This window comes from Oncorhynchus kisutch, linkage group LG24 (assembly GCF_002021735.2).
Source record: "Oncorhynchus kisutch isolate 150728-3 linkage group LG24, Okis_V2, whole genome shotgun sequence".
In the NCBI taxonomy this organism is placed as follows: domain Eukaryota; kingdom Metazoa; phylum Chordata; class Actinopteri; order Salmoniformes; family Salmonidae; genus Oncorhynchus; species Oncorhynchus kisutch.
The window spans coordinates 398,294-470,382 of NC_034197.2; the positions used below are offsets into that span (position 1 = coordinate 398,294).

Sequence of the window (72,089 nt, forward strand, 5' to 3'; positions counted from 1 at the left end):
CGGTCACAGTTCATATAAGGAAGTCAGTCAATTGAAGTAAATGAATTAGTCCCTAATCTATAGATTTCAACACCTGCACAGAATCGGTACATCCGAACAGATTTCACTTGACTGGGATTACACACATGGATCTGTTGGTCACAGATACCTTTGTAAAAAATGTAGGTGCGTGGAACCAGGTGCGTGGAATCAGAACCTGTCAGTGTCTGGTGTGAACACCATTTTCCTCATGCAGTGTGACAAATCTTCTTCGCATAGAGTTGATCAGACTGTTGATTGTGGAACATTGTCCCACTCCTTCAATGGCTATGCAAATTTTTGGGATATTTCCGGGAATTGGAACACGCTGCCGTATGCATCGATCCAGAACATCCCAAACATGCTCAATGGGTGACATGTCTGGTGTGTATGCAGGCCATGGAACTGGGATATTTTCAGTTTACAGAAATTGTGTTCAGATCCTTGTGACATTGGGCCGGGCATTATCATGCTGAAACATGAGGTGATGGTGGCAGATGAATGGCACGACAAAGGGCCTCAGGATCCCGTCACGGTATCTCTGTGCATTCAAATTGCCATCAATAAACTGCAATTGTGTGTTGTCTAGTTTATGCCTGCCATAATCCCACCGCTAGTTTATACCATAATCCCACCGCCACCGCGGGGCACTCTTTTCACAACGTTGAAGTCAGCAAGCTGCTCGTCCACACAATTCCATACATGTCTGCGGTTGTGAAGCGGGTTGGACGTACTGCCAAATTCTATCAAATTACATTGGAGGCGGCTTATGGTAGAGAATAGAGGTCGACCAATTATGATTTTTTTCAACGTCGATACCAATTATTGGAGTACCAAAAAAAGCCGATACCAGTTAATTAACCAGGTGAAATTGTGTCACTTCTCTTGCGTTCATTTCACCAGAGTCAGGGTATAATGCAACAGTTTTGGCTGCCTAATTTGCCAGAATTTTACGTAATTATGACATAACATTGAAGGTTGTGCAACGTAACAGACATTTTTAGACTTAGGGATGCCATCCGTGAGATAAAATACAGAATGGTTCCGTATTTCACTGAAAGAATAAACGTTTTGTTTTCGAAATTATAGTTTCCGGATTCGACCATATTAATGACCTAAGGCTCGTATTTTTGTGTGTTATTATGTTATAATTAAGTCTATGATTTGATAGAGCAGTCTGACTGAGCGATTTGTAGGCCCCAGCAGGCTCGTAAGCAGGCATTCAAAAAGCACTTTCGTGCGTTTTGCCAGCAGCTCTACACTGTGCTTCAAACATTGCGCTGTTTGTGACTTCAAGCCTATCAACTCCCAAGATTAGGCTGTTGTAACCGATGTGAAATGGGTAGCTAGTTAGCGGGGTGCGCGCTAATAGTGTTTCAAACCATTTTTGCTCTGAGACTTTGGAGTAGTTGTTCCCCTTGCTCTGCAAGGGTAACGCTGATTCGAGGGTGGCTGTTGTCGATGTGTTCCTGGTTCGAGCCCAGGTAGCGGCGAGGAAAGGGATGGAAGCTATACTGTTACACTGGCAACACTAAAGTGCCTATAAGAACATCCAATAGTCAAAGGTATATGAAATACAAATGGTATAGAGAGAAATAGTCCTATAACTCTTATAATAACTACAACCTAAAACTTCTTACCTGGGAATATTGAAGACTCATGTTAAAAGGAACCAGCAGCTTTCATATGTTCTCATGTTCTGAGCAAGGAACTTAAACGTTAGCTTTCTTACATGGCACATATTGCACTTTTACTTTGTTCTCCAACACTTTGTTTTTGCATTATTTAAACCAAATTGAACATGTTTCATTATTTATTTGAGGCTAAATTGATTATATTAAGTTAAAATAAGTGTTCATTCAGTATTGTTGTAATTGTCATTATTACAAACAACAAAAAATATATAAAAATTGAAAAATAATAATAATTTTTTATTTTATTTTTTATAAACGGCCGATTTAACCTTTCTAGGACAAATGTTTCGCTAGTGGAACCCCTCGACAACATTCTGCTGAAAAGGCAGCGAGCTAAATTCAAAAATATTTTTTAGAAATATGTAACTTTCACACATTGACAAGTCCAATACAGCAAATGAAAGATAAACATCTTGTTAATCTACCCATCGTCTCAGATTATTTTTTTTTATATATATATATAGGCTTTACAACAAATATATATGATTATGTTAGATCGCCGCCAAGTCCAAAAAACACATTTTCCAAGCCAAAGATAGGAGTCACAAAAAACAGAAATAGAGAAAATGTTTTTGGGGCCTCCCGGGTGGCGCAGCGGTCTAATGCGGAGCTTGTGGCGTCGCTATAGAGCCAGATTCAATCCCATGAGGCAGCGCACAATTGGCCCAGCTTCGTCCGGGTTTGGCTAGCCGGATTTTCTTGTCCTATCGTCCTTGAACGGCTCCTTGTGGCAGGCTTGGGCACCTGCAAGCTGAGTTCGGTCATCAACGGCTAGCTTCCGTGTTAAGCAAGCAGTGCACCTTGGCAGAGTTGTGTTTCGGAGGACGCATGGCTCTCGACCTTCGCCTCTCCCGAGTCCGTACGGGAGTTGCAGCAATGGGACATGACTGTAACTACCTTTTTGGATATCACGAAATTGGGGAGAAAAAGGGGTAAAGACAGCCAAAAATAAGGTTATAATGTTTGGTTTGTTTGAACAGTCACTGCGATTTTATATATTATAGCAATGCCAAAAAAGTATTAAATATTATTTAATGCCAAGCTAAACCGAGACAGCAATCTTGAAGTTGATTAGCTTCAATATATCCCCTCCATCAGCTAAAATAGAATATTCTCATGATTTGGTTGCAGAGAAAGCGCAAGCTGTTCTTACCAATAGCCTGGAATCTATAGTTATTACTTTTGGAGGGATTCTAAGTAAGGCTACAATGTCTGGTTTATTGTTTGAACAGTCACTGAGATAAAATGTATTTATCAACGCAAAATAGTTTACTCTGATGCATAGCCTATAGGTCAGATCAAGGAACCAAGTGAGCTTCATTGCCTACACAATGCTGCCATGGCTACGCAAGGAATGAGATTTTACAATTTTCATGTGGTATGTGAGTACGTAGAATGTCGGAGCGCACTACAGCGACATTGCTACGCGTTAGGCGTAGCTCCGTAGGGTTTGTCTCCATAGGGTATACTAGCTAGATCTACTTAACATTTATATTTCTTAGCTAGTTAGTTTGTTTAGGCCAATGACCAAGTATACTCCTGATTTTGTCTTATCACTGTATCATAATGTCATACAACATTTTGCATTCCTGTGTCAGATAACAAAAGGAAAATGGATGAAATGGATGCTGCCTCTGCGGTTAAAATGAAGAGGAGTATCGAGAAAACATCAGACCTCATTATCCTTGGTTTGCCTTGGAAAACGTCTGAGCAAGATTTGAAAGACTACTTCGCCACTTTTGGAGAAGTCATCATGGTGCAGGTAACCCAACCTAATCAACATTTTGTTGAATGGTTGATGTACTTCATGGAGGTAGCATGCATGTCAATAATCATACCTCGCTCTCTCTGTCTCTCTCTGCAGGTCAAAAGAGATGTTAAGACTGGGAACTCAAAGGGTTTTGGTTTTGTTCGGTTCACTGAGTACGAGACTCAATCCAAAGTGATTTCTCAGCGACACATGATTGACGGAAGATGGTGTGACTGCAAACTACCCAACTCTAAGGTATTTAATCAATGTTTAGGGTCTGCTTATTTGAATCCTTTCCTCTAAAGTCTCAATTGTGTTCTATTCCCAGTTCAGGTAAAATATTTTAAGTGCTTTCACTCTTTTATTGTCATGGTAGGCAGGTCCCGATGAGCCCATGCGCAGCCGTAAAATCTTTGTTGGCCGCTGCACAGAGGACATAACCACTGATGAGCTCCGGCAGTTCTTCATGCAGTATGGCGAGGTCACTGATGTCTTCATTCCCAAACCCTTCCGGGCTTTCGCCTTTGTGACTTTCGCAGATGACCAGGTATGTTTTTCGATGGCTGTTGCTCAACCTGTGGTTCGCAGATTATATTCTGGTTGGTTTGCTTGTTGAATCATCTCCTACACCCACCCCCTCTCTGTCTAGGTTGCTTCAGCCCTGTGCGGAGAGGACCTGATCATCAAGGGTGTCAGCGTGCACATCTCTAACGCTGAGCCTAAGCACAATAATAGTAGGCAAATGATGGATCGTGGGGCTGGTGCGTTCGGGGGCCAGGGCTATGGCGGTGGTCGTGGAGGGATAGGGAGCAGTGGCAGTAGCGGGGTGAATTTCGGGGGGCTTAGCCTTAACCCAGCCATGATGGCCGCTGCTCTGCAGAGCAGCTGGGGCATGATGGGTATGCTTGCTAACCAGCAGGGTCAGACCAATTCGGCAGGTACCGCCGCTGCCGGGCAGACCAGTGCCACCCGGGATCAGAGCCAGGCCTATAGTTCTAATAGCACCAGTTACAGCAGCCCCAGCTCAGCTAGCCTAGGGTGGGCTGCAGGCACCAACTCTGCCTCCGGCAGTGGCTTCAGCTCCGGATTTGGCACCTCTATGGAGTCAAAATCATCAGGTTGGGGAATGTAGAAAACTTTGATTTAAAGTCCTATTTCTAGATTTATCTGGTAAGTATTTTGAGGGGCAAGAAAGAGTTAGTCATATCTTATGTCCCTGCTATTTAAAACTATATTGCCTTTCATTTTGTTAAAGAAGACATTTGACTATTCATATGTTTGTGTGTGTGACTAATTCTGTAGGAAATGAGTGCACAGAGTGGTTGAAGTGTATAGTTCTTTAGGGGTAAACTGCTACACTACATGTCTTTTTTTTTCCCTTGAGAAAAAGTTATTTAGTTTAAGACGTGACATGATGAATCTGCATGCTAAGTAGATATTTCTGAGATGCACGAGTATCACGAAAGCCCCCCTAAACCACCTGTATATGGTCTTGAATTGGGCTTGAGGTTTAATCTCTGTATGCAGTTGATTGTCTTTTTTGTTTGCCGTTTTATGGAAAGCCTTCATGAAAATCTCTTCAACAGTTAACTCTTCTTCTTTTTGTTGTTGTTGTTGTTGAATTTCCTGGAAAGAAGCCCCTCATTGGCAGCAATGTTTGACCAAACTCCGTATCAGTACCCCTCTTCCCATGTGTAAATGCTTTGCCATCGAAAGACACAGCTTCACTCTGCATATACTGTGTTAGACTGTGGGTGTTGTCTTTATCTCCCCTTTTTATGGATCAAAACATCCTGTCTGCTTTATCACTTGAGAACAAAGCGATTGGTAGTGGCCAAAGAGTGAGAGACTGAGTGGGAAAAGCAGTGTGTAAAGGACTGGTTGTGCGATGCTGAAGAGACGGATGTCTGCGAGAGTTGAGAAGAACCTGTGGCTTTGTGCGAGTGTGTTCCATATGACCATCAAAAGGACATTCATCGTATCTTGAGATCCCGAAGGTCTCCTTTCTCTATTTCTATCAAGCTTAATCTTGAACACAATGGAATGTTTAGCGCTATGAATATTTGTATCCTTTCTTGCTGTCTGATTTGACGTGGATGCTGTATGGTGTGTGTGCTTCATTTTCTTCTTGTTCCTACCCCTTTCCGTGTGAAAATGTGACCTGCTGTTGGTGATTGTCTGTGTTGAGAGCACTGGGGGAGCTTGGAGGATTGTGAACTCGGTGTGTCTTAAGAGGGTGAAGTGGCAAGCGTTTGACGAGCTATTGACATTTTGTGTTATAGTGTTTTTGAATGCATTTTATATGTTTTGTGAATCAAAGGGAATTCTCAAATAAAACAAAATTTGACCAGGTATGTTGCCTACCTGACAGTAATTTAGTTTAAACATTTTGGACTGTTAACATTAATTGAACTGCGAACACTTTAATTCGCATTTATAGGAACCTTGGACACTGCCGGCTCAGGTTTACATCAAAACCCCAGAGTGAAGTCAATTTTCGGGAAGCTGAAGACTGGCGTTTGATGCACTGTTGGTTGGGGGCAGGCAACAAGCCAATAGTGGAGATGCTGCAGAATGCCTTATGTTTGAAAAGGGACTTCTTCGCCCCACTAACAAGACCCTTTGGACCACCCCATTGAAATTTAAAACGGACCATTCTCAATTGGGCAGAGGTATTCGGTTTATACCGTCAAATTAGTAAATCTTAAAAGCAGTGCTAAAATGTAATCTATTTAATTAATTGCCTGCAATTAAGTGACGATCATGTTTTTGTTTTATTTCAGTCCGTTTTTTTGAAGACATGGCCTGATTTTATATTTTAAAAATAATAATTAAATCTGGCTTTTGAAAGATTAATTTGATCAAATTAGGCTTTGTCTCAATACAGCCATTGGTTATGGTAAATGAAAGTGCAAAGATTAATTTGATCAAATTAGGCTTTGTCTCAATACAGCCATTGGTTATGGTAAATGAAAGTGCAAAGATTAATTTGATCAAATTAGGCTTTGTCTCAATACAGCCATTGGTTATGGTAAATGAAAGTGCAAAGATTAATTTGATCAAATTAGGCTTTGTCTCAATACAGCCATTGGTTATGGTAAATGAAAGTGCAAAGATTAATTTGATCAAATTAGGCTTTGTCTCAATACAGCCATTGGTTATGGTAAATGAAAGTGCAAAGATTAATTTGATCAAATTAGGCTTTGTCTCAATACAGCCATTGGTTATGGTAAATGAAAGTGCAAAGATTAATTTGATCAAATTAGGCTTTGTCTCAATACAGCCATTGGTTATGGTAAATGAAAGTGCAAAGATTAATTTGATCAAATTAGGCTTTGTCTCAATACAGCCATTGGTTATGGTAAATGAAAGTGCAAAGATTTAAGGCTTATATTTAAAGTATTCCGTACATTTCTTTTTGATTTGCTTTCAAATGTAAAATTTCAGTCGGATTGACAGGATATTCCTGAATTATTTTAACGCCGTAAAGGGGAATGAGTTGAGTCAATTCTACGGGGTTTTGGATAATTTATGATTGAACTCGCCAGCGGGAATCATATCACTTGTGTACTGATATTGACCTCTTTATTTTTAGTTCTCTAAAATGTAAAATAAAGTTTAACATTTTGAATCATTTGTTGTATTTGTCCATTTAGACCAGCTTTAAAAGTTTATCAGCAGCCAGCACCATATTTAGTGTCTGGTCAGAAATTACTGTTGCCATGTTTACATTTTATGTTGAGTCAGTGTGGCAACCTTATGCCAATATTAGATCAACATCTTCTATAGATCAACTTTGCAATTTGTTGAATTTAGATTTAGGCTCGACTCGACTCAATCCATATCGTGGAAGTTAAGTGCGATTGCAATTTAAAGGCAATGTTCTCGCGTTCGCAGCGACTGCGTTCATGGTAAACACTGCATAAATCATCTCAATCGGAAATTACCTTTACATGTCAATCGTGCTTGAATCCTTAGCCTTGCTGTCACACTCCAATTCTCTCCTTTTAGATTGGGAGCAACTTGCTTATTAACCGGCTCACAGCCTCGTACCCAATAACTTCTTTCATGCAGCCAACATAACATTTTAACCTCCAGGGGGTGCCAAATCATAATAGAAGACTCTGATAGAATATAAGGCCCTAGGGGCACGACTTCATGTGGCCCCAGAGGATCATTAATTTCATAGATTTTAAGAACTTTTGAACATGCATAAATCATATTGAAATATGTTTCAAAAGTTGCTAAATATGGTGGATAAATAATTTCAAAAAGCGGTAACACATGGGTTATTACTATAATTGATTCAAGTTGCTGATTTAATTTCCATTTTGGCCGATGTCCACAAAAACCCAATTGCCAAAATGAGTAATATGCTAAAGGCGGTGTTTATTTAATGTAATGGGTACATTTGATAGACACTTGTCTAAATTTAGCTGCCCAGGAATTGTTTTAACAGGCTTACAACCAAATTATTCTATCACTACTGGTATTATGATTTAACTTCTTGGTGCACCCATCCCGTTAGCGGGATTATTTTCGTTAACATCCGCTGAATTGCAGAGCGTCAAATTAAATTACTAAAAATATTTAATTTTCATAATCACAAGTGCAATATAGCAAAGCACAGCATAGCTTGTTGTTATTCCACCTGGCGTGTCAGATAAATAAAATAAAAAAGCTTTACAGCGAAAGCAAACCAAGCGTTTATGTAAGGACATCTCTCTCAGCAGACAACATTTCAAACAGCTAGCAGCAAAGTAGATTGGTCACACAAGTCAAAAGCAATAAAAATGAATTGCTTACCTTTTGATCTTCAGATGTTTGCACTCACGAGACTCCCAGTTACACAAATCTTCCTTTTGTTCCATAAAGATTATTTTTATATCCAAAATACCTCCATTTGGTTGGCTCGTTATGTTCACTAATCCCCAGGCTCGAGCGGTCACGACAGGGCAGAAACAAATTCCAAATAGTATCCGTAAAGTTCGTAGAAACATGTCAAATTGTTTTTTATAATCAATCAATAAAGCAACAATAAATAATCGATAACATTTCAACTGGACCGTTGCTTTTTCAATAGGAGAGAGTGAGAAAATGTCTGCTCCAAGCTGTTGCGCATTCAAAACTCTGCTGGCACCCAGCCAATCCACTGACACGATCGTTCTCGGTCATTTTTCAGAATAAAAGGCTGAAACTATGTCTAAAGACTGTTCACACCATGTGGAATCCATAGGGAAAGGAATCTGGTTGATATCCCTTTAAATGGAGGGAAGGCATGCAATGGAACAGGGAGGTTTCAAAATAAGAGGCACTTCCTAGTTGGATTTTCCTCCGGTTTTCGCCTGCAATATCAGTTCTGTTATACTCACAGACAATATTTTGACCGTTTTGGAAACTTTAGAGTTTTCTATCCTAATCTGACAATTATATGCATATTCTAGCTTCTGGGCCTGAGAAATATTTGGGTATGTTTTTCATCCAAACATCAAAATACTGCCCCCTACACTCAACAGGTTATTAAGTATGCCTAAATACCTTTAAAAACATTTTTTTTATTACTTTCACTCTAATGGCTGCCTAAAGGGTTTTCTAGGTTGGTAAAAGAACCTCCACTGCATTTGTCTAAAGCTTTGTATATATTGGAAGAGCTGGAGGGGCACCAAAATGGCTGAAAGATGCCTTGATGCCCTGATCTCCTAACCCCCTCCCCTTTCATGGCGTAAAGAGCAATGAATTTGTTAGTCTAGTTCAGTGTACCTCTTTCTTGCCTAATGGGAAACAGTGAACATTGTCATCCCTACTTGTGCTATAACTACTCAATAAGAACACACTTGGATAAATTGAGTGAAGTATTGGTTATGACAACATGCACTAAATCAGAGCATAGTTATTGTGAACGATAACAGAAGGATATGTAAATTGAATTGTGACTAATTGCACTTAACATGTATTGTACATTGATGATCTGTGTTTTAGGTTTCCATCCATGCTAACCTTTTTGCATAATTTGCGCTCCTGGCTGATGAATCGTCTCCAGAGCGGATAGAAATGGTATCATTGAGGATGATATTCCTTGATTTCCAACTGTACTGATGAGGAAGGCGGGCTTGTCCCTGAACTGCTTGAAGTGTAGAGTTAAAATGACAGCACGTTCAATAAGATGTTCTGCAAAAATAATACAGAAATGTTCTTGCTCTTCAATGAGGTTCTGCCAATCAATTCGAAGAACAAGAGTAACTTATCTGTAGGACAGTGTCTCTATCACAGTTTACCAAGGGTACAGTAAGTAGATTTTTCAGTCGCTATGGAAAAACTTCATATGCAATATAGTTATACCTATGGCTTGGATTCAGTGCCCTTGTTCAAATCAAATCAAATTGTATTTTTCACATGCACCGAATACAACAGGTCTAGAACTTACAGTGAAATGCTTACTTACAAGCCCTTAACCAACAATGCAGTTTTAAGAAAATACCCCCAAAAAAGTAAAGATCAGAATAACAAATAATTAAAGAGATTCAATAAATAACAATATAGGGGCTATACAGGGGGTACCAGTACAGTGTCAATGTGCGGGGGCACCGGTGTGGAGGTAATTATGTACATGTAGGTAGTTATTTTAGTCCTGGATGGCAGGAAGCTTTGCCCTGGTGATGTTCTGGGCCACACACACTACCCTCTGTAGTGCCTTGCAGTCGGAGGCTGAGCTGTTGCCATACCAGGCAGTGATGCAACCAGTCAGTATGCTCTCGATGGTGCAGCTGTAGAACCTTTTGAGGATCTGAGGACCCATGCCAAATCTTTTCAGTCTCCTGAGGCGATATAGGTTTTGTCGTGCCCTCTTCACGACGGTCTTGGTGTACTTGGACCATGTTAGTTTGTTAGTGATGTGGACGCCAAGGAACTTGAAGCTCTCAACCTGCTCCACTACAGCCCCGTCGATGAGAATGGGGGCGTGCTCGGGTCCTCCTTCTCCTGTAGTCCCCAATCATCTCCTTTGTCTGGATCGCATTGAGGGAGGGGTTGTTTTCCTTGCACCACGCGGTCAGACCTCTAACCTCCTTCCTATAGGCTGTCTGATCGTGGTCGGTGATCAGGCCTAGCACTGTTGTGTCATTGGCAAACTTAATGATGGTGATGGAGTCGTGCCTGGCCGTGCAGTCATGACTGAACAGGGAGTACAGGAGGGGACTGAGCACGCACCCCTGCGGGGCCCCTGTCAGCGTGGCAGAAGTGTTACCTACCCTTACCACCTGGGGTCGGCCATTAGGAAGTCCAGGATCCAGTTGCAGAGGAAGGTGTTTAGTCCCAGGGTCCTTAGCTTAGTGATGAGCTTTGAGGGCACTATGGTGTTGAACGCTGAGCTGTAGTCAATGAATAGCATTCTCACATAGGTGTTCCTTTTTTCCAGGTGGGAAAGGACAGTGTGGAGTGCAATAGCGATTGGATCTGTTGGGGCAGTATGCAAATTGGAGTGGGTCTAGGGTTTCTGGGATGATGGTGTTGTGAGCCATGACCAGCCTTTCAAAGCATTTCATGGGTTGGTAGTCATTTAGGCAGGTTACCTTAGTGTTCTTGGGCACAGGGATTATGGTGGTCTGCTTGAAACATGTTGGTGTTACTGACTCCGACAGGGAGAGGTAAAAAAATGTCAGTGAAGACACTTGCCAGTTGGTCAGCGCATGCTCGGAGTACACATCCTGGTAATCTGTCTGGCCTTGTGTATGTTGACCTGTTTAAGGGTTTTACTCACATGGGCTGCAGCTTCCCTTTGTAGTCTGTAATAGTTTGCAAGCCCTGCCACAGCCGGTGTAGTACGATTTAGATCTTAGTCCTGTATTGACGCTTTGCCTGTTTGATGATTCGTTGGAGGGCATAGCGGGATTTTTTTATTAGCTTCCGGGTTAGTCCCGCTCCTTGAAAGCGGCAGCTCTACCCTTTAGCTCAGTGCGGATGTTGCCTGTAATCCATGGCTTCTGGTTGGGGTATGTGCATACAGTCATTGGGGATAAAGTCATCGATGCACTTATTGATGAAGCCAGTGACTGATGTGGTGTACTCTAGAGATCGACCGATTAATCGGAATGGCCAATTAATTAGGGCTGATTTCAAGTTATTAATCGGTATTTTTGGAGAACGATTTGGCCAATGATTTATTATTATTATTTTTTTACACCTTTTATTTAATATTTATTTAACTAGGCAAGTCAGTTAAGAACGCATTTTTATTTTCAATGATGGCCTAGGAACGGTGGGTTAACTGCCTTGTTCAAGGGCAGAACGACAGATTTTTATCTTGTCAAGCTCAGGGATTCAATCTTGCAACCTTACAGTTAATTAGTCCACGCTCTAACCACCTGCCTCTCATTGCACTCCACGAGGAGCCTGCTTGTTACGCGAATGCAGTAAGCCAAGTTGAGTTGCTAGCTAGCATTAAACTTATCTTATAAAAAACAATCAATCAATCATAACTAGTGATTAACTACACATGGTTGATGATATTACTAGTTTATCTAGCGTGTCCTGCGTTGCATATAATTGATGCGTATCGTTGCTCCAATGTGTACCTAACCATAAACATCAATGCCCTTCTTAAAATCAATACACAGAAGTATATATTTTTAAACCTGCTATTTAGCTAAAAGAAATCCAGGCTAGCAGACAATATTAACCAGGTGAAATTGTGTCACTTCTCTTGCGTTCATTCCACGCAGAGTCAGTGTATATGCAACAGTTTGGGCTTCCTAATTTGCCAGAATTTTGCGTAATTATGACATAACATTGAAGGTTGTGCAATGTAACAGCAATATTTCCATAAAATATGGAATGGTTCCGGTATTTCACTCAAAGAATAAACGTCTTGTTTTCGAGATGATAGTTTCCGGATTCGACCATATGACCTAAGGCTCTTATTTCTGTGTGTTATCATATAACTAAGTCTGATTTGATAGAGCATTCTGACTGAGCGGTGGTAGGCACCAGCAGGCTCGTAAGCATTCATTCAAATAGCACTTCCGTGTGTTTGCCAGCGGCTGTTTATGACTTCAAGCCTATCAACTCCCGAGATTAGGCTGGTGTAACTGATGTGAAATGGCTAGCTAGTTAGCGGGGTGCGCGCTAATAGCGTTTTAAACGTCTCTCGCTCTGAGACTTCGAGTGATTGTTCCCCTTGCTCTGCATGGGTAACGCTGCTTCGAGCCCAGGTAGGAGCGAGGAGAGGGACGGAAGCTATACTGTTACACTGGCAACACTAAAGTGCCTATAAGAACATCCAATAGTCAAAGGTTAATGAAATACAAATGGTATAGTTCCTATAATTCTTATAATAACTACAACCTAAAACTTCTTACCTGGGAATATTGAAGACTCATGTTAAAAGGAACCACCAGCTTTCATATGTTCTCATTTTCTGAGCAAGGAACTTAAACGTTAGCTTTCTTACATGGCACATATTGCACTTTTACTTTTACTTCTCCAACACTGTTTTTGCATTGTTTAAACCAAATTGAACATGTTTAATTATTTATTTGAGGCTAAATTGATTTTATTGATGTATTATATTAAGATAAAATAAGTGTTCATTCAGTATTATTGTCATTACAAATAAATGTTAAAAAATCGTTATCGGATTTTTTTGGTCCTCCAATAATCGGTATCGGCGTTGAAAAATCATAATCGGTCGACCTCTAGTGTACTCCTCAATGCCATCGGAAGAATATTCCAATCTGTGTTCGCAAAACAGTCCTGTATCTTAGAATCTGCTTCATCTGACCACTTTTTTTATTTTTTATTGGCCGAATCACCGGTGCTTCCAGCTTTAATTGTAGCTTGTAAGCAAGAATCAGGAGGATAGACTTATGGTCAGATTTGGGGGGCAAATGGAGGGTGAGGGAGCGCTTTGTAAGCGTCTGTGTGTGTGGAGTAAAGCTGGTCTTTTTTTCTTTTTCTCACCCCTCGGGTTGCACATTTTAACATGCTGGTGAAAACGGATTTGTTTCCCTGCATTAAAGTCTCAGGCCATTAGGAGCGCTGCCCCTGGATGAGCGTTTTCCTGTTTGCTTATGGCGGTATACAACTCATTGAGTGCGGTCTTAGTGCCAGCATCAGTCTGTGGTGGCATGTAGACAGCTACGAAAAATACAGATTAAAACTCTCTAGGTATATAGTGTGGTCTACAGCTAATCATGAGATACTCTACCTCAGGTGAGCAAAACCTTGAGACTTCCTTAGATATCGTGCACCAGCTGTTGTTTACAAATATACATAGACCGCCACCCCTTGTCTTACCAGAGGCTGCTGTTCTATCCTGCCGAAACAGTGTATAACCCACCAGCTGTATGCTATTCATGTCGTCATTCAGCCACGACTTGGTGGAACGGAACATAAGATATTCGTTTTTAATGTCCTGTTGTTAGTTTAATCTTGCTCGTAGGTCATCGATTTTGTTTTGTAATCTTTCGCCTACGGATTCTCAGAAGGCAGTCTAAATTCCGCCCCCTTTTTCTCTGCCTTCTCTTCACTCAAATGACGGGTTTTAGGCCTGTTCCCGGGAAAGCAGTATATCCTTCACGTTGGACTCGTTAAAGGAAACATCTTCTTCCAGTTCGTGGTGAGTAATCGCTGTTCTGATGTCCAGAAGTTATTTTCTGTCATAAGAGACGGTAGCAGCAACATTACAAACAACTCAAAAAAATTTACGAAATAGCAGTTGGTTTGGAGTATGTAAAACATCAGTCATCCTATCCGGCGCCAATCTACATAAGCTAGTGGCATGTCTTTAGTGAAGATTGAAAAAAGCAAGGGGCCTAAACAGCTACCCTGGGGAATTCCTGCTTCTACCTGGATTATGTTTGAAATGCTTCTATTTAAGAAGACCCTGTGTGTTCTATTACTTGTCTAACTCTTTGTCCACATTATAGCAGGGGTTCTAAAGCTATAACACACATGTTTTTCCAGCAGCAGACTATGATTGAAGCTGCACTGAAGTCTAATTAGACAGCCCCTACAATAATTGTATCATCAATTTCTCTCAGCCAATCAGTCATTTGTGTAAGTGCTGTCCGTGCTTGTTGAGTGTCCTTCCCTATATGCTTGCTGGAAGTCTGTCAATTTGTTTTCTGTGAAATGGCATTGTTTCTGGTCAAACACAATTTTATTAAGAAATTGACTAATGGTTGGTAACAGGCTGATTAGTCTGCTATTTGAGCCAGTAATGGGGACTTTACTATTCTTTGGTAGCGGAATGACTTTAGCTTCCCTCCAGGCCTGAGGGTGCACACTTTAGTAGGCTTAAATTGAAGATGTGGCAATATCGTCCACTATTATTCTCAGTGATTTTCCATCCAGATTATCAACAATGACAAGCCACGGGGTATGATAGACAATATTTCCACCTCTTTAATTTTGGTTTTCCTAGATCTGGCTATTATATTATATATATATATATATATGGATTTGGATACTGCTTTAAAGCCAATTTCTGCAGCATTAGTAATGATGTGATCAATACATGTTGATGATTTAATTCCTGTGTTTGTAAATACCCTGCTAGGTTGACTGACAACCTGAACCAGGTTGCAGGCACTGGTTACAGTTTGAAGCATTTTCTTGAGTGGGCAGCTAGATGAGAGCTAGTCATTATTTAAATTACACAGAAAATGTACTTCTCTGATATCACGTACATTACAGAGAATTTCACACATTATCCAGATACTGACTGTTAGCACTTGGTGGTCTATAGCAGCTTCCCACCAGAATGGGCTTTAGGTGAGGCAGATGAACCTGTAGCCATATTACTTCAACATTAGATCTTCTCTATGCTTTACTGGAATGTGGTTCTGAATATAGACCGCAACACCTCCCCCGTTGGCATGAATCTTTTCTGTAAATGTTATAACCATGTATTTCTACCACTAAGTGAGTTTCAGAATATGTCGTCTGTTACAAGCAAGTTATTGACTTCATGAACCTTGTTCCTCATGCTGCTAATATGGTCAATTTATTTTTGCACTTTTCTGGGTGGCTTGGTTGTTTTACTGGGAAGCTTATCAGAAGTAGACTCGATAGTGCAGGGTAAGCTGCACAAAGTGGTCTTCCTACTAGGGCATATACATGTAGTTATTACCACAAATGAGAGCCTGTACATTGAATATATTCACTGATTATGTATGCTTCCTTGGCAAATAAAGGTGTGGTTCAGGTATGAATCTCTGAGACATTCTTTTTCAGTCATTTCCAATACCAGGTGTATCAAACTCCATTATTTAAATGATGCTGTGTCTGCATGTAGGTATTACAATTATACACTTCAACAGTGTTTACTGCTCCTGTGACATCAATGATTAACCCTTGTAACTATGCAATAGACTAGAAACATGCTTTAACTAGTTAAAGGCTGACCTGTAATTCATATATGCAGAAATAGAATTAAACTTTACACTACACTTCCTATGCATCATGTAAATACTCTGAAAGCGGTTCATCTCAATATCTAATGCCCTTCATCTGCATTGATCTGATAAACACAGGACAGGTGTAGTATTTCAACGAGTAGATAATGTGAAACGCTTTGAGAAAAATTCATTATCCAAGAGTTATAAATACATATTACATACAATGGGGCAAAAAAGTATTTAGTCAGCCACCATTTGTGCAAGTCCCACTTAACAAGATGAAAGGCCTGTAATTTTCATCATAGGTGCACTAACTATGACAGACAAAATGAGAAAAAAAATCCTGAAAATCACATTGATTTGATTTATTAGCAAATTATGGTGGAAAATAAGTATTTGGTCACCTACAAAAAGCAAGATTTCTGGCTCTCACAGACCTGTAACTTTTTAAAGAGGCTCTTCTGTCCTCCACTCATTACCTGTATTAATGGCACCTGTTTGAACTTGTTATCAGTATAAAAGACACCTGTCCACAAATTCAAACAGTCACACTCCAAACTCCACTATGGCCAAGACCAAAGAGCTGTCAAAGGACACCAAAATTGTAGACCTGCACCAGGCTGGGAAGACTGAATCTGCAATAGGTAAGCAGCTTGGTTTGAAGAAGTCAACTGTGGGAGCAATTATTAGGAAATGGAAGACATACCAGACCACTGATAATCTCCCTCGATCTGGGGCTCCACGCAAGATCTCACCCCGTGGGGTCAAAATGATCACAAGAACGGCGAGCAAAAATCACAAAACCACATGGGGGGACCTAGTGAATGACCTGCAGAGAGCTGGGACCAAAGTAACAAAGCCTACCATTGGTAACACACTAGGGACTGAAATCCTGCAGTGCCAGACGTGTCCCCCTGCTTAAGCCAGTACATGTCCAGGCCCGTCTGAAGTTTGCTAGAGAGCATTTGGATTATCCAGAAGAAGATTGGGAGAATGTCAGATGAAACCAAAATATAACTTTTTGGTAAAACCTCAACTCGTCGTGTTTGGAGGACAAAGAATGCCGAGTTGCATCCAAAGAACACCATACCTACTGTGAAGCATGGGGGTGGAAACATCATGCTTTGGGGCTGTTTTTCTGCAAAGGGACCAGGACGACTGATCCGTGTAAAGGAAAGAATGAATGGGGCCATGTATCGTGAGATTTTGAGTGAAAACCTCCTTCCATCAGCAAGGGCATTGAAGATGAAATGTGGCTGGGTCTTTCAGCATGACAATGATCCCAAACACACCGCCCGGGCAACGAAGGAGTGGCTTCGTAAGAAGCATTTCAAGGTCCTAGAGTGGCCTAGCCAGTCTCCAGATCTCAACCCAATAGAAAATCTTTGGAGGGAGTTGAAAGCCCAGAACATCACTGCTCTAGAGGAGATCTGCATGGAGGAATGGGCCAAAATACCAGCAACAGTGTGTGAAAACCTTGTGAAGATTTACAGAAAACGTTTGACCTCTGTCATTGCCAACAAAGGGTATATAACAAAGTATTGAGATAAGCTTTTGTTATTGACCAAATACTTCTTTTCCACCATAATTTGCAAATAAATTCATTGAAAATCCTACAATGTGATTTTCTGGATTTTCTCATTTTGTCTGTCATAGTTGAAGTGTACCTATGATGAAAATTACAGGCCTCTCATCTTTTTAATTGGGAGAACTTGCACAATTGGTGGCTGACTAAATACTTTTTTGCCCCACTGTACGCCGTAAAAGCTTTCGTCCCCAAACCACTGCAATGTTAGAATTGTAAAGGATTTAGCCATGTTTCAAGTGTGTGCCAACAAACCGAGCATACTGAAGAATGGTGTGTAGAAGGACGATGGTGTGGCAATTGTGATGGAGAACATGATCCTGAGTTCCTGGAGTGTCATTTGTAGGATTTTAATGAATTTATTTGCAATGTGATTTTCTGGATTTTTTTCTCCTAATTTTGTCTGTCATAGTTGAAGTGTACCTATGATGAAAATTACAGGCCTCTCATCTTTTTAAGTGGGAGAACTTGCACAATTGGTGGCTGACTAAATACTTTTTTGCCCCACTGTACAAGTTCAATCTGTACTTCAATGCACATCTGGTGTGCCTTATAAAAACAGGAATAAAGACGACGAGAGACATATAAAAAGGGAAAGAGGTAAGAACAGAGGAGCAGGGAATACAGCATATGATTGATGAATACTCTGTTCATCACAATTACATAATGGTGTCTCCTAGCCAGCCTTGGGCTCCCAGTCGGCCTGAAGGTTATCTTAAGAGTGGATGAGGTGGCGATGACAGGACTGGGGTTTGGCATCCTCTCTCACAACAAAACATACCTGCAGATGAGAGAGAGCATGTTTAAGTGTTGTTTTTTCTATTCTAACACTCCATCAGGAGGTGAAATGCAAAACTGACCTTGGATCATTAACTCTGGGACTACTACATCTCTATCTGTATTTCAATGTAAAGCATCTCTTCAATAATACTTCCTGTATAATATAAACTGACCTTGGATCATTAACTCTGGGACTACTACATCTCTATCTGTATTTCAATGTAAAGCATCTCTTTAATAATACTTCCTGGTGACCTGACCTCTCACCTATGATCATGCTGTGCCCTCTATGTAGTCATTTCAGATGCGGGAGGGGTTCACCGACACAGCTGATATAACCTAGAGGATTTAGGGAGAAGGGGAGAGAGGGATGAAGTGAAGGAGAGAGACTGTGTGAGAAAATAAGGTAGTTAAAGAGACTGTTCAACAGGGATCTGAACGGACACACGAGGACAAACAATATAGCGTAGTTATAGAAATAATGAAGTGTCTTACTCTTCTCTATGGTTGACCCTCTTGCTTATTTTTTGTAGATGGAGGGAGCCACAGTTATAAACCTGAGCCTGCTCATGGCACAACACAATCCATCAATCAAATTGATACACGAGTCTGGGTTATATATAGGGTGTCTAATTGTTCCAAAAAAACAGACCCCATCCTTGAAACATCTTGCAAGAGCAGCAGACTTCTCGTCTGGCACACGAAGGAGAGGTGCAGATCCCCTCCTGGTCCTCGTGTCCATCCTCATGAAGTTAATCAGGACACAAGTAGCCTTCACATGCCTGAATTCCCCCAGGAGGCAGTGCTAGATGGCCCTGGTCACCCAACCTTGCAGTGCTCCCTACACGGTAATTGTAGGCAATCGTTTTTGAAGGGATCTCCAGTTACAAGCTATCTGTAGGAATATGGAAGACAATGTAATTATTAGACTGTTACATCACCAGGTCATTGTGGATTACTGAAGTATAATATCACATTTCCAGTGGTGTCAGAAGTTTACTAAGTGCCTTTAAACAGCTCGGAAAATTACATAAAATGTCATGCTTTAGAAGCTTCTAATGGGCTAACTGACATCATTTGAGTCAATTGGAGGTGTACCTGTGGATGTATTTCAAGGCCTACCTTCAAACTCAGTGCCTCTTTGCTTGACATCATGGGAAAATCCAAAGAAATCAGCCAAGACCTCAGGAAAAAAGTGTAGACCTCCACAAGTCTGGTTCATCCTTGGGAGCAATTTCCAAACGCCTGAAGGTACCACGTTCATCTGTACAAACAATAGTATGCAAGTATAAACACCACGGGACCACGCAGCCATCATACCGCTCAAGAAGGAGACGTGTTCTGTCTCCTAGAGATGAACGTATTTTGGTGCAAAAAGTGCAAATCAATCCCAGAACAGCAAAATACCTTGTGAAGATGCTGGAGGAAACGGGTACAAAAGTATCTATTTCCACCGTAAAACGAGTCCTATATCGGCAAAACCTGAAAGGCCGCTCAGCAAGGAAGAAGCCACTGCTCCAAAACCGCCATAAAAAAGCCAGACTACGGTTTGCAACTGCACATGGGAAAAAATATCATAATTTTTAGAGAAATGTCCTCTGGTCTGATGAAACAAAAATAGAACTGTTTGGCCATGATGACCATTAATATGTTTGGAGGAAAAAGGTGGAGGCTTTCAAGCCGAAGAACACCATCCCAACCGTGAAGCACGGGGGTGGCAGCATCAAGTTGTGGGGGTGATTTGCTGCAGGAGGGACTGGTGCACTTCACAAAATAGATGGCATCATGAGGACAATTATGTGGATATATTGAAGCAACATCTCAAGACATCAGTCAGGAAGTTAAAGCTTGGTCGCAAATGGGTCTTCTAAATGGACAATGACCCCAAGCATACTTCCAAAGTTGAGGCAAAATGGCTTAAGGACAACAAAGTCAAGGTATTGGAGTGGCCATCACAAAGCCCTGACCTCAATCCTACAGAACATTTGTGGGCAGAACTGAAAAAGTGTGTGCGAGCAAGGAGGCCTACAAACCTGACTCAATGACACCAGCTCTGTCAGGAGGAATGGACCAAAATTCACCCAACTTATTGTGGGAAGCTTGTGGAAGGCCAAACAAAATATTTGACCCAAGTTAAAACAATTTAAAAGCAATGCTACCGAATACTGATTGAGTGTATGTAAACTTCTGACCCACTGGGAATGTGATGAAAGAAATACAAGCTGAAATAAATAATTCTCTCTACCGTTATTCTGACATTTCACCTTCTTAAAATAAAGTGGTGATCCTAACTGACCTAAAACAGGGACTTTTTACTAGGATTAAATGTCAGGAATTGTGAAAAACTGAGTTTAAATGTATTTAGCTAAGGTGTATGTAATCTTGTGACTTCAACTGTACTTGTCCTCTTGCTCAGTTGTGCACCGGGGTCTCCCACCCCTTTCGCTATTCTGGTTAGGGCCAGTTTGTGATTTAACATTTTGGAAATTTCTCGCATGAAATAGCCTTCATTTCTCAGAACAAGAATAGACTGATGAGTTTCAGAAGAAAGTTCTTTGTTTCTGGCCATTTTGAGCCTGTAATCGAACCCACAAATGCTGATGCTCCAGATACTCAACTAGTCTAAAGAAGGCCAGTTATATTGCTTCTTTAATCAGAACTACAGTTTTCATCTGTGCTAACATAACTGCAAAATGGTGTTATAATGATCAATTAGCCTTTTAAAATGATCAACTTGGATTAGCTAACTAAATAAGTGTAGCGAAATGCTTGTGCTTCTAGTTCCGACAGTGCAGTAATATCTAACAAGTAATCTAAAAATTCCCCAACAAGTACCTAATACACACAAATCTAAAGGGGTAAATGAGAATATGTACAGTGGGGAGAACAAGTATTTGATACACTGCCTATTTTGCAGGTTTTCCTACATACAAAGCATGTAGAGGTCTGTAATTGTTATCATAGGTATACCTCAACTGTGAGAGACATAATCTAAAACAAAAATCCAGAAAATCACATTGTATGATTTAAGTAATTATTGCATGACATAAGTATTTGATAACCTACCAACCAGTAAGAATTCCGGCTCTCACAGACCTGTTAGTTTTTCTTTAAGAATCCCTCCTGTTCTCCACTCATTGCCTGTATTAACTGCACCGGTTTGAACTCATTACCTGTATAAAAGACACCTGTCCACACACTCAATCCTCTCCACAATGGCCAAGACCAGAGAGCTGTGTAAGGACATCAGGGATCAAAATTGTAGACCTGCACAAGGCTGGGATGGGTGACAGGACCAATAGGCAAGCAGCTTGGTGAGAAGGCAACAACCTTTGGCGCAATTATTAGAAAATGCAAGAAGTTCAAGATGACGGTCAATCACCCTCGGTCTGGGGCTCCATGCGAGATCTCACCTCGTGGGGCATCAATGACCATGAGGAAGGTGAGGAATCAGCTCAGAACTACACGGCAGGACCTGGTCAATGACCTGAAGAGAGCTGGGACCACCGTCTCAAAGAAAACCATTAGTAACACACTGCGCCGTCATGGATTAAAAGCGCACACAAGGTCCCCCTGCTCAAGCCAGCGCATGTCGAGGCCCATCTGAAGTTTGCCAATGACCATCTGGATGATCCAGAGGAGGAATGGGAGAAGGTCATGTGGTCTGATGAGACAAAAATAGAGCTTTTTGGTCTAAACTCCACTTACCGTCTTTGGAGGAAGAAGAAGGATGAGTACAACCCCAAGAACACCATCCCAACCGTGAAGCATGGAGGTGGAAACATCATTCTTTGGGGACGCTTTCCTGCAAAGGCGACAGGACGACTGCACAGTATTGAGGGGAGGATGGATGGGGCCATGTATCATGAGATCTTGGCCAACAACCTCCTTCCCTCAGTAAGAGCATTGAAGATGGGTCGTATCTGGGTCTTACAGCATGACAACGACCCGAAACACACAGCCAGGGCAACTAAGAAGCAAGAAGCATCTCAAGGTCCTGGAGTGGTCTAGCCTGTCTCCAGACCTGAACCCAATAGAAAATCTTTGGAGGTAGCTGAAAGTCCGTATTGCCCAGCGACAGCCCCGAAACCTGAAGGATCTGGAGAAGGTCTGTATGGAGGAGTGGGCCAAAATCCCTGCTGCAGTGTGTGCAAACCTGGTCAAGAACTACAGAAAACGTATGATCTCTGTAATTGCAAACAAAGGTTTCTGTACCAAATATTAAGTTCTGCTTTTCTGATGTATCAAATACTAATGTCATGGAATAAAATGCAAATGAATTACTTAAAAATCATACAATGTGATTTTCTGGATTTTTGCTTTAGATTCCGTCTCTCACAGTTGAAGTGTACCTATGATTTTTTTAAATTACAGACCTCTTCATGCTTTGTATGTAGGAAAACCTGCAAAATCGGCAGTGTATCAAATACTTGTTCTCCCCACTAAGTATTCAGACTCTTTTCTCAGTACTTTGTTAAAGCACCTTTGGTAGCAATTACAGCATTGAGTCTTCTTGTGTATGACGCTACAATTTTGGCAGACATGTATTTGAGGAGTTTCTCCCATTCTTCTCTGCAGATCCTCTCAAGCTCTGTCAGGTTGGATGGGAGAGTTGCTGCACAGATATTTTCAGGTCTTTCTTCAGAGATGTTCGATCGGGTTCAAGTCTGGGCTCTGGCTCGGCCACTCAAGGACATCCAGAGACTCTTTCATGCCGTCCCTAGGAGGGGTGCGTCATTTGAGTGGGTTGAGTCACTGACCTGATCTTCCTGTCTGGGTTGGCGCCCCCCCCCCCAGTTTGTTATATCTGGAGTACTTCTCCTGTCTTATCCGGTGTCCTGTCTGAATTTAAGTATGCTTTCTCTAATTCTCTCTCTCTTTCTTTCTCTCTCTCGGAGGACCTGAGCCCTAGGACCATGCCTCAGGACTACCTGGCATGATGACTCCTTGCTGCCCCCAGTCCACCTGGCCATGCTGCTGCTCCAGTTTTAACTGTTCTGCCTGCGGCTATGGAATCCTGACCTGTTCACCGGACATGCTACCTGTCCCAGACCTGCTGTTTTCAACTCTCTAGAGACAGCAGGAGTGGTAGAGATATTCTTAATGATCGGCTATGAAAAGCCAACTGACATTTACTCCTGAGGTGCTGACTTGCTGCACCCTCGACAACAACTGTGATTATTATTATTTGACCATTCTGGTCATTTATGAACATTTGAACATCTTGGCCATGTTCTGTTAAAATCTCCACCTGGCACAGCCAGAAGAGGACTGGCCACCCCTCATAGCCTGGTTCCTCTCTAGGTTTCTTTCTAGGTTTTGGCCTTTCTAGGGAGTTTTGTCCTTCCTAGGGCGCCACCGTGCTTCTACACCTGCATTGCTTGCTGTTTGGGGTTTTAGGCTGGGTTTCTGTACAGCACTTTGAGATATCAGCTGATGTACGAAGGGCTATATAAATACATTTGATATGATTTGACTTGTCCCAAAGCCACTCCTTCGTTGTCTTGGCTGTGTGCTTAGGGTTGTTGTCCTGTTGGAAGGTGAACCTTTGCCCCAGTCGGAGGTCCTGAGCGCTCTGGAGCAGGTTTTCATCAAGGATCTCTCCATTCATCTTTCCCTTGATCCTGACTAGTCTCCCAGTCCCTGACACTAAAAAACATCCTTTTGGCAAACTCCAAGTGGGCTGTCATGTGCCTTAAGAGTGCTGAGGAGTGGCTTACGTCAGGCCCCTCTACCATAAAGGCCTGATTGGTGGAGTGCTGCAGAGATGGGAGAACCTTCCAGAAGGACAACCATCTCCACAGAGGAACTCCAGAGCTCTGCCAGAGTGACCATCGGGTTCTTGGTAGCCTCCCTGACCAAGGCCCTTCTGCCCCGATTACTCAGTTTGTCCGGGTGGCCAGTTCTAGGAAGAGTCTTGATGGTTCCAAACCTCTTCCATTTAAGAATGATGGAGGCCACTGTGTTCTTGGGGACCTTCAATGCTGCAGACATTTTTTGGTACCCTTCCCCAGATCTGTGCCTCGACACAATCTTGTCTCGGCACTCGACGGACAATTCCTTCGACCTCATGGCTTGGTTTTTGCTGTGACATGCACTGTCAACTGTGGGAAATTATAGACATGTGTGTGCCTTTACAAATCATGTCCAATCAATTGAATGATATATATTTTTAACATTGTTTTCAAACTGATATGTGACACGTATTAATGCCAAAATAACATGCGAAAACAAAGCTCCACCTGCCCTGAACGACGTTGTCACCACTGGTTGTCTGCAGCATTCGAACAGCTCAATCAGCTGTTCAATTTCAATTTCCAGCATGTCAACTTAGCCAGGATCACAGTCAAAAGTATTTTGCCGATTCAGTGAGTCATCTGTAGAATTGTTTTGTATTTCCCCTGCATGCTTACATTCAGTTTGTTCACATTGGCAAGGAGAAACATTTTCTTTTCATTACACAGAACATTTTTTACATCCATTACACCACCGCCTCCAGCCAGTACCGTTGACACCAGGCATGACGTGGCCAGGTGGGTTGGGCCTCTTTGTATATAAGGAGAGAGCAGCATTTTCTTGTGTTTATCTACAAAGCACTCATGCAGAAACTTCCTTTGCATCTATCATCATTAATTCAATTTAGACATAAGAAATGATCAAACCCGGTCTCAGGCTTGGATAACACTGGAGGTCCCTTTGGTCTCCAGAGTAAAGCTGCTTTTAGTCTCTTTGCACCCTTTATGTGGAACAACTCTGAGGTGTTCTGGTCCCTCTTGATCAGTTCAGAGTAATGATCAGAGACCTCTGTTGATAAATGTGTCTGGTTTTAGACATAAGAAATGATCAAACCCGGTCTCAGGCTTGGATAACACTGGAGGTCCCTTTGGTCTCCAGAGTAAAGCTGCTTTTAGTCTCTTTGCACCCTTTATGTGGAACAACTCTGAGGTGTTCTGGTCCCTCTTGATCAGTTCAGAGTAATGATCAGAGACCTCTGTTGATAAATGTGTCTGGTTTTAGACATAAGAAATGATCAAACCCGGTCTCAGGCTTGGATAACACTGGAGGTCCCTTTGGTCTCCAGAGTAAAGCTGCTTTTAGTCTCTTTGCACCCTTTATGTGGAACAACTCTGAGGTGTTCTGGTCCCTCTTGATCAGTTCAGAGTAATGATCAGAGACCTCTGTTGATAAATGTGTCTGGTTTTAGACATAAGAAATGATCAAACCCGGTCTCAGGCTTGGATAACACTGGAGGTCCCTTTGGTCTCCAGAGTAAAGCTGCTTTTAGTCTCTTTGCACCCTTTATGTGGAACAACTCTGAGGTGTTCTGGTCCCTCTTGATCAGTTCAGAGTAATGATCAGAGACCTCTGTTGATAAATGTGTCTGGTTTTAGACATAAGAAATGATCAAACCCGGTCTCAGGCTTGGATAACACTGGAGGTCCCTTTGGTCTCCAGAGTAAAGCTGCTTTTAGTCTCTTTGCACCCTTTATGTGGAACAACTCTGAGGTGTTCTGGTCCCTCTTGATCAGTTCAGAGTAATGATCAGAGACCTCTGTTGATAAATGTGTCTGGTTTTAGACATAAGAAATGATCAAACCCGGTCTCAGGCTTGGATAACACTGGAGGTCCCTTTGGTCTCCAGAGTAAAGCTGCTTTTAGTCTCTTTGCACCCTTTATGTGGAACAACTCTGAGGTGTTCTGGTCCCTCTTGATCAGTTCAGAGTAATGATCAGAGACCTCTGTTGATAAATGTGTCTGGTTTTAGACATAAGAAATGATCAAACCCGGTCTCAGGCTTGGATAACACTGGAGGTCCCTTTGGTCTCCAGAGTAAAGCTGCTTTTAGTCTCTTTGCACCCTTTATGTGGAACAACTCTGAGGTGTTCTGGTCCCTCTTGATCAGTTCAGAGTAATGATCAGAGACCTCTGTTGATAAATGTGTCTGGTTTTAGACATAAGAAATGATCAAACCCGGTCTCAGGCTTGGATAACACTGGAGGTCCCTTTGGTCTCCAGAGTAAAGCTGCTTTTAGTCTCTTTGCACCCTTTATGTGGAACAACTCTGAGGTGTTCTGGTCCCTCTTGATCAGTTCAGAGTAATGATCAGAGACCTCTGTTGATAAATGTGTCTGGTTTTAGACATAAGAAATGATCAAACCCGGTCTCAGGCTTGGATAACACTGGAGGTCCCTTTGGTCTCCAGAGTAAAGCTGCTTTTAGTCTCTTTGCACCCTTTATGTGGAACAACTCTGAGGTGTTCTGGTCCCTCTTGATCAGTTCAGAGTAATGATCAGAGACCTCTGTTGATAAATGTGTCTGGTTTTAGACATAAGAAATGATCAAACCCGGTCTCAGGCTTGGATAACACTGGAGGTCCCTTTGGTCTCCAGAGTAAAGCTGCTTTTAGTCTCTTTGCACCCTTTATGTGGAACAACTCTGAGGTGTTCTGGTCCCTCTTGATCAGTTCAGAGTAATGATCAGAGACCTCTGTTGATAAATGTGTCTGGTTTTAGACATAAGAAATGATCAAACCCGGTCTCAGGCTTGGATAACACTGGAGGTCCCTTTGGTCTCCAGAGTAAAGCTGCTTTTAGTCTCTTTGCACCCTTTATGTGGAACAACTCTGAGGTGTTCTGGTCCCTCTTGATCAGTTCAGAGTAATGATCAGAGACCTCTGTTGATAAATGTGTCTGGTTTTAGACATAAGAAATGATCAAACCCGGTCTCAGGCTTGGATAACACTGGAGGTCCCTTTGGTCTCCAGAGTAAAGCTGCTTTTAGTCTCTTTGCACCCTTTATGTGGAACAACTCTGAGGTGTTCTGGTCCCTCTTGATCAGTTCAGAGTAATGATCAGAGACCTCTGTTGATAAATGTGTCTGGTTTTAGACATAAGAAATGATCAAACCCGGTCTCAGGCTTGGATAACACTGGAGGTCCCTTTGGTCTCCAGAGTAAAGCTGCTTTTAGTCTCTTTGCACCCTTTATGTGGAACAACTCTGAGGTGTTCTGGTCCCTCTTGATCAGTTCAGAGTAATGATCAGAGACCTCTGTTGATAAATGTGTCTGGTTTTAGACATAAGAAATGATCAAACCCGGTCTCAGGCTTGGATAACACTGGAGGTCCCTTTGGTCTCCAGAGTAAAGCTGCTTTTAGTCTCTTTGCACCCTTTATGTGGAACAACTCTGAGGTGTTCTGGTCCCTCTTGATCAGTTCAGAGTAATGATCAGAGACCTCTGTTGATAAATGTGTCTGGTTTTAGACATAAGAAATGATCAAACCCGGTCTCAGGCTTGGATAACACTGGAGGTCCCTTTGGTCTCCAGAGTAAAGCTGCTTTTAGTCTCTTTGCACCCTTTATGTGGAACAACTCTGAGGTGTTCTGGTCCCTCTTGATCAGTTCAGAGTAATGATCAGAGACCTCTGTTGATAAATGTGTCTGGTTTTAGACATAAGAAATGATCAAACCCGGTCTCAGGCTTGGATAACACTGGAGGTCCCTTTGGTCTCCAGAGTAAAGCTGCTTTTAGTCTCTTTGCACCCTTTATGTGGAACAACTCTGAGGTGTTCTGGTCCCTCTTGATCAGTTCAGAGTAATGATCAGAGACCTCTGTTGATAAATGTGTCTGGTTTTAGACATAAGAAATGATCAAACCCGGTCTCAGGCTTGGATAACACTGGAGGTCCCTTTGGTCTCCAGAGTAAAGCTGCTTTTAGTCTCTTTGCACCCTTTATGTGGAACAACTCTGAGGTGTTCTGGTCCCTCTTGATCAGTTCAGAGTAATGATCAGAGACCTCTGTTGATAAATGTGTCTGGTTTTAGACATAAGAAATGATCAAACCCGGTCTCAGGCTTGGATAACACTGGAGGTCCCTTTGGTCTCCAGAGTAAAGCTGCTTTTAGTCTCTTTGCACCCTTTATGTGGAACAACTCTGAGGTGTTCTGGTCCCTCTTGATCAGTTCAGAGTAATGATCAGAGACCTCTGTTGATAAATGTGTCTGGTTTTAGACATAAGAAATGATCAAACCCGGTCTCAGGCTTGGATAACACTGGAGGTCCCTTTGGTCTCCAGAGTAAAGCTGCTTTTAGTCTCTTTGCACCCTTTATGTGGAACAACTCTGAGGTGTTCTGGTCCCTCTTGATCAGTTCAGAGTAATGATCAGAGACCTCTGTTGATAAATGTGTCTGGTTTTAGACATAAGAAATGATCAAACCCGGTCTCAGGCTTGGATAACACTGGAGGTCCCTTTGGTCTCCAGAGTAAAGCTGCTTTTAGTCTCTTTGCACCCTTTATGTGGAACAACTCTGAGGTGTTCTGGTCCCTCTTGATCAGTTCAGAGTAATGATCAGAGACCTCTGTTGATAAATGTGTCTGGTTTTAGACATAAGAAATGATCAAACCCGGTCTCAGGCTTGGATAACACTGGAGGTCCCTTTGGTCTCCAGAGTAAAGCTGCTTTTAGTCTCTTTGCACCCTTTATGTGGAACAACTCTGAGGTGTTCTGGTCCCTCTTGATCAGTTCAGAGTAATGATCAGAGACCTCTGTTGATAAATGTGTCTGGTTTTAGACATAAGAAATGATCAAACCCGGTCTCAGGCTTGGATAACACTGGAGGTCCCTTTGGTCTCCAGAGTAAAGCTGCTTTTAGTCTCTTTGCACCCTTTATGTGGAACAACTCTGAGGTGTTCTGGTCCCTCTTGATCAGTTCAGAGTAATGATCAGAGACCTCTGTTGATAAATGTGTCTGGTTTTAGACATAAGAAATGATCAAACCCGGTCTCAGGCTTGGATAACACTGGAGGTCCCTTTGGTCTCCAGAGTAAAGCTGCTTTTAGTCTCTTTGCACCCTTTATGTGGAACAACTCTGAGGTGTTCTGGTCCCTCTTGATCAGTTCAGAGTAATGATCAGAGACCTCTGTTGATAAATGTGTCTGGTTTTAGACATAAGAAATGATCAAACCCGGTCTCAGGCTTGGATAACACTGGAGGTCCCTTTGGTCTCCAGAGTAAAGCTGCTTTTAGTCTCTTTGCACCCTTTATGTGGAACAACTCTGAGGTGTTCTGGTCCCTCTTGATCAGTTCAGAGTAATGATCAGAGACCTCTGTTGATAAATGTGTCTGGTTTTAGACATAAGAAATGATCAAACCCGGTCTCAGGCTTGGATAACACTGGAGGTCCCTTTGGTCTCCAGAGTAAAGCTGCTTTTAGTCTCTTTGCACCCTTTATGTGGAACAACTCTGAGGTGTTCTGGTCCCTCTTGATCAGTTCAGAGTAATGATCAGAGACCTCTGTTGATAAATGTGTCTGGTTTTAGACATAAGAAATGATCAAACCCGGTCTCAGGCTTGGATAACACTGGAGGTCCCTTTGGTCTCCAGAGTAAAGCTGCTTTTAGTCTCTTTGCACCCTTTATGTGGAACAACTCTGAGGTGTTCTGGTCCCTCTTGATCAGTTCAGAGTAATGATCAGAGACCTCTGTTGATAAATGTGTCTGGTTTTAGACATAAGAAATGATCAAACCCGGTCTCAGGCTTGGATAACACTGGAGGTCCCTTTGGTCTCCAGAGTAAAGCTGCTTTTAGTCTCTTTGCACCCTTTATGTGGAACAACTCTGAGGTGTTCTGGTCCCTCTTGATCAGTTCAGAGTAATGATCAGAGACCTCTGTTGATAAATGTGTCTGGTTTTAGACATAAGAAATGATCAAACCCGGTCTCAGGCTTGGATAACACTGGAGGTCCCTTTGGTCTCCAGAGTAAAGCTGCTTTTAGTCTCTTTGCACCCTTTATGTGGAACAACTCTGAGGTGTTCTGGTCCCTCTTGATCAGTTCAGAGTAATGATCAGAGACCTCTGTTGATAAATGTGTCTGGTTTTAGACATAAGAAATGATCAAACCCGGTCTCAGGCTTGGATAACACTGGAGGTCCCTTTGGTCTCCAGAGTAAAGCTGCTTTTAGTCTCTTTGCACCCTTTATGTGGAACAACTCTGAGGTGTTCTGGTCCCTCTTGATCAGTTCAGAGTAATGATCAGAGACCTCTGTTGATAAATGTGTCTGGTTTTAGACATAAGAAATGATCAAACCCGGTCTCAGGCTTGGATAACACTGGAGGTCCCTTTGGTCTCCAGAGTAAAGCTGCTTTTAGTCTCTTTGCACCCTTTATGTGGAACAACTCTGAGGTGTTCTGGTCCCTCTTGATCAGTTCAGAGTAATGATCAGAGACCTCTGTTGATAAATGTGTCTGGTTTTAGACATAAGAAATGATCAAACCCGGTCTCAGGCTTGGATAACACTGGAGGTCCCTTTGGTCTCCAGAGTAAAGCTGCTTTTAGTCTCTTTGCACCCTTTATGTGGAACAACTCTGAGGTGTTCTGGTCCCTCTTGATCAGTTCAGAGTAATGATCAGAGACCCCTGTTGATAAATGTGTCTGGTTTTAGACATAAGAAATGATCAAACCCGGTCTCAGGCTTGGATAACACTGGAGGTCCCTTTGGTCTCCAGAGTAAAGCTGCTTTTAGTCTCTTTGCACCCTTTATGTGGAACAACTCTGAGGTGTTCTGGTCCCTCTTGATCAGTTCAGAGTAATGATCAGAGACCTCTGTTGATAAATGTGTCTGGTTTTAGACATAAGAAATGATCAAACCCGGTCTCAGGCTTGGATAACACTGGAGGTCCCTTTGGTCTCCAGAGTAAAGCTGCTTTTAGTCTCTTTGCACCCTTTATGTGGAACAACTCTGAGGTGTTCTGGTCCCTCTTGATCAGTTCAGAGTAATGATCAGAGACCTCTGTTGATAAATGTGTCTGGTTTTAGACATAAGAAATGATCAAACCCGGTCTCAGGCTTGGATAACACTGGAGGTCCCTTTGGTCTCCAGAGTAAAGCTGCTTTTAGTCTCTTTGCACCCTTTATGTGGAACAACTCTGAGGTGTTCTGGTCCCTCTTGATCAGTTCAGAGTAATGATCAGAGACCTCTGTTGATAAATGTGTCTGGTTTTAGACATAAGAAATGATCAAACCCGGTCTCAGGCTTGGATAACACTGGAGGTCCCTTTGGTCTCCAGAGTAAAGCTGCTTTTAGTCTCTTTGCACCCTTTATGTGGAACAACTCTGAGGTGTTCTGGTCCCTCTTGATCAGTTCAGAGTAATGATCAGAGACCTCTGTTGATAAATGTGTCTGGTTTTAGACATAAGAAATGATCAAACCCGGTCTCAGGCTTGGATAACACTGGAGGTCCCTTTGGTCTCCAGAGTAAAGCTGCTTTTAGTCTCTTTGCACCCTTTATGTGGAACAACTCTGAGGTGTTCTGGTCCCTCTTGATCAGTTCAGAGTAATGATCAGAGACCTCTGTTGATAAATGTGTCTGGTTTTAGACATAAGAAATGATCAAACCCGGTCTCAGGCTTGGATAACACTGGAGGTCCCTTTGGTCTCCAGAGTAAAGCTGCTTTTAGTCTCTTTGCACCCTTTATGTGGAACAACTCTGAGGTGTTCTGGTCCCTCTTGATCAGTTCAGAGTAATGATCAGAGACCTCTGTTGATAAATGTGTCTGGTTTTAGACATAAGAAATGATCAAACCCGGTCTCAGGCTTGGATAACACTGGAGGTCCCTTTGGTCTCCAGAGTAAAGCTGCTTTTAGTCTCTTTGCACCCTTTATGTGGAACAACTCTGAGGTGTTCTGGTCCCTCTTGATCAGTTCAGAGTAATGATCAGAGACCCCTGTTGATAAATGTGTCTGGTTTTAGACATAAGAAATGATCAAACCCGGTCTCAGGCTTGGATAACACTGGAGGTCCCTTTGGTCTCCAGAGTAAAGCTGCTTTTAGTCTCTTTGCACCCTTTATGTGGAACAACTCTGAGGTGTTCTGGTCCCTCTTGATCAGTTCAGAGTAATGATCAGAGACCTCTGTTGATAAATGTGTCTGGTTTTAGACATAAGAAATGATCAAACCCGGTCTCAGGCTTGGATAACACTGGAGGTCCCTTTGGTCTCCAGAGTAAAGCTGCTTTTAGTCTCTTTGCACCCTTTATGTGGAACAACTCTGAGGTGTTCTGGTCCCTCTTGATCAGTTCAGAGTAATGATCAGAGACCTCTGTTGATAAATGTGTCTGGTTTTCTGAATATGTTTTGTAATTGTGTTTGTAAAAGAGACCCTAGTGTCAGCAATACTTCCCTGTCAAAATAAAGGTTAAAGAAAAAAAACTATGGACTCATGCTGCGTACGCCAAATCCTGACACAACAGGAACCGGGATTCGTCAGACCAGGCAATGTTTTTCCAGTCTTGGTGATGGCGTGCCCACTGGTGCCGCTTCTTGTTGTTGTTAGCTGATGGGAGTGGTTGTCTGCTGCAATAGTCCAAAAATATTTCCACTTGTCATTGTTCTTTATTGTAGTAACGCTAATGTTAGAGATTGAAGATATTTGCCATCAAATATGTGCAATTCAGCTGAAGTAACACTTTTATTGCTTATTGTTTAGTGTTGGAGGATAAAAAGACCTATATGCCTATGGATGTGTATAGCCAATCTGTGTATGGACCCTAAATTTATATCGTTCAGAACAGAACATTGTTCTACAATGCTTCCACTGGTTAATCATTAATCCTCAAGAAATTGCAGAAAAAGTGAAGGAAATGCGACAATGTTACATGTCAAGCTGCTATTATGGTATGAAAGTCCTGCTTCAAGAGTACTACTCCACATTGAACCACAGCCAGAGGATGGGTATATTACAAGCACATAGTTGTTTTTCTGTTCTCATGTATCATCCTCATATGGTACGTATTTGTTGCATGCTAAATACACTGCTCGAAAAAATAAAGGGAACACTTAAACAACACAATGTAACTCCAAGTCAATCACACTTCTGTGAAATAAAACTGTCCACTTAGGAAGCAACACTGATTGACAATACATTTCACATGCTGTTGTGCAAATGGAATAGACAACAGGTGGAAATTATAGGCAATTAGCAAGACACCCTCAATAAAGGAGTGGTTCTGCAGGTGGTGACCACAGACCACTTCTCAGTTCCTATGCTTCCTGGCTGATGTTTTGGTCAATTTTGAATGCTGGCGGTGCTTTCACTCTAGTGGTAGCATGAGACGGAGTCTACAACCCACACAAGTGGCTCAGGTGGTGCAGCTCATCCAGGATGTCACATCAATGCGAGCTGTGGCAAAAAGGTTTGCTGTGTCTGTCAGCGTAGTGTCCAGAGCATGGAGGCGCTACCAGGAGACAGGCCAGTACATCAGGAGACGTGGAGGAGGCCGTAGGAGGACAACAACCCAGCAGCAGGACTGCTACCTCCGCCTTTGTGCAAGGAGGAGCACTGCCAGAGCCCTGCAAAATGACCTCCAGCAGGCCACAAATGTGCATGTGTCTGCTCAAACGGTCAGAAACAGACTCCATGAGGGTGGTATGAGGGCCCGACGTCCACAGGTGGGGGTTGTGCTTACAGCCCAACACCGTGCAGGACGTTTTTCATTTGCCAGAGAACACCAAGATTGGCAAATTCGCCACTGGCGCCCTGTGCTCTTCACAGATGAAAGCAGGTTCACACTGAGCACATGTGACAGACGTGACATAGTCTGGAGATGCCGTGGAGAACGTTCTGCTGCCTGCAACATCCTCCAGCATGACCGGTTTGGCGGTGGGTCAGTCATGGTGTGGGGTGGCATTTCTTTGGGGGGCTGCGCAGCCCTCCATGTGCTCGCCAGAGGTAGCCTGACTGCCATTAGGTACCGAGATGAGATCCTCAGACCCCTTGTGAGACCATATGCTGGCGCGGTTGGCCCTGGGTTCCTCCTAATGCAAGACAATGCTAGACCTCATGTGGCTGGAGTGTGTCAGCAGTTCCTGCAAGATGAAGGCATTGATGCTATGGACTGGCCCGCCCGTTCCCCAGACCTGAATCCAATTGAGCACATCTGGGACATCATATCTCGCTCCATCCACCACAGACTGTCCAGGAGTTGGTGGATGCTTTAGTTCAGGTCTGGGAGGAGATCCCTCAGGAGACCATCCGCCACCTCTTCAGAAGCATGCCCAGGCGTTGTAGGGAGGTCATACAGGCACGTTGGAGGCCACACACACACTACTGAGCCTCATTTTGACTTGTTTTAAGGACATTGGATCAGCCTGTAGTGTGGTTTTCCACTTTAATTTTGAGTGTGACTCCAAATCCAGACCTCCATGGGTTGATAAATTTGATTTCCATTGATACTTGTGATTTTGTTGTCAGCACATTAAAATATGTAAAGAAACAAGTATTTAATAAGAATATCTCATTCATTCAGATCTAGGATGTGTTATTTTAGTGTTCCCTTTATTTTTTTGAGCAGTGCATAAGGAAAGCCATTACTAGTGATGGGACTACTGATATCAGAGCTCCGACACAGTTTTCAAAGCACTACTGATTCGATACAACATCGTGATGCTTGTATCAAAGTAACAATACCACGTGATGACGTTTGAAGCTTCAGAGGTCACACTACCATCTGACAGGTGTCGGAACTGAAAGTGCCGACCTCTGCTGGAAGCTTTTTGTTTTTATCTAGATATATTTCAACTTAACAGGTGGAAAGATAGCTCAGGGTGTAGAACCAGACGGAATCGATCCTGAAATCATAGCACAACAATGATTATAAATGAAACGACTCGTAGTTATTGGTAATTCATTCAAGACTCATTCAAACCCAAAGCAAAATTGACAAGCAGTTACCACGTGATAAATGATCAAAGCTTAGTTTGATCCCTCAGTCACTGGATCCCGCTGTGGCTTCCAAAACATCGACTCTACTGGACACTAATTACAGACTTTTGTGCATTTCAGGTAAAATAACAACCCAATGTTTATATCCCAGGACAAATTAGCTAGCAACAGCAAGCTAGCTAGGTAAATTGCCATACATGTTTAATGCTTTTCGACCTGTCCTCAAATTAATATAGTTGGTTCAGAGTTTGTTTGATATTTAAACCTGCCTGATCTCCCTCAATCTGGGGCTCCATGCAAGATCTCACCCCGTGGGGTCAAAATGACCACAAGAACGGTGAGCAAAAATCCCAGAACCACACGGGGGGGACCTAGTGAATGACCTGCAGAGAGCTGGGACCAAAGTAACAAAGCCTACCATCAGTAACACACTACGCCTCCAGGGACTCAAATTCTGCAGTGCCAGACGTGTCCCCCTGCTTAAGCCAGTACATGTCCAGGCCCGCCTGAGGTTTGCTAGAGAGCATTTGGATGATCCAGAAGAAGATTGGGAGAATATCATATGGTCAGATGAAACCAAAATATAACTTTTTGGTAAAACCTCAACTCGTCGTGTTTGGAGGATGACTACAGCTCGGCATTTAACACCATAGTACCCTCCAAGCTCGTCATCAAGCTCGAGACCCTGGGTCTCGACCCCGCCCTGTGCAACTGGGTACTGGACTTCCTGACGGGCCGCCCCCAGGTGGTGAGGGTAGGCAACAACATCTCCACGCCGCTGATCCTCAACACTGGGGCCCCACAAGGGTGCATTCTGAGCCCTCTCCTGTACTCCCTGTTCACCCACGACTGCGTGGCCACGCACTCCTCCAACTCAATCATCAAGTTTGCGGACGACACAACAGTGGTAGGCTTGATTACCAACAACGACGAGACGGCCTACAGGGAGGAGGTGAGGGCCCTCGGAGTGTGGTGTCAGGAAAATAACCTCACACTCAACGTCAACAAAACTAAGGAGATGATTGTGGACTTCAGGAAACAGCAGAGGGAACACCCCCCTATCCACATCGATGGAACAGTAGTGGAGAGGGTAGTAAGTTTGAAGTTCCTCGGCATACACATCACAGACAAACTGAATTGGTCCACCCACACAGACAGCATCGTGAAGAAGGCGCAACAGCGCCTCTTCAACCTCAGGAGTCTGAAGAAATTCGGATTGTCACCAAAAGCACTCACAAACTTCTACAGATGCACAATCGAGAGCATCCTGGCAGGCTGTATCACCGCCTGGTACGGCAACTGCTCCGCCCACAACCGTAAGGCTCTCCAGAGGGTAGTGAGGTCTGCACAACGCATCACCGGGGGGCAAACTACCTGCCCTCCAGGACACCTACACCACCCGATGTTACAGGAAGGCCATAAAGATCATCAAGGACAACAACCACCCGAGCCACTGCCTGTTCATCCCGCTATCATCCAGAAGGCGCGGTCAGTACAGGTGCATCAAAGCTGGGACCGAGAGACTGAAAAACAGCTTCTATCTCAAGGCCATCAGACTGTTAAACAGCCACCACTAACATTGAGTGGCTGCTGCCAACACACTGACTCAACTCCAACCACTTTAATAATGGGAATTGATGGGAAATTATGTAAAATATATCACTAGCCACTTTAAACAATGCTACCTAATATAATGTTTACATACCCTACATTATTCATCTCATATGTATACGTATATACTGTACTCTCATCTACTGCATCTTTATGTAATACATGTATCACTAGCCACTTTAACTATGCCACTTTGTTTACATACTCATCTCATATGTATATACTGTACTCGATACCATCTACTGTATCTTGCCTATGCCGCTCTGTACCATCACTCATTCATATATCTTTATGTACATATTCTTTATCCCCTTACACTTGAATTGTTGAGTTTGAGTTTATTTTTATTTTTACAGGGACAGTGCACATTAATCAACATTTCAGTAAAAGTGCCGGTTTTAGCCAACCGGCTAATTTTCAACCGCAGTCCCTGGGCAGGTTATTAAAAACAATTACAATATAGACAATAGCAACATAGAACAAGCAAGACATAGCAACATAGGACAAGCAAGACACAGCATACAGACAGAGCAACATAGGACAAGCAAGACGTAGCATACAGACAGAGCAGCATAAAACAAAAAGCAGCAAGACAAAATTCATAAAAGCAACAGTGTTTCCACACCTCACAAGCTACAGACAACAGACAACATGGAGTGGCAACACATAGCTAGGGACCATGTTCACAAATCGGATTGACCTTTAGCCATGTCTTCAAGCATTTTGTGAAAGTGTGATATGTGGTGCAGTTATGTGTGTCTGATGGCAGTGTATTCCAGACATGGGAAGCTCTCACAGAGAATGCAGATTTACTAAAGGTGCTTTTCCTTAGGGGAATTATACAGTCACCTCTCATGGCAGACCTTGTGGATCTGCTGCCATATGTCTGGGTTTTCTGTTTAACAAAAATATTGAGTGGAGGGGGAGCCAGGCCATTGAGGATCTTGAATACAAGACATGCGTCGGTGTATTGCACAAGATTTTCCCAACTCAAGAGCTCATGCTTTCTAAGGATGTGACAATGATGATGGCTATTGGGCTTTCTATCAAGCACTTTGAGAGCCTGTTTGTAGACAGACTGAATAGGTTTTAATGTTGTACAGCAAGCTTGGGCCCAACTAGTCAAGCAGTATGTTAAGTGGGGGAGTATCATAGATTTGAAGTACAGTTTTGCTACCTCTGTAGTCAAAAAATTTCGTATAAATCGGAAATTAGCTAGGTTGAATTTGGTTATTTGAATTACCTTTTTCACATGCTTTTTAAAAGAGAGGTTGGAATCAAGTATGATGCCAAGGTACTTAAAATCGGATACCACCTGGAGCTTCTCCCCTGACACATAGACATCTGGCTCAGTAGCATCTGTTGCCCTCTTTGTGAAGAACATGCAAACAGTTTTTTTCACATTGAGATGCAAACACGAGTCACTGAGCCACTTTGTAACCTGGACCATTACAGTAGTGAGTTCTTGTGCAGCTTGTTGTTTGCTCTTTGCATGCACATAGATCACTGTATCATCTGCATACATTTGAACTTCAGACCCAGTACAGACAGAAGGCAGATCATTAATGTACAGGCTGAACAGGAGGGGCCCCAGTATTGACCCTTGGGGCACGCCCACATCATAGCTACGAGTGGGCGACAGCTCATTGCTCACTCTGACACACTGAGTTCTGCCTTCAAGGTATGATTTCATCCATCTCAAGGCATCAGGGGAAAAGTTGAACTTGGACAATTTTGTGATGAGAATCTCATGGTTAACAGTATCAAAAGCCTTCCTTAGGTCCAGAAACACAGCCCCAACAGCACCCCCTTTGTCCATCTTGGACTTCACATTTTCCAGAAGAAAGCAGTTGGCCGTTTCTGTGGAGTGTTTCGCTCTGAAGCCAAACTGCATGGAGTGTAATGTGAAGGGGCTGTTGTTGAGGTGGGCAATCAGTTGTTCTGCTACACACTTTTCAACAACCTTTGACACCACAGGTAATATACTAATGGGCCTGTAGTTAGTTAGATTACTTGTTGGTTATTACTGCATTGTCGGAACTAGAAGCACAAGAATTTCGCTACACTCGCATTAACATCTGCTAACCATGTGTATGTGACAAATAAAATTTGATTTGATTTTGATTTGAAGAATGCTGAGTTGCATCCAAAGAACACCATACCTACTGTGAAGCATGGGGGTAGAAACATCATGCTTTGGGGCTGTTTTTCTGTAAAGGGACCAGGACGACTGATCCGTGTAAAGGAAAGAATTAATGGGGCCATGTATCGTGAGATTTTGAGTGAAAACCTCCTATCAGCAAGGGCATTGAAGATGAAACGTGGCTGGGACTTTCAGCATGACAATGATCCCAACCACACCGCCCGGGCAACGAAGGAGTGGCTTCGTAAGAAGCATTTCAAGGTCCTGGAGTGGCCTAGCCAGTCTCCAGATCTCAACCCCATAGAAAATCTTTGGAGGGAGTTGAAAGTCCGTGTTGCCCAGCAACAGCCCCAAAACATCACTGCTCTAGAGGAGATCTGCATGGAGGAATGGGCCAAAATACCAGCAACAGTGTGTGAAAACCTTGTGAAGACTTACAGAAAACGTTTGACCTCTGTCATTGCCAACAAAGGGTATATAACAAAGTATTGAGATAAGCTTTTGTTATTGACCTAATACTTATTTTCCACCATAATTTGCAAATAAATTCATTGAAAATCCTACAATGTGATTTTCTGGATTTTCTCATTTTGTCTGTCATAGTTGAAGTGTACCTATGATGAAAATTACAGGCCTCTCATCTTTTTAATTGGGAGAACTTGCACAATTGGTGGCTGACTAAATACTTTTTTGCCCCACTGTACGCCGTAAAAGCTTTCGTCCCCAAACCACTGCAATGTTAGAATTGTAAAGGATTTAGCCATGTTTCAAGTGTGTGCCAACAAACCGAGCATACTGAAGAATGGTGTGTAGAAGGACGATGGTGTGGCAATTGTGATGGAGAACATGATCCTGAGTTCCTGGAGTGCCCTGTAAGGGTGTGAAAGAAATTGATGTGGCAAAGGTTAGTGATCAATCGAATCTCCTATGCGGAGGCAATTAAAATAATTGAGAAAACAGTTGATACTCGTGAAGAGATGGTAGTGGATACATCACAGCCTGTAGTAAATGTTTGCCGTCAGACAAAAGATACCCTGTGTGTTAAAAAGGTGGATTTTTTTGCGTTCATTGCCACAGTTATAAACTGTACAGCACAAGTCTCAAAGAAGTCTAAGAAATTAGACATTATTGTGGCTGCAGCAGAAAAGGTTTTGGGACTCAATGATTTTACATTCGAAGACTTGCAAGGGGTACTGGTGCCGAAGAACCCCCCTCCCCTCTCGGGTTCCCCTTGAGCCTGTGTAGGGATCAGATTTTTTTTTAAACTGAAAAGTGATTTGATTCGTTTTATTTATAAAATCGTGTTTCCATCCCGCATAGCAGGTGGCGGGATTCACATTAAATTGTGTGATTGCCAATATACCATAGAAGAAGAGGCACATATTTATTTGCCAAGCAGCAGTCACTGGGTGCATTCCAAACACTTAAAAGACACACCCTATCACCTCAGCCTTCAAATTAAGTGTACACTTCTGATGACGTATCAGAATGTCTGACGAGTATACTCTTGGGGAGAGGGAGGAAGGAATGATTTTTAAATGGACCGCCCTTGAAATTCGTCACTCGTTCATCCTGTGATGATTGTGTTTTCAGCCATCGGTCGCTTGTGGGTGCTTTATATGCTCTACAGTCAATTATGATTGCATGTCTACTTATATTAACTATATCATTATTCATATACGCCTACTGTTAGGCTGGACAATAGAATGAGTCAAAATTCACCCAAGGCTGGAAAACAGCAAAAGAACGTTGGCTAAGCTGGAACACTAGCGCGTTCACAGAACCTGTTTTGACTGGAGTGATGCTTAGAATTCCATTTTGCCTAAATGGCACAAAAAAATGTATCCCTGTTTATTTTACCACTACAATCTGTTCGTCAGACAAACCTGGAAAAAAACAACTTGGGTAGAAAGTAAAACATCCACACCTCAATATTGTCAACAGGGGTTATGTCTGCGTAATGTGACAGTAGGGAAAAAATGAAAACTTTTTCTGGTCTAGTGATCGATAAAAAACGAGCTCGCTTCCCAGAATTACATAATTACAAAGAGGAGATTCTCCCGATTAAAATAGTGTCCGACTTGAAAAAATGTAAATATACACATTGTGAGATACTTGGTGAAATAGACTGGCATGCCTCTCAATAGGAAAACAATGGGGGGGAGCCCTGCGTTCCAAGGGAAAAACGTATTTTGAGGCAAACATTTGATGACATCCAAGCTCACTCACCAGACTCACATAATGAGAAAGAAGATTATCATGATTAAAATGGCATCTGAAAAATCCAAATATACACATTGCGAGATATTTGGCGAAATAGACAGACATGCCAATATTTGCCCAATAGGAAACAATAGGCCGACCTCAGAGTTCCATCAGTAGATTTTTGTCGTTGTTTATATTTGAACTATAAACAATGTGAGCAGGTCTCATTGCCAGCAATAGCGAAGCAGGTATTGGGAACTAGAACAATGGGCTGGGAATAGAACGTTCGGAAGGCGAGTTGGTGCCACGGTGCTCAATAGAACTAATAGGAGCTGGCAAGGTGAAAAATGCACTAAAATAAGGCCAGTTTTTTCGTGATTACTTTAAAACGTAGGCAAGCAGCTGGGAAATATGGTCATATTATGAAACTGGGCTCCACGGCGGATGCAATGAACTAGTTATCAGAAAAAAGCGTTGTTAAAAATGTCATGTGTCCAGCCTACTAGTGTATGACAGCTAGCAAATTAATTAGCTAACTAACGTTAGCCTGCCTAGCTACTTCTGAAGAAGGAACATTTCTACAAAACAAAAACATAATTACTTTTACAAGACGTGTTTGTGTATTAGTAGCACACATCCTAAATTATTTACATTCGTTTTTACTTACACTTTTATGTTGACTCCATGTTGAGGTTTTAAGTTTTAGTGGACTTTTATTAGCGGATATACAATCATCGCGAATTGAAAAGTTGGGGGCATTTCAGGCTCCGAAGTGAACATAATTGTACACTCGCAAACTCCACATTTAAAACAAGGGCTGAGGGGCTTACGTTGCAAACTTCCCTTGTTTGGCTAATCAATTGGACTGAAAACAAATATGGCCGCGGGGATTCCCCCAAGGACATAAGGCGAGGACCAGGGTGTGTCTTTTATGACTTTGAAACGCAGCCACTGAGTTAGCAAGCTAGATAGTGTGTCACAGAAATGTACGTTCAGCCTACCGAGGTAAAGACCGTTTCAGGTTGGATATTCGGCTGTAGTTTTCCTTATGTCCACCAACAGCATTTAGGGACCGTCAACATAGTGATAAATCACATTTTTCACATTTCAATAGCTCTTTAACCATTACTCCTAAAACGTTCAAAACTGGTTGCAGCTAACCCAATGGCATAGACACACATTGCAAATACTTTTTTTTGTCGTTTTACATCTCGCACTATTTAAAATGATTTATTAACAATGCTGTACAAATTTCTGCAAACATGATTTTAGACTGTGTTCATGGAAAACTGTTTAAAACTATATTTCACAGTTGCAGCATGCTGGAAATTGGCTCATGGTGTCCTTATCATCTCTCCTACCAGTAATGTACAAGATTTTGCTTTCAAATTGCGTCAAACATGATTTTTGACTATGTTCATGGAGAACTGTTAAAAATGTTTGAATTTCAATAGCTCTTTGGTCATATGACCTACTGACTTCAAGCAAGGTTCAGAATGTCCACTGACTACCCTTATAGTCAGTTGACCATTGTACTGGATCTAATACATATTAGCATTTTACACAAGTGTTTTATGTATGTGTATACTGTACATAAGTCAAGATAAGTGTAATCATTTTTTATGACATACTGTGAAAAACTGTTGGCTGCTGGCTCTGTCACTTTCAGACATGCGCAGAGCAGACTGAAAGGGGAAGGGTAGCTCTTGACTTGAACCACAGGGGTTCTCTGTAAAGAGAGAGTAATCCAAAAGGCACAGACACACCCCTTGACTTTCAATTGGCACCGTTGACCTGTATGTATTCTCTCCTGATTGGCTCTGTGGTGCACAGTCTGGCAGTCTGACTAAAGTGCCAGAGGTATGAGGAGAGACATCCTCCTTTGGATTTATGGGAACAAATATTTCATAACACTTTGGATCCTATTCTTGGACAGTTAGAAGACACAATGCATCAATGCAACAAAAAAAATGTATTACTAATTTCTCTCCACGAGTAACCTCAACCTTGTGTGTCTGTGGGTATTTGGGCCAATAAAGTGCCAACTCAATTCTACCAGTGACGAGTCTCTCATGCCCGTATGAACGGGGACACAGGGCAATCGTTTTTAATCTAAACCAGCCCTTCTTTACTGGAGTACACTAAGCCCTAATTGGGGCTCTTTTCTTGACAGACAGTAGCAGTTTACCAGATAAGAAGTCAAGAAGATCAAAAAGAGAATTGTTGTACGTCCTGTGCTGGTCCCATTGTCATATCCATTCTGGATTCTGAGTGGTAAAATCATAGCTGAAAAATGCCTCTATGTGTACCTTTATGTAACTAGGTAAGTCAGTTAAGAACAAAATTGTATTTTCAATGACAGCCTAGGAAAGGGGGTTAACTGCCTGTTCAGGGGCAGAACAACAGATTTGTACGTTGTCAGCTCGGGGGTTTGAACTTGCAACCTTCCGGTTACTAGTCCACCGCTCTAACCACTAGGCTACCCTGCCGCCCCAGTATACTGTATGTGTTTTATGTCCGTCCTACATGTAGTGTTGATACATGGAATATTCATCAACTGCATATATCATAAATTGCTATTGCAAATAGAAGTATTATGTTCAACAACTGACGTTTTCAGTTATTATTTTGACACACACACTTTAACACACTTTGGTGCTTACAATTCATTCTCTATTGTCATAGATTTGATGGGCACTGTCATCTGTGATCTTTGTGATATGACTTTCTTTAAGCACGTACTGATGAAACTGTCACTTAATATTTTTGCTCAAAGTCTACAAACGCTCTACATTTATTCACTCTGTGATAGGGTTGGATCCTATATGCTACTTTTATTATTCTCCTGTAAATGGTTCAGTGCCAATAATTTAGGCTGTGTGTAGAATGGGGCATAAAGGAAATTACCTCTACAACTAAATTACTACCAGATTATAGTGATAAGGAAAACAGCATACAAATTTGGCTTGTGTATTCATTTGCCTATAACTAATCAGAATTCCATTATGTTTCCATTAAAAAGAGAATACTTCAAAATGAGAAGATCCTGCCATGGAAAAGACGACTGGTTGGACATAAAGTGGAAAGGAGGGGAAATAACTCCCACCATGCAGCAGGATACCTTCAGCTGCGGGGTCTTTGTAATGCAGGTTTGATAGTTATATTTTCAATAATGAATGGTGACAATGTGACAATTAGGTCAAAAACTCTATTTTATTTTTTGGTGCAGATGGACAAGGAAGGAAGTTGCCCAACATCCCCTCCCAAATGGATATAGAACCTTCACAAAAACACAAGCAGCAACTGCAAAAAGAAATGGCTGAGGATTTACTAAAAATGTCTGGTATGTAATGACATTTAATTCAAAGTAAATGTCAATTCATTATTTTTATGCAGTTGTGTGGGACAGCCATATGTTCAGTTCATGCCTGAGTTCAACAAAGCCAACAACTGCTTTATGTGTGCCACTGATAAAGAACCTGAATGCAGCCCAAAGACTGACTGGGTTAGTAACTTTATTTAACCTGTTTATAATCTTTTGACAACAGAGACGGCATGTCAGACAATTTATGATATAACACAATGGATGGCTAATTTGTAATACTGCATTGATATTTGCTATTATTTCTAACATGTTAGGCTTTGTTTTGATTGAATGTTTTGCATGCCAACGGTGGTTCCATGTGCTGTGCCTAGGAATGAAAACAATAGAGTTCAACAGAGTAAAGAACTGGAAGTGCTGTCTTTGTTGTTGAAAATGTATGCTATTCCCCATCCACACTGAAGAGGCTCTGACATGTACATCAACCAGGGTTAATGTATGCTGTACCCCATCCACACTGAAGAGGCTCTGAAATGTACATCAACCAGGGATAAAAAGAAAGTTAACATTGTGAAATGTTTTGTACTTATTTGAAGTGTCTGTTGACATGTTGGAAAAGATTAAAGGTCTACAATTTGTTTAATTTGTCAATATTCAATTTTAATTAATTGATTTACTGGCCACCATTACTTTGGTTACATGTTCAGTATATGTATTGTCCAGCAAACCCACTGCAGCCTACATTACTAGCTCACTCTCCATCCATGTTCAGTATATGTATTGTCCAGCCTACCTCACTAGCTCACTCTCCATCCATGTTCAGTATATGTATTGTCCAGTCTACCTCACTAGCTCACTCTCAATCCATGTTCAGTATATGTATTGTCCAGTCTACCTCACTAGCTCACTCTCCATCCATGTTCAGTATATGTATTGTCCAGCCTACCTCACTAGCTCACTCTCCATCCATGTTCAGTATATGTATTGCCCAGCCTACCTCACTAGCTCACTCTCCATCCATGTTCAGTATATGTATTGTCCAGTCTACCTCACTAGCTCACTCTCCATCCATGTTCAGTATATGTATTGTCCAGTCTACCTCACTAGCTCACTCTCCATCCATGTTCAGTATATGTATTGTCCAGCCTACCTCACTAGCTCACTCTCCATCCATGTTCAGTATATGTATTGTCCAGCCTACCTCACTAGCTCACTCTCCATCCATGTTCAGTATATGTATTGTCCAGCCTACCTCACTAGCTCACTCTCCATCCATGTTCAGTATATGTATTGTCCAGCAAACCTACTGCAGCCTACCTCACTAGCTCACTCTCCATCCATGTTCAGTATATGTATTGTCCAGCCTACCTCACTAGCTCACTCTCCATCCATGTTCAGTATATGTATTGTCCAGTCTACCTCACTAGCTCACTCTCCATCCATGTTCAGTATATGTATTGTCCAGCCTACCTCACTAGCTCACTCTCCATCCATGTTCAGTATATGTATTGTCCAGCCTACCTCACTAGCTCACTCTCCATCCATGTTCAGTATATGTATTGTCCATCAAACCTACTGCAGCCAGCCTCAGTAGCTCACTCTCCATCCATGTTCAGTATATGTATTGTCCAGTCTACCTCACTAGCTCACTCTCCATCCATGTTCAGTATATGTATTGTCCATCAAACCCACTGCAGCCTACCTCACTAGCTCACTCTCCATCCATGTTCAGTATATGTATTGTCCATCAAACCCACTGCAGCCTACCTCACTAGCTCACTCTCCATCCATGTTCAGTATATGTATTGTCCATCAAACCCACTGCAGCCTACCTCACTAGCTCACTCTCCATCCCTGCTTTGGACAATTAATAGCATGACTCTCGTACCATTTCCCTTTATGGTTGATATTAACAACGAAAGGAGATATTATCTCTCTCTACTATTGTGTACCGCTGTCAAATACTGTGGCAAAATAAAAAAACAGGGAAAATAAGTACTTAGAACTACCAATTATTATAGATAAATATCAAAGAAAAGGGTTAACACAACACTGGACTGAACCCCCTAATTGTCAAACTAATAATAATGTACAACAATATAGAATATACATGACTACAGGTTATGCCATATGGGTGTATATCCACTGTATGCTTCTTAGGTGTGTAATTGACATGACCAACTATGAAAAATGTATCTTACACTGCGTGATTTTACAGTACACAAACAAGAGTGTGCAATATAGAAGGGTAACGTAAACTCACCCCATTTCGTACAAATATGCGCAACCGCAACATTCAAACGAGGCTACAAAGGAAACTAATGGGACTGTAACGACTGTGTTGACTTCAAAATCAGGGGTGTGAACTAGGTTTCTATTCAAGCGTTGATCGACATGGTAATGGCTCTATAGTATTGGAGGTTAAAAGTTGAAAAAACGGACCCTCCATTGCATCGTGGCGTGTCATGTCGTAACGTACAGCATAAAGTAACTATTTCTGTCTCACAATCTCTCTCCACCAGGTGTAGCACTTCTCTCATCCTTTAAAAACAAGAAATGGACAGTGACGGGGGTAAGGGGGGATACCTAGTCATTTTTTGCGTCATCATTGCATGCTATCATCATTCTCAAAGCCGCTGTTTACTTCTAAGATCACTTTAGCACCACCCTAAAAACCCGATTCAAATTCGACACAAACCTTCCAATAGGTATGTAATGACACATTATATAAACTCTATAATGACACATTATATAAACTCTCTGTTTTATTTACATTTTAGAGGCGATAAGGTGATAAGTTGGACAGATCGAGTGAAAAAAAGCCATTTTCCCACATGACATCTCTCCTTCTCACTATCACGCATTAGTTTCGCTTCCCCATCCGCCATTTTTCAAAAAGGGCTCATTGCCTGCTTGAATTATGCAGAAACGGGCAGCGTGGAGCTCATGTTATTGATTCTGTTGGAAAGACATTCGAATATTAAAAAAAGTTTGTACTTTGTTTACGCTCCCTAACTAATTAAACTAGGAATACAAAATTGTTGAAATGGAGCATCATTTTGTGTTCCTAGTTTAATTAGTTAGGGAGTGTAAACAAAGTACAAAGTTTTTTTACATTCGAATTTCAATAGCTCCTTGGTCATGTGACCTACTTGACTCAAACAAGGTTCAGAATGTCCACGGACTAACGTAAACTCACGTAAACTCGTACATTGCCTTGGTCCGTACAATTGGAAAGGGAATTAATGTCCTGTGCAATGTTGTGTGCAATTTTTCCAACATCATGACAGATATTTGCAGTCTGTGAAATCGCGAATATCCGTCAAAAACCCAAACTGTTCATACATTTGTGTTTAGCCTGTTAATTATTTCAGTCCTATTGGACTTATTTGACTAAATCAGCATGGCTTAACATTGTCGAGGTCAAAATGAAATAAACTTTCTTGCTAGATAGTCTGGTCTCTAGCTCTGCTAGCTAGCTAATGGTGCTAGCTAACCTACTATGCTATATCTTTGGAACTGATACCAGTGTGGAAGAGCTGGTCATGTCTAATAGTTATCTATGGGACTGATACCAGTGCGGAAGAGCTGGTCATATTTAATAGTTATCTATGTGGGACTGATATCAGTGTGGAAGAGCTAGTCATGTCTAATAGTTATCTATGGGACTGATACCAGTGTGGAAGAGCTGGTCATGTATAATAGTTATCTATGGGACTGATACCAGTGTGGAAGAGCTGGTCATGTCTAATAGTTATCTATGTGGGACTGATATCAGTGTTGAAGAGCTGGTCATGTCTAATAGTTATCTATGTGGGACTGATACCAGTGTTGAAGAGCTGGTCATGTCTAATAGTTATCTATGGGACTGATACCAGTGTGGAAGAGCTGGTCATGTCTAATAGTTATCTATGGGACTGATACCAGTGTGGAAGAGCTGGTCATGTCTAATAGTTATCTATGTGGGACTGATACCAGTGTGGAAGAGCTGGTCATGTCTAATAGTTATCTATGGGACTAAAACCAGTGTGGAAGAGCTGGTCATGTCTAATAGTTCTCTATGTGGTAATGATACCAGTGTGGAAGAGCTGGTCATGTGTAATAGTTATCTATGGGCCTGATACCAGTGTGGAAGAGCTGGTCATGTCTAATAGTTATCTATGTGGGATTGATACCAGTGTGGAAGAGCTAGTCATGTCTAATAGTTATCTATGGGGCTGATACCAGTGTGAAGAGCTGGTCATGTCTAATAGTTATCTATGTGGGACTGATACCAGTGTGGAAGATCTGGTCATGTCTAATAGTTATCTATGTGGGACTGATACCAGTGTGAAGAGCTGGTCATGTCTAATAGTTATATATGTGGGACTGATACCAGTGTGGAAGATCTGGTCATGTCTAATAGTTATCTATGTGGGATTGATACCAGTGTGGAAGAGCTGGTCATGTCTAATAGTTATCTATGGGACTGATACCAGTGTGGAAGAGCTGGTCATGTCTAATAGTTATCTATGGGGCTGATACCAGTGTGAAGAGCTGGTCATGTCTAATAGTTATCTATGGGACTGATACCAGTGTGGAAGATCTGGTCATGTCTAATAGTTATCTATGTGGGATTGATACCAGTGTGGAAGAGCTGGTCATGTCTAATAGTTATCTATGTGGGACTGATACCAGTGTGGAAGATCTGTTCATGTCTAATAGTTATCTATGGGACTGATACCAGTGTGGAAGAGCTGGTCATGTCTAATAGTTATCTATGTGGGACTGATACCAGTGTGGAAGAGCTGGTCATGTCTAATAGTTATCTATGTGGTAATGATACCAGTGTGGAAGAGCTGGTCATGTCTAATAGTTATCTATGGGACTGATACCAGTGTGGAAGAGCTGGTCATGTCTAATAGTTATCTATGCGGGACTGATACCAGTGTGGAAGAGCTGGTCATGTCTAATAGTTTTCTATGTGGGACTGATACCAGTGTGGAAGAGCTGGTCATGTCTAATAGTTATCTATGTGGGACTGATACCAGTGTGGAAGAGCTGGTCATGTCTAATAGTTATCTATGGGACTGATACCAGTGTGGAAGAGCTGGTCATGTCTAATAGTTATCTATGGGACTGATACCAGTGCGGAAGAGATGGTTACATATATTGGACTTTGTGAATGATTACCTTGACAATAGGACAATTTAATATTATTGTCTTGCAGACAAGTGAAAGATGTTAGAAAGGATTTTCCCTGTGAGATTCCTCATAATACAGGATGTGTGTGGTGTTTCCAATTCCAACACGGAGATACATCAGCAGGATGAGGGACATCTGCTGTACGTCTGCTCCATTCACATCAAGGGCAGGTATTCCATTAAGGAGTATTTCTTATAACCAGAGTGACATGATGGGTATATGGAGAGATGTTAATTGGTATAAGGTGATTATTGGTACTATTTGGGGTAAAAATGTTGAGAGTACCTACAAGCTGAGAGTACCTACAAGCGGAGAGTACCTTCAAGTACCTACAAGCTGAGAGTGCCTACAAGCTGAAAGTGCCTACAAGCTGAGAGTACCTACAAGCTGAGAGTACCTACAAGCGGAGAGTACCTACAAGCGGATTGCCTACAAGCGGAGAGTACCTGCAAGCTGAGAGTACCTACAAGCGGAGAGTACCTACAAGCGGAGAGTACCTTCAAGTACCTACAAGCTGAGAGTGCCTACAAGCTGAGAGTACCTACAAGCTGAGAGTGCCTACAAGCTGAGAGTACCTACAAGCTGAGAGTACCTACAAGCTGAGAGTACCTACAAGCTGAGAGTACCTACAAGCGGAGAGTACCTTCAAGTACCTACAAGCTGAGAGTACCTACAAGCGGAGAGTACCTACAAGCGGAGAGTACCTACAAGCGGAGAGTACCTTCAAGTACCTACAAGCTGAGAGTGCCTACAAGCTGAGAGTACCTACAAGCTGAGAGTACCTACAAGCTGAGAATACCTACAAACTGAGAATACCTACAAACTGAGAGTACCTACAAGCTGAGAGTGTCTACAAGCTGAGAGTACCTACAAGCTGAGAGTGCCTACAAGCTGAGAGTGCCTACAAGCTGAGAGTGCCTACAAGCTGAGAGTGCCTACAAGCTGAGAGTGCCTACAAGCTGAGAGTGCCTAGAAGCTGAGAGTACCTACAAGCTGAGAGTGCCTACAAGCTGAGAGTGCCTACAAGCTGAGAGTGCCTACAAGCTGAGAGTGCCTACAAGCTGAGAGTACCTACAAGCTGAGGGTGCCTACAAGATGAGAGTACCTACAAGCTGAGTACCTACAAGCTGAGAGTACCTACAAGCTGAGAGTGCCTACAAGCTGAGAGTACCTACAAGCTGAGGGTGCCTACAAGATGAGAGTACCTACAAGCTGAGTACCTACAAGCTGAGAGTACCTACAAGCTGAGAGTACCTACAAGCTGAGAGTACCTTCAACTACCTACAAGATGAGAGTACCTACAAGCTGAGATTACCTACAAACTGAGAGTACCTACAAGCTGAGAGTGCCTACAAGCTGAGAGTACCTACAAGCTGAGAGTGCCTACAAGCTGAGTACCTACAAGCTGAGAGTGCCTACAAGCTGAAAGACCTACAAGCTGAGAGTACCTACAAGCTGAGAGTGCCTACAAGCTGAGAGTACCTACAAGATGAGAGTACCTACAAACTGAGTGCCTACAAGCTGAGAGTACCTACAAGCTGAGAGTGCCTACAAGCTGAGGGTACCTACAAGCTGAGTACCTACAAGCTGAGGGTACCTACAAGATGAGAGTACCTTCAAGTACCTACAAGCAGAGAGTACCTACAAGCTGAGTGCCTACAAGCTGAGTGCCTACAAGCTGAGAGTACCTACAAGCTCAGAGTGCCTACAAGCTGAGTGCCTACAAGCTGAGAGTACCTACAAGCTGAGTGTACCTACAAGCTGAGAGTACCTACAAGCTGAGAGTGCCTACAAGCTGAGAGTACCTACAAGCTGAGAGTACCTACAAGCTGAGAGTGCCTACAAGCTGAGAGTACCTACAAACAGAATACCTACAAACAGAGTGCCTACAAGCTGAGAGTACCTACAAGCTGAGAGTACCTTCAAGTACCTACAAGATGAGAGTACCTACAAGCTGAGAGTACCTACAAGCTGAGTGTGCTTACAAGCTGAGAGTACCTACAAACTGGGAGTGCCTACAAGGGGAGAGTGCCTACAAGCTGAGAGTACCTACAAGCTGAGAGTGCCTACAAGCTGAGAGTGCCTACAAGCTGAGAGTGCCTACAAGCTAAGAGTACCTACAAGCTGAGAGTGCCTACAAGCTGAGAGTGCCTACAAGCTGAGAGTGCCTACAAGCTGAGAGTGCCTACAAGCTGAGAGTGCCTACAAGCTGAAAGTACCTACAAGCTGAGAGTACCTACAAGCTGAGAGTACCTACAAGCTGAGAGTACCTACAAGCTGAGAGTACCTACAAGCTGAGAGTGCCTACAAGCTGAGAGTGCCTACAAGCTGAGAGTACCTACAAGCTGAGAGTACCTACAAGCTGAGAGTGCCTACAAGCTGAGGGTGCCTACAAGCTGAGAGTACCTACAAGCTGAGTACCTACAAGCTGAGGGTACCTACAAGCTGAGAGTACCTTCAAGTACCTACAAGCTGAGAGTACCTACAAGCTGAGAGTGCCTACAAGCTGAGAGTGCCTACAAGCTGAGAGTACCTACAAGCTGAGAGTACCTTCAAGTACCTACAAGCTGAGAGTACCTACAAGCTGAGAGTGCCTACAAGCTGAGAGTACCTACAAGATGAGAGTACCTACAAGCGGAGAGTACCTACAAGCTGAGAGTACCTACAAGCTGAGAGTACCTACAAGCTGAGAGTACCTACAAGCTGAGATTACCTACAAACTGAGAGTACCTACAAGCTGAGAGTGCCTACAAGCTGAGAGTACCTACAAGCTGAGAGTGCCTACAAGCTGAGTACCTACAAGCTGAGAGTGCCTACAAGCTGAAAGACCTACAAGCTGAGAGTACCTACAAGCTGAGAGTGCCTACAAGCTGAGAGTACCTACAAGATGAGAGTACCTACAAACTGAGTGCCTACAAGCTGAGAGTACCTACAAGCTGAGAGTGCCTACAAGCTGAGGGTACCTACAAGCTGAGTACCTACAAGCTGAGGGTACCTACAAGATGAGAGTACCTTCAAGTACCTACAAGCAGAGAGTACCTACAAGCTGAGTGCCTACAAGCTGAGTGCCTACAAGCTGAGAGTACCTACAAGCTCAGAGTGCCTACAAGCTGAGTGCCTACAAGCTGAGAGTACCTACAAGCTGAGTGTACCTACAAGCTGAGAGTACCTACAAGCTGAGAGTGCCTACAAGCTGAGAGTACCTACAAGCTGAGAGTACCTACAAGCTGAGAGTGCCTACAAGCTGAGAGTACCTACAAGCTGAGAGTACCTTCAAGTACCTACAAGATGAGAGTACCTACAAGCTGAGAGTACCTACAAGCTGAGTGTGCTTACAAGCTGAGAGTACCTACAAACTGGGAGTGCCTACAAGGGGAGAGTGCCTACAAGCTGAGAGTACCTACAAGCTGAGAGTGCCTACAAGCTGAGAGTGCCTACAAGCTGAGAGTGCCTACAAGCTGAGAGTGCCTACAAGCGGAGAGTACCTACAAGCGGAGAGTACCTACAAGCTGAGAGTGCCTACAAGCTGAGAGTGCCAACAAGCTAAGAGTGCCTACAAGCTAAGAGTGCCTACAAGCTGAGGGTGCCTACAAGCTGAGAGTACCTACAAGCTGAGAGTACCTACAAACTGAGAGTGCCTACAAGCTGAGTGCCTACAAGCTGAGAGTACCTTCAAGTACCTACAAGCTGAGAGTGCCTACAAGCTGAGAGTACCTACAAGCTGAGAGTACCTACAAGCTGAGAGTACCTACAAGCTGAGAGTACCTACAAGCTGAGAATACCTACAAACTGAGAGTACCTACAAGCTGAGAGTGTCTACAAGCTGAGAGTACCTACAAGCTGAGAGTGCCTACAAGCTGAGAGTGCCTACAAGCTGAGAGTGCCTACAAGCTGAGAGTGCCTACAAGCTGAGAGTGCCTACAAGCTGAGAGTGCCTACAAGCTGAGAGTGCCTACAAGCTGAGAGTACCTACAAGCTGAGGGTGCCTACAAGATGAGAGTACCTACAAGCTGAGTACCTACAAGCTGAGAGTACCTACAAGCTGAGAGTGCCTACAAGCTGAGAGTACCTACAAGCTGAGAGTACCTACAAGAACCTACAAGCTGAGATTACCTACAAGCTGAGAGTACCTACAAGCTGAGAGTGCCTACAAGCTGAGAGTGCCTACAAGCTGAGAGTGCCTACAAGCTAAGAGTACCTACAAGCTGAGAGTGCCTACAAGCTGAGAGTGCCTACAAGCTGAGAGTGCCTACAAGCTGAGAGTGCCTACAAGCTGAAAGTACCTACAAGCTGAGAGTACCTACAAGCTGAGAGTACCTACAAGCTGAGAGTACCTACAAGCTGAGAGTACCTACAAGCTGAGAGTGCCTACAAGCTGAGAGTGCCTACAAGCTGAGAGTACCTACAAGCTGAGAGTACCTACAAGCTGAGAGTGCCTACAAGCTGAGGGTGCCTACAAGCTGAGAGTACCTACAAGCTGAGTACCTACAAGCTGAGGGTACCTACAAGCTGAGAGTACCTTCAAGTACCTACAAGCTGAGAGTACCTACAAGCTGAGAGTGCCTACAAGCTGAGAGTGCCTACAAGCTGAGAGTACCTACAAGCTGAGAGTACCTTCAAGTACCTACAAGCTGAGAGTACCTACAAGCTGAGAGTGCCTACAAGCTGAGAGTACCTACAAGATGAGAGTACCTACAAGCGGAGAGTACCTACAAGCTGAGAGTACCTACAAGCTGAGAGTACCTACAAGCTGAGAGTACCTACAAGCTGAGATTACCTACAAACTGAGAGTACCTACAAGCTGAGAGTGCCTACAAGCTGAGAGTACCTACAAGCTGAGAGTGCCTACAAGCTGAGTACCTACAAGCTGAGAGTGCCTACAAGCTGAAAGACCTACAAGCTGAGAGTACCTACAAGCTGAGAGTGCCTACAAGCTGAGAGTACCTACAAGATGAGAGTACCTACAAACTGAGTGCCTACAAGCTGAGAGTACCTACAAGCTGAGAGTGCCTACAAGCTGAGGGTACCTACAAGCTGAGTACCTACAAGCTGAGGGTACCTACAAGATGAGAGTACCTTCAAGTACCTACAAGCAGAGAGTACCTACAAGCTGAGTGCCTACAAGCTGAGTGCCTACAAGCTGAGAGTACCTACAAGCTCAGAGTGCCTACAAGCTGAGTGCCTACAAGCTGAGAGTACCTACAAGCTGAGTGTACCTACAAGCTGAGAGTACCTACAAGCTGAGAGTGCCTACAAGCTGAGAGTACCTACAAGCTGAGAGTACCTACAAGCTGAGAGTGCCTACAAGCTGAGAGTACCTACAAACAGAATACCTACAAACAGAGTGCCTACAAGCTGAGAGTACCTACAAGCTGAGAGTACCTTCAAGTACCTACAAGATGAGAGTACCTACAAGCTGAGAGTACCTACAAGCTGAGTGTGCTTACAAGCTGAGAGTACCTACAAACTGGGAGTGCCTACAAGGGGAGAGTGCCTACAAGCTGAGAGTACCTACAAGCTGAGAGTGCCTACAAGCTGAGAGTGCCTACAAGCTGAGAGTGCCTACAAGCTAAGAGTACCTACAAGCTGAGAGTGCCTACAAGCTGAGAGTGCCTACAAGCTGAGAGTGCCTACAAGCTGAGAGTGCCTACAAGCTGAGAGTGCCTACAAGCTGAAAGTACCTACAAGCTGAGAGTACCTACAAGCTGAGAGTACCTACAAGCTGAGAGTACCTACAAGCTGAGAGTACCTACAAGCTGAGAGTGCCTACAAGCTGAGAGTGCCTACAAGCTGAGAGTACCTACAAGCTGAGAGTACCTACAAGCTGAGAGTGCCTACAAGCTGAGGGTGCCTACAAGCTGAGAGTACCTACAAGCTGAGTACCTACAAGCTGAGGGTACCTACAAGCTGAGAGTACCTTCAAGTACCTACAAGCTGAGAGTACCTACAAGCTGAGAGTGCCTACAAGCTGAGAGTGCCTACAAGCTGAGAGTACCTACAAGCTGAGAGTACCTTCAAGTACCTACAAGCTGAGAGTACCTACAAGCTGAGAGTGCCTACAAGCTGAGAGTACCTACAAGATGAGAGTACCTACAAGCGGAGAGTACCTACAAGCTGAGAGTACCTACAAGCTGAGAGTACCTACAAGCTGAGAGTACCTACAAGCTGAGATTACCTACAAACTGAGAGTACCTACAAGCTGAGAGTGCCTACAAGCTGAGAGTACCTACAAGCTGAGAGTGCCTACAAGCTGAGTACCTACAAGCTGAGAGTGCCTACAAGCTGAAAGACCTACAAGCTGAGAGTACCTACAAGCTGAGAGTGCCTACAAGCTGAGAGTACCTACAAGATGAGAGTACCTACAAACTGAGTGCCTACAAGCTGAGAGTACCTACAAGCTGAGAGTGCCTACAAGCTGAGGGTACCTACAAGCTGAGTACCTACAAGCTGAGGGTACCTACAAGATGAGAGTACCTTCAAGTACCTACAAGCAGAGAGTACCTACAAGCTGAGTGCCTACAAGCTGAGTGCCTACAAGCTGAGAGTACCTACAAGCTCAGAGTGCCTACAAGCTGAGTGCCTACAAGCTGAGAGTACCTACAAGCTGAGTGTACCTACAAGCTGAGAGTACCTACAAGCTGAGAGTGCCTACAAGCTGAGAGTACCTACAAGCTGAGAGTACCTACAAGCTGAGAGTGCCTACAAGCTGAGAGTACCTACAAGCTGAGAGTACCTTCAAGTACCTACAAGATGAGAGTACCTACAAGCTGAGAGTACCTACAAGCTGAGTGTGCTTACAAGCTGAGAGTACCTACAAACTGGGAGTGCCTACAAGGGGAGAGTGCCTACAAGCTGAGAGTACCTACAAGCTGAGAGTGCCTACAAGCTGAGAGTGCCTACAAGCTGAGAGTGCCTACAAGCTGAGAGTGCCTACAAGCGGAGAGTACCTACAAGCGGAGAGTACCTACAAGCTGAGAGTGCCTACAAGCTGAGAGTGCCAACAAGCTAAGAGTGCCTACAAGCTAAGAGTGCCTACAAGCTGAGGGTGCCTACAAGCTGAGAGTACCTACAAGCTGAGAGTACCTACAAACTGAGAGTGCCTACAAGCTGAGTGCCTACAAGCTGAGAGTACCTTCAAGTACCTACAAGCTGAGAGTGCCTACAAGCTGAGAGTACCTACAAGCTGAGAGTACCTACAAGCTGAGAGTACCTACAAGCTGAGAGTACCTACAAGCTGAGAATACCTACAAACTGAGAGTACCTACAAGCTGAGAGTGTCTACAAGCTGAGAGTACCTACAAGCTGAGAGTGCCTACAAGCTGAGAGTGCCTACAAGCTGAGAGTGCCTACAAGCTGAGAGTGCCTACAAGCTGAGAGTGCCTACAAGCTGAGAGTGCCTACAAGCTGAGAGTGCCTACAAGCTGAGAGTACCTACAAGCTGAGGGTGCCTACAAGATGAGAGTACCTACAAGCTGAGTACCTACAAGCTGAGAGTACCTACAAGCTGAGGGTGCCTACAAGATGAGAGTACCTACAAGCTGAGTACCTACAAGCTGAGAGTACCTACAAGCTGAGAGTACCTACAAGCTGAGAGTACCTTCAAGTACCTACAAGATGAGAGTACCTACAAGCTGAGAGTAGCTACAAGCTGAGTGTGCCTACAAGCTGAGAGTACCTACGAACTGGGAGTGCCTACAAGCGGAGAGTACCTACAAGCTGAGAGTGCCTACAAGCTGAGAGTACCTACAAACTGAGAGTACCTACAAGCCGAGTACCTTCAAGCTGAGAGTACCTACAAGCTGAGAGTGCCTACAAGCTGAGAGTGCCTACAAGCTGAGTACCTACAATCTGAGAGTACCTACAACCTGAGAGTGCCTACAAGCTGAGAGTACCTACAAGCTGAGAGTACCTACAAACTGAGTGCCTACAAGCTGAGAGTACCTACAAGCTGAGAGTGCCTACAAGCTGAGAGTGCCTACAAGCTGAGGGTACCTACAAGCTGAGTACCTACAAGCTGAGAGTACCTTCAAGTACCTACAAGCAGAGAGTACCTACAAGCTGAGAGTGCCTACAAGCTGAGAGTACCTCCAAGATGAGTGCCTACAAGCTGAGAGTACCTACAAGTACCTACAAGCTGAGATTACCTACAAGCTAAGAGTGCCTACAAGCTGAGAGTGCCTACAAGCTGAGAGTGCCTACAAGCTGAGAGTGCCTACAAGCTGAGAGTGCCTACAAGCTGAAAGTACCTACAAGCTGAGAGTACCTACAAGCTGAGAGTACCTACAAGCTGAGAGTACCTACAAGCTGAGAGTGCCTACAAGCTGAGAGTACCTACAAACTGAGAGTGCCTACAAGCTGAGGGTGCCTACAAGCTGAGAGTACCTACAAGCTGAGTACCTACAAGCTGAGGGTACCTACAAGCTGAGAGTACCTTCAAGTACCTACAAGCTGAGAGTACTTACAAGCTGAGAGTGCCTACAAGCTGAGAGTGCCTACAAGCTGAGAGTACCTTCAAGTACCTACAAGCTGAGAGTACCTACAAGCTGAGAGTGCCTACAAGCTGAGATTACCTACAAGCTAAGAGTGCCTACAAGCTGAGAGTGCCTACAAGCTGAGAGTGCCTACAAGCTGAGAGTGCCTACAAGCTGAGAGTGCCTACAAGCTGAAAGTACCTACAAGCTGAGAGTACCTACAAGCTGAGAGTACCTACAAGCTGAGAGTACCTACAAGCTGAGAGTGCCTACAAGCTGAGAGTGCCTACAAGCTGAGAGTACCTACAAGCTGAGAGTGCCTACAAGCTGAGGGTGCCTACAAGCTGAGAGTACCTACAAGCTGAGTACCTACAAGCTGAGGGTACCTACAAGCTGAGAGTACCTTCAAGTACCTACAAGCTGAGAGTACTTACAAGCTGAGAGTGCCTACAAGCTGAGAGTACCTTCAAGTACCTACAAGCTGAGAGTACCTACAAGCTGAGAGTGCCTACAAGCGGAGAGTACCTACAAGCTGAGAGTACCTACAAGCTGAGAGTGCCTACAAGCTGAGAGTACCTACAAGCTGAGAGTGCCTACAAGCTGAAAGACCTACAAGCTGAGAGTGCCTACAAGCTGAAAGACCTACAAGCTGAGAGTACCTACAAACTGAGTGCCTACAAGCTGAGAGTACCTACAAGCTGAGAGTGCCTACAAGCTGAGAGTGCCTACAAGCTGAGGGTACCTACAAGCTGAGTACCTACAAGCTGAGGGTACCTACAAGATGAGAGTACCTTCAAGTACCTACAAGCAGAGAGTACCTACAAGCTGAGTGCCTACAAGCTGAGAGTACCTACAAGCTCAGAGTGCCTACAAGCTGAGTGCCTACAAGATGAGAGTACCTACAAGCTGAGGGTACCTACAAGCTGAGAGTACCTACAAGCTGAGAGTGCCTACAAGCTGAGAGTACCTACAAGCTGAGAGTACCTACAAGCTGAGAGTGCCTACAAGCTGAGAGTACCTACAAACAGAATACCTAAAAACAGAGTGCCTACAAGCTGAGAGTACCTACAAGCTGAGAGTACCTTCAAGTACCTACAAGATGAGAGTACCTACAAGCTGAAAGTACCTACAAGCTGAGTGTGCCTACAAGCTGAGAGTACCTACAAACTGGGAGTGCCTACAAGGGGAGAGTGCCTACAAGCTGAGAGTGCCTACAAGCTGAGAGTACCTACAAGCTGAGAGTACCTACAAGCTGAGAGTGCCTACAAGCTGAGAGCACCTACAAACAGAATAGCTACAAACAGAGTGCCTACAAGCTGAGAGTACCTACAAGCTGAGAGTACCTTCGAGTACCTACAAGCTGAGAGTACGTACAAGCTGAGAGTGCCTACAAGCTGAGAGTACCTACAAGCTGAGAGTGCCTACAAGCTGAGAGTGCCTACAAGCTGAGGGTACCTACAAGCTGAGTACCTACAAGCTGAGAGTACCTACAAGCTGAGAGTGCCTACAAGCTGAGAGTGCCTACAAGCTGAGAGTGCCTACAAGCTGAGAGTGCCTACAAGCGGAGAGTACCTACAAGCGGAGAGTACCTACAAGCTGAGAGTGCCTACAAGCTGAGAGTGCCAACAAGCTAAGAGTGCCTACAAGCTAAGAGTGCCTACAAGCTGAGGGTGCCTACAAGCTGAGAGTACCTACAAGCTGAGAGTACCTACAAACTGAGAGTGCCTACAAGCTGAGTGCCTACAAGCTGAGAGTACCTTCAAGTACCTACAAGCTGAGAGTGCCTACAAGCTGAGAGTACCTACAAGCTGAGAGTGCCTACAAGCTGAGAGTGCCTACAAGCTGAGAGTGCCTACAAGCGGAGAGTACCTACAAGCGGAGAGTACCTACAAGCTGAGAGTGCCTACAAGCTGAGAGTGCCAACAAGCTAAGAGTACCTACAAGCTGAGTGCCTACAAGCTGAGTGCCTACAAGCTGAGAGTACCTACAAGCTCAGAGTGCCTACAAGCTGAGTGCCTACAAGATGAGAGTACCTACAAGCTGAGGGTACCTACAAGCTGAGAGTACCTACAAGCTGAGAGTGCCTACAAGCTGAGAGTACCTACAAACAGAATACCTAAAAACAGAGTGCCTACAAGCTGAGAGTACCTACAAGCTGAGAGTACCTTCAAGTACCTACAAGATGAGAGTACCTACAAGCTGAAAGTACCTACAAGCTGAGTGTGCCTACAAGCTGAGAGTACCTACAAACTGGGAGTGCCTACAAGGGGAGAGTGCCTACAAGCTGAGAGTGCCTACAAGCTGAGAGTACCTACAAGCTGAGAGTACCTACAAGCTGAGAGTGCCTACAAGCTGAGAGCACCTACAAACAGAATACCTAAAAACAGAGTGCCTACAAGCTGAGAGTACCTACAAGCTGAGAGTACCTTCAAGTACCTACAAGATGAGAGTACCTACAAGCTGAAAGTACCTACAAGCTGAGTGTGCCTACAAGCTGAGAGTACCTACAAACTGGGAGTGCCTACAAGGGGAGAGTGCCTACAAGCTGAGAGTGCCTACAAGCTGAGAGTACCTACAAGCTGAGAGTACCTACAAGCTGAGAGTGCCTACAAGCTGAGAGCACCTACAAACAGAATAGCTACAAACAGAGTGCCTACAAGCTGAGAGTACCTACAAGCTGAGAGTACCTTCAAGTACCTACAAGCTGAGAGTACGTACAAGCTGAGAGTGCCTACAAGCTGAGAGTACCTACAAGCTGAGAGTGCCTACAAGCTGAGAGTGCCTACAAGCTGAGGGTACCTACAAGCTGAGTACCTACAAGCTGAGAGTACCTACAAGCTGAGAGTGCCTACAAGCTGAGAGTGCCTACAAGCTGAGAGTACCTACAAGCTGAGAGTACCTACAAGCTGAGAGTGCCTACAAGCTGAGAGTGCCTACAAGCTGAGAGTGCCTACAAGCTGAGAGTGCCTACAAGCTGAGAGTACATACAAGCTGAGAGTGCCTACAAGCTGAGGGTGCCTACAAGCTGAGGGTACCTACAAGCTGAGTACCTACAAGCTGAGGGTACCTACAAGATGAGAGTACCTTCAAGTACCTACAAGCAGAGAGTACCTACAAGCTGAGTGCCTACAAGCTGAGTGCCAACAAGCTGAGAGTACCTACAAGCTCAGAGTGCCTACAAGCTGAGTGCCTACAAGCTGAGAGTACCTACAAGATGAGAGTACCTACAAGCGGAGAGTACCTACAAGCTGAGAGTACCTACAAGCTGAGAGTACCTACAAACTGAGATTACCTACAAGATGAGATTACCTACAAACTGAGAGTACCTACAAGCTGAGAGTGCCTACAAGCTGAGAGTACCTACAAGCTGAGAGTGCCTACAAGCTGAGTACCTACAAGCTGAGAGTGCCTACAAGCTGAAAGACCTACAAGCTGAGAGTACCTACAAACTGAGTGCCTACAAGCTGAGAGTACCTACAAGCTGAGAGTGCCTACAAGCTGAGGGTGCCTACAAGCTGAGGGTACCTACAAGCTGAGTACCTACAAGCTGAGGGTACCTACAAGATGAGAGTACCTTCAAGTACCTACAAGCAGAGAGTACCTACAAGCTGAGTGCCTACAAGCTGAGTGCCAACAAGCTGAGAGTACCTACAAGCTCAGAGTGCCTACAAGCTGAGTGCCTACAAGCTGAGAGTACCTACAAGATGAGAGTACCTACAAGCGGAGAGTACCTACAAGCTGAGAGTACCTACAAGCTGAGAGTGCCTACAAGCTGAGTACCTACAAGCTGAGAGTGCCTACAAGCTGAAAGACCTACAAGCTGAGAGTACCTAGAAGCTGAGAGTGCCTACAAGCTGAGTACCTACAAGCTGAGAGTGCCTACAAGCTGAAAGACCTACAAGCTGAGAGTACCTACAAACTGAGTGCCTACAAGCTGAGAGTACCTACAAGCTGAGAGTGACTACAAGCTGAGAGTGCCTACAAGCTGAGGGTACCTACAAGCTGAGTACCTACAAGCTGAGGGTACCTACAAGATGAGAGTACCTTCAAGTACCTACAAGCAGAGAGTACCTACAAGCTGAGTGCCTACAAGCTGAGAGTACCTACAAGCTCAGAGTGCCTACAAGCTGAGTGCCTACAAGATGAGAGTACCTACAAGCTGAGGGTACCTACAAGCTGAGAGTACCTACAAGCTGAGAGTGCCTACAAGCTGAGAGTACCTACAAGCTGAGAGTGCCTACAAGCTGAGAGTACCTACAAACAGAATACCTAAAAACAGAGTGCCTACAAGCTGAGAGTACCTACAAGCTGAGAGTACCTTCAACTACCTACAAGATGAGAGTACCTACAAGCTGAAAGTACCTACAAGCTGAGTGTGCCTACAAGCTGAGAGTACCTACAAACTGGGAGTGCCTACAAGGGGAGAGTGCCTACAAGCTGAGAGTGCCTACAAGCTGAGAGTACCTACAAGCTGAGAGTACCTACAAGCTGAGAGTGCCTACAAGCTGAGAGCACCTACAAACAGAATACCTACAAACAGAGTGCCTACAAGCTGAGAGTACCTACAAGCTGAGAGTACCTTCAAGTACCTACAAGCTGAGAGTACGTACAAGCTGAGAGTGCCTACAAGCTGAGAGTACCTACAAGCTGAGAGTACCTACAAGCTGAGAGTGCCTACAAGCTGAGAGTGCCTACAAGCTGAGGGTACCTACAAGCTGAGTACCTACAAGCTGAGAGTACCTACAAGCTGAGAGTGCCTACAAGCTGAGAGTGCCTACAAGCTGAGAGTACCTACAAGATGAGAGTACCTACAAGCGGAGAGTACCTACAAGCTGAGAGTACCTACAAGCTGAGAGTACCTACAAACTGAGATTACCTACAAGCTGAGATTACCTACAAACTGAGAGTACCTACAAGCTGAGAGTGCCTACAAGCTGAGAGTACCTACAAGCTGAGAGTGCCTACAAGCTGAGTACCTACAAGCTGAGAGTGCCTACAAGCTGAAAGACCTACAAGCTGAGAGTACCTACAAACTGAGTGCCTACAAGCTGAGAGTACCTACAAGCTGAGAGTGCCTACAAGCTGAGAGTGCCTACAAGCTGAGGGTACCTACAAGTTGAGTACCTACAAGCTGAGGGTACCTACAAGATGAGAGTACCTTCAAGTACCTACAAGCAGAGAGTACCTACAAGCTGAGTGCCTACAAGCTGAGTGCCTACAAGATGAGAGTACCTACAAGCTGAGGGTACCTACAAGCTGAGAGTACCTACAAGCTGAGAGTGCCTACAAGCTGAGAGTACCTACAAGCTGAGAGTACCTACAAGCTGAGAGTGCCTACAAGCTGAGAGTACCTACAAACAGAATACCTAAAAACAGAGTGCCTACAAGCTGAGAGTACCTACAAGCTGAGAGTACCTTCAAGTACCTACACGATGAGAGTACCTACAAGCTGAAAGTACCTACAAGCTGAGTGTGCCTACAAGCTGAGAGTACCTACAAACTGGGAGTGGCTACAAGGGGAGAGTGCCTTCAAGCTGAGAGTGCCTACAAGCTGAGAGTACCTACAAGCTGAGAGTACCTACAAGCTGAGAGTGCCTACAAGCTGAGAGCACCTACAAACAGAATAGCTACAAACAGAGTGCCTACAAGCTGAGAGTACCTACAAGCTGAGAGTACCTTCAAGTACCTACAAGCTGAGAGTACCTACAAGCTGAGAGTGCCTACAAGCTGAGAGTACCTACAAATTGAGAGTACCTACAAGCTGAGAGTACCTACAAGCTGAGAGTGAATACAAGCTGAGAGTGCCTACAAGCTGAGGGTACCTACAAGCTGAGTACCTACAAGCTGAGAGTACCTACAAGCTGAGAGTGCCTACAAGCTGAGAGTGCCTACAAGCTGAGTGCCTACAAGATGAGAGTACCTACAAGCTGAGGGTACCTACAAGCTGAGAGTACCTACAAGCTGAGAGTGCCTACAAGCTGAGAGTACCTACAAGCTGAGAGTACCTACAAGCTGAGAGTGCCTACAAGCTGAGATTACCTACAAACAGAATACCTAAAAACAGAGTGCCTACAAGCTGAGAGTACCTACAAGCTGAGAGTACCTTCAAGTACCTACAAGATGAGAGTACCTACAAGCTGAAAGTACCTACAAGCTGAGTGTGCCTACAAGCTGAGAGTACCTACAAACTGGGAGTGCCTACAAGGGGAGAGTGCCTACAAGCTGAGAGTGCCTACAAGCTGAGAGTACCTACAAGCTGAGAGTACCTACAAGCTGAGAGTGCCTACAAGCTGAGAGCACCTACAAACAGAGTGCCTACAAGCTGAGAGTACCTACAAGCTGAGAGTACCTTCAAGTACCTACAAGCTGAGAGTACGTACAAGCTGAGAGTGCCTACAAGCTGAGAGTACCTACAAGCTGAGAGTACCTACAAGCTGAGAGTGCCTACAAGCTGAGAGTGCCTACAAGCTGAGGGTACCTACAAGCTGAGTACCTACAAGCTGAGAGTACCTACAAGCTGAGAGTGCCTACAAGCTGAGAGTGCCTACAAGCTGAGAGTACCTACAAGCTGAGAGTACCTACAAGCTGAGAGTACCTACAAGCTGAGAGTGCCTACAAGCTGAGAGTGCCTACAAGCTGAGAGTGCCTACAAGCTGAGAGTGCCTACAAGCTGAGAGTATCTACAAGCTGAGAGTGCCTACAAGCTGAGGGTGCCTACAAGCTGAGAGTACCTACAAGCTGAGTACCTACAAGCTGAGGGTACCTACAAGCTGAGAGTACCTTCAAGTACCTACAAGCTGAGAGTACCTACAAGCTGAGAGTACCTACAAGCTGAGAGTGCCTACAAGCTGAGAGTACCTACAAGCTGAGAGTGCCTACAAGCTGAGGGTACCTACAAGCTGAGTACCTACAAGCTGAGGGTACCTACAAGCAGAGAGTACCTACAAGCTGAGAGTGCCTACAAGCTGAGTGCCTACAAGCTGAGAGTACCTACAAGCTGAGAGTGCCTACAAGCTGAGTGCCTACAAGCTGAGAGTACCTACAAGCTGAGGGTACCTACAAGCTGAGGGTACCTACAAGCTGAGAGTACCTACAAGATGAGTGCCTACAAGCTGAGTACCTACAAGATGAGTGCCTACAAGCTGAGTACCTACAAGCTGAGTACCTACAAGCTGAGTACCTACAAGCTGAGAGTACCTACAAGCTGAGAGTGCCTACAAGCTGAGAGTTCCTACAAGCTGAGAGTACCTACAAGCTGAGAGTGCCTACAAGCTGAGAGTACCTACAAGCTGAGAGTACCTACAGGCTGAGAGTGCCTACAAACAGAGTACCTACAAACAGAGTGCCTACAAGCTGAGAGTACCTACAAGCTGAGAGTACCTTCAAGTACCTACAAGCTGAGAGTACCTACAGGCTGAGAGTACCTACAAACAGAGTACCTACAAACAGAGTACCTACAAACAGAGTACCTACAAGCTGAGAGTACCTACAAGCTGAGAGTACCTACAAACTGGGAGTGCCTACAAGGGGAGAGTATCTACAAACTGAGAGTGCATATAAGCTGAGAGTACCTACAAGCTGAGAGTGCCTACAAGCTGAGAGTACCTACAAGCTGAGAGTACCTACAAGAACCTACAAGCTGAGATTACCTACAAGCTGAGAGTACCTACAAGCTGAGAGTGCCTACAAGCTGAGAGTGCCTACAAGCTGAGGGTGCCTACAAGCTGAGAGTGCCTACACGCTGAGAGTGCCTACAAGCTGAAAGTACCTACAAGCTGAGAGTACCTACAAGCTGAGAGTACCTACAAGCTGAGAGTACCTACAAGCTGAGAGTGCCTACAAGCTGAGAGTGCCTACAAGCTGAGAGTACCTACAAGCTGAGAGTGCCTACAAGCTGAGAGTACCTACAAGCTGAGTACCTAAAAGCTGAGGGTACCTACAAGCTGAGAGTACCTTCAAGTACCTACAAGCTGAGAGTGCCTACAAGCTGAGAGTACCTACAAGCTGAGAGTACCTTCAAGTACCTACAAGCTGAGAGTACCTACAAGCTGAGAGTGCCTACAAGCTGAGAGTACCTACAAGATGAGAGTACCTACAAGCGGAGAGTACCTACAAGCTGAGAGTACCTACAAGCTGAGATTACCTACAAGCTGAGATTACCTACAAACTGAGAGTACCTACAAGCTGAGAGTGCCTACAAGCTGAGAGTACCTACAAGCTGAGAGTACCTACAAGCTGAGAGTACCTACAAGCTGAGAGTGAATACAAGCTGAGAGTGCCTACAAGCTGAGGGTACCTACAAGCTGAGTACCTACAAGCTGAGAGTACCTACAAGCTGAGAGTGCCTACAAGCTGAGAGTGCCTACAAGCTGAGAGTGCCTACAAGCTGAGAGTGCCTACAAGCTGAGAGTGCCTACAAGCTGAGAGTGCCTACAAGCTGAGAGTGCCTACAAGCTGAGGGTGCCTACAAGCTGAGGGTACCTACAAGCTGAGTACCTACAAGCTGAGGGTACCTACAAGATGAGAGTACCTTCAAGTACCTACAAGCAGAGAGTACCTACAAGCTGAGTGCCTACAAGCTAAGTGCCAACAAGCTGAGAGTACCTACAAGCTCAGAGTGCCTACAAGCTGAGTGCCTACAAGCTGAGAGTACCTACAAGATGAGAGTACCTACAAGCGGAGAGTACCTACAAGCTGAGAGTACCTACAAGCTGAGAGTACCTACAAACTGAGAGTACCTACAAGCTGAGAGTGCCTACAAGCTGAGAGTACCTACAAGCTGAGAGTGCCTACAAGCTGAGTACCTACAAGCTGAGAGTGCCTACAAGCTGAAAGACCTACAAGCTGAGAGTACCTACAAACTGAGTGCCTACAAGCTGAGAGTACCTACAAGCTGAGAGTGACTACAAGCTGAGAGTGCCTACAAGCTGAGGGTACCTACAAGCTGAGTACCTACAAGCTGAGGGTACCTACAAGATGAGAGTACCTTCAAGTACCTACAAGCAGAGAGTACCTACAAGCTGAGTGCCTACAAGCTGAGTGCCTACAAGCTGAGAGTACCTACAAGCTCAGAGTGCCTACAAGCTGAGTGCCTACAAGATGAGAGTACCTACAAGCTGAGGGTACCTACAAGCTGAGAGTACCTACAAGCTGAGAGTGCCTACAAGCTGAGAGTACCTACAAGCTGAGAGTACCTACAAGCTGAGAGTGCTTACAAACAGAATACCTAAAAACAGAGTGCCTACAAGCTGAGAGTACCTACAAGCTGAGAGTACCTTCAAGTACCTACAAGATGAGAGTACCTACAAGCTGAAAGTACCTACAAGCTGAGTGTGCCTACAAGCTGAGAGTACCTACAAACTGGGAGTGCCTACAAGGGGAGAGTGCCTACAAGCTGAGAGTACCTACAAGCTGAGTACCTACAAGCTGAGGGTACCTACAAGCTGAGAGTACCTTCAAGTACCTACAAGCTGAGAGTACCTACAAGCTGAGAGTACCTACAAGCTGAGAGTACCTACAAGCTGAGAGTGCCTACAAGCTGAGAGTACCTACAAGCTGAGAGTGCCTACAAGCTGAGGGTACCTACAAGCTGAGTACCTACAAGCTGAGGGTACCTACAAGCAGAGAGTACCTACAAGCTGAGAGTGCCTACAAGCTGAGTGCCTACAAGCTGAGAGTACCTACAAGCTGAGAGTGCCTACAAGCTGAGTGCCTACAAGCTGAGAGTACCTACAAGCTGAGGGTACCTACAAGCTGAGGGTACCTACAAGCTGAGAGTACCTACAAGATGAGTGCCTACAAGCTGAGTACCTACAAGATGAGAGTACCTACAAGCTGAGAGTGCCTACAAGCTGAGAGTGCCTACAAGCTGAGAGTGCCTACAAGCTGAGGGTACCTACAAGCTGAGTACCTACAAGCTGAGAGTACCTACAAGCTGAGAGTACCTTCAAGTACCTACAAGCTGAGAGTACCTACAAGCTGAGGGTACCTACAAGATGAGAGTACCTTCAAGTACCTACAAGCAGAGAGTACCTACAAGCTGAGTGCCTACAAGCTGAGAGTACCTACAAGCTCAGAGTGCCTACAAGCTGAGTGCCTACAAGATGAGAGTACCTACAAGCTGAGGGTACCTACAAGCTGAGAGTACCTACAAGCTGAGAGTGCCTACAAGCTGAGAGTACCTACAAGCTGAGAGTGCCTACAAGCTGAGAGTACCTACAAACAGAATACCTAAAAACAGAGTGCCTACAAGCTGAGAGTACCTACAAGCTGAGAGTACCTTCAAGTACCTACAAGATGAGAGTACCTACAAGCTGAAAGTACCTACAAGCTGAGTGTGCCTACAAGCTGAGAGTACCTACAAACTGGGAGTGCCTACAAGGGGAGAGTGCCTACAAGCTGAGAGTGCCTACAAGCTGAGAGTACCTACAAGCTGAGAGTACCTACAAGCTGAGAGTGCCTACAAGCTGAGAGCACCTACAAACAGAATACCTACAAACAGAGTGCCTACAAGCTGAGAGTACCTACAAGCTGAGAGTACCTTCAAGTACCTACAAGCTGAGAGTACGTACAAGCTGAGAGTGCCTACAAGCTGAGAGTACCTACAAGCTGAGAGTACCTACAAGCTGAGAGTGCCTACAAGCTGAGAGTGCCTACAAGCTGAGGGTACCTACAAGCTGAGTACCTACAAGCTGAGAGTACCTACAAGCTGAGAGTGCCTACAAGCTGAGAGTGCCTACAAGCTGAGAGTACCTACAAGATGAGAGTACCTACAAGCGGAGAGTACCTACAAGCTGAGAGTACCTACAAGCTGAGAGTACCTACAAACTGAGATTACCTACAAGCTGAGATTACCTACAAACTGAGAGTACCTACAAGCTGAGAGTGCCTACAAGCTGAGTACCTACAAGCTGAGAGTGCCTACAAGCTGAAAGACCTACAAGCTGAGAGTACCTACAAACTGAGTGCCTACAAGCTGAGAGTACCTACAAGCTGAGAGTGCCTACAAGCTGAGAGTGCCTACAAGCTGAGGGTACCTACAAGTTGAGTACCTACAAGCTGAGGGTACCTACAAGATGAGAGTACCTTCAAGTACCTACAAGCAGAGAGTACCTACAAGCTGAGTGCCTACAAGCTGAGTGCCTACAAGATGAGAGTACCTACAAGCTGAGGGTACCTACAAGCTGAGAGTACCTACAAGCTGTGAGTGCCTACAAGCTGAGAGTACCTACAAGCTGAGAGTACCTACAAGCTGAGAGTGCCTACAAGCTGAGAGTACCTACAAACAGAATACCTAAAAACAGAGTGCCTACAAGCTGAGAGTACCTACAAGCTGAGAGTACCTTCAAGTACCTACAAGATGAGAGTACCTACAAGCTGAAAGTACCTACAAGCTGAGTGTGCCTACAAGCTGAGAGTACCTACAAACTGGGAGTGCCTACAAGGGGAGAGTGCCTTCAAGCTGAGAGTGCCTACAAGCTGAGAGTACCTACAAGCTGAGAGTACCTACAAGCTGAGAGTGCCTACAAGCTGAGAGCACCTACAAACAGAATAGCTACAAACAGAGTGCCTACAAGCTGAGAGTACCTACAAGCTGAGAGTACCTTCAAGTACCTACAAGCTGAGAGTACCTACAAGCTGAGAGTGCCTACAAGCTGAGAGTACCTACAAATTGAGAGTACCTACAAGCTGAGAGTACCTACAAGCTGAGAGTGAATACAAGCTGAGAGTGAATACAAGCTGAGAGTGCCTACAAGCTGAGGGTACCTACAAGCTGAGTACCTACAAGCTGAGAGTACCTACAAGCTGAGAGTGCCTACAAGCTGAGAGTGCCTACAAGCTGAGTGCCTACAAGATGAGAGTACCTACAAGCTGAGGGTACCTACAAGCTGAGAGTACCTACAAGCTGAGAGTGCCTACAACCTGAGAGTACCTACAAGCTGAGAGTACCTACAAGCTGAGAGTGCCTACAAGCTGAGATTACCTACAAACAGAATACCTAAAAACAGAGTGCCTACAAGCTGAGAGTACCTACAAGCTGAGAGTACCTTCAAGTACCTACAAGATGAGAGTACCTACAAGCTGAAAGTACCTACAAGCTGAGTGTGCCTACAAGCTGAGAGTACCTACAAACTGGGAGTGCCTACAAGGGGAGAGTGCCTACAAGCTGAGAGTGCCTACAAGCTGAGAGTACCTACAAGCTGAGAGTACCTACAAGCTGAGAGTGCCTACAAGCTGAGAGCACCTACAAACAGAGTGCCTACAAGCTGAGAGTACCTACAAGCTGAGAGTACCTTCAAGTACCTACAAGCTGAGAGTACGTACAAGCTGAGAGTGCCTACAAGCTGAGAGTACCTACAAGCTGAGAGTACCTACAAGCTGAGAGTGCCTACAAGCTGAGAGTGCCTACAAGCTGAGGGTACCTACAAGCTGAGTACCTACAAGCTGAGAGTACCTACAAGCTGAGAGTGCCTACAAGCTGAGAGTGCCTACAAGCTGAGAGTACCTACAAGCTGAGAGTACCTACAAGCTGAGAGTACCTACAAGCTGAGAGTGCCTACAAGCTGAGAGTGCCTACAAGCTGAGAGTGCCTACAAGCTGAGAGTGCCTACAAGCTGAGAGTATCTACAAGCTGAGAGTGCCTACAAGCTGAGGGTGCCTACAAGCTGAGAGTACCTACAAGCTGAGTACCTACAAGCTGAGGGTACCTACAAGCTGAGAGTACCTTCAAGTACCTACAAGCTGAGAGTACCTACAAGCTGAGAGTACCTACAAGCTGAGAGTGCCTACAAGCTGAGAGTACCTACAAGCTGAGAGTGCCTACAAGCTGAGGGTACCTACAAGCTGAGTACCTACAAGCTGAGGGTACCTACAAGCAGAGAGTACCTACAAGCTGAGAGTGCCTACAAGCTGAGTGCCTACAAGCTGAGAGTACCTACAAGCTGAGAGTGCCTACAAGCTGAGTGCCTACAAGCTGAGAGTACCTACAAGCTGAGGGTACCTACAAGCTGAGGGTACCTACAAGCTGAGAGTACCTACAAGATGAGTGCCTACAAGCTGAGTACCTACAAGATGAGAGTGCCTACAAGCTGAGAGTACCTACAAGCTGAGAGTACCTACAAGCTGAGAGTGCCTACAAGCTGAGAGTGCCTACAAGCTGAGAGTACCTACAAGCTGAGTACCTACAAGCTGAGTACCTACAAGCTGAGAGTACCTACAAGCTGAGAGTGCCTACAAGCTGAGAGTTCCTACAAGCTGAGAGTACCTACAAGCTGAGAGTACCTACAAGCTGAGAGTACCTACAGGCTGAGAGTACCTACAAACAGAGTACCTACAAACAGAGTGCCTACAAGCTGAGAGTACCTACAAGCTGAGAGTACCTACAAGCTGAGAGTACCTTCAAGTACCTACAAGCTGAGAGTACCTACAGGCTGAGAGTACCTACAAACAGAGTACCTACAAACAGAGTACCTACAAGCTGAGAGTACCTACAAACTGGGAGTGCCTACAAGGGGAGAGTATCTACAAACTGAGAGTGCATATAAGCTGAGAGTACCTACAAGCTGAGAGTGCCTACAAGCTGAGAGTACCTACAAGCTGAGAGTACCTACAAGAACCTACAAGCTGAGATTACCTACAAGCTGAGAGTACCTACAAGCTGAGAGTGCCTACAAGCTGAGGGTGCCTACAAGCTGAGAGTGCCTACAAGCTGAGAGTGCCTACAAGCTGAAAGTACCTACAAGCTGAGAGTACCTACAAGCTGAGAGTACCTACAAGCTGAGAGTACCTACAAGCTGAGAGTGCCTACAAGCTGAGAGTGCCTACAAGCTGAGAGTGCCTACAAGCTGAGAGTACCTACAAGCTGAGAGTGCCTACAAGCTGAGAGTACCTACAAGCTGAGTACCTAAAAGCTGAGGGTACCTACAAGCTGAGAGTACCTTCAAGTACCTACAAGCTGAGAGTGCCTACAAGCTGAGAGTACCTACAAGCTGAGAGTACCTTCAAGTACCTACAAGCTGAGAGTACCTACAAGCTGAGAGTGCCTACAAGCTGAGAGTACCTACAAGATGAGAGTACCTACAAGCTGAGATTACCTACAAACTGAGAGTACCTACAAGCTGAGAGTGCCTACAAGCTGAGAGTACCTACAAGCTGAGAGTGCCTACAAGCTGAGTACCTACAAGCTGAGAGTGCCTACAAGCTGAAAGACCTA

The 72,089-nt window shown here is 44.0% G+C and overlaps 1 protein-coding gene and 2 long non-coding RNA genes across 4 annotated transcripts in view; 2 read left to right on the top strand and 1 right to left on the bottom strand.

Annotated features, from left to right (window-relative positions):
- LOC109883937 (TAR DNA-binding protein 43) overlaps positions 1-7,094 on the top strand; it is a 12,137-nt gene extending 5,043 nt beyond the window's left edge. Inside the window, exons 2-6 of one of the 2 annotated variants that reach the window (XM_031804358.1) lie at positions 3,311-3,474; positions 3,577-3,717; positions 3,839-4,009; positions 4,112-4,227; positions 5,097-7,094. In XM_031804358.1, the coding sequence (XP_031660218.1) occupies positions 3,311-3,474; positions 3,577-3,717; positions 3,839-4,009; positions 4,112-4,227; positions 5,097-5,160 (656 nt within the window). In that variant the 3' untranslated portion in view covers positions 5,161-7,094. Of the gene's footprint in view, positions 1-3,310; positions 3,475-3,576; positions 3,718-3,838; positions 4,010-4,111 lie in introns of both variants that reach the window. The other variant, XM_020475946.2, reaches the window with a different exon arrangement.
- A 10,428-nt stretch (positions 7,095-17,522) lies between these two features.
- LOC109883934 (uncharacterized) lies at positions 17,523-41,805 on the bottom strand. Its single transcript, XR_004205342.1, has 5 exons — positions 41,568-41,805; positions 39,483-39,565; positions 19,345-19,486; positions 18,490-19,117; positions 17,523-18,223 (listed from the first exon to the last, which is right to left on the bottom strand). It is a non-coding gene; the product is annotated as an uncharacterized LOC109883934 (long non-coding RNA).
- A 1,569-nt stretch (positions 41,806-43,374) lies between these two features.
- On the top strand, positions 43,375-44,860 carry LOC109883933 (uncharacterized). The gene is made up of 2 exons (XR_002254263.2): positions 43,375-44,049; positions 44,130-44,860. It is a non-coding gene; the product is annotated as an uncharacterized LOC109883933 (long non-coding RNA).
- Positions 44,861-72,089: the final 27,229 nt, after the last annotated feature.